At 34.7% G+C, this 60948-nt stretch overlaps 1 protein-coding gene across 1 annotated transcript; it reads right to left on the minus strand.

Annotated features, from left to right (window-relative positions):
- Positions 1 to 29686: 29686 nt before the first annotated feature.
- Positions 29687 to 60642, minus strand: LOC142643112 (uncharacterized). Its single transcript, XM_075817651.1, has 6 exons — positions 59898 to 60642; positions 59448 to 59528; positions 33021 to 33485; positions 32768 to 32881; positions 30388 to 30821; positions 29687 to 30307 (listed from the first exon to the last, which is right to left on the minus strand). Exons 1-6 carry the CDS (start codon positions 60640 to 60642, stop codon positions 29687 to 29689), a joined length of 2460 nt encoding a protein of 819 aa, XP_075673766.1.
- Between the last annotated feature and the right edge of the window lie 306 nt (positions 60643 to 60948).

Here is a 60948-nt window from a genome sequence, read left to right on the forward strand (position 1 = left end):
ATATATATTTTTAAATTTTTCATATTGTTTTGGCTTACATTTGACATGTTATGATATATTTTATATGAATCTTAGCAAACAGTCGTAGGTTTGCACTTCAGGCGTTTGATGAAATGCTTTTGCAAATGTACTTCAATATTGTATGTACTAACAAGATCTCTGGCTGACACATATTTGTAGGAGTTCAGGTAATCTTATTAGAGTCACCATGTTATTTTGTAGAGGCCTTATAGGTGGGAAGAGAAGTCTCAGATTCGGTTCTTGAACTTGCTCATGGATGCTCTGTGCCAGAGGGGTTGTTCTGATCTTGCATTGCAAGTCTTCCTAGAGATGAACTATCAATTTTTCTACCCAAAGAAGGAAAGCTATCGGATTCTAATGAAAGGGTTGTGTGAAGATGGGAGGTTGAATGAGGCCACCCATTTGTTGTATTCAATGTTTTGGAGGATCTCTCAGAAGGGTAGTGGTGTAAATACTGTAGTCTATAGAGCCTTGTTATATGCTTTATGTGATAATCGGCAAGTTGAAAGGGCTGTGTAAATTCTTGGTAAATTCCAAGGAAGGGGCTGAAGGCTCCTAAACGATGTTTCCACCATCTTTATCTCATTCAGTATAGTACTGGTGAAGATATAGAAGGCACCAAGTGCTTGATTAATGAAGCTTTGATCAGAGGTGGGATTCCCAGTTTGGTTAGTTATAGTGCTATGGTTCTTGATCTTTACAATGAAGGTAAGATTAGTGAGGCTAAGAAAGTAATCATTCGAATGCAAGGAAGAAGATTTAGGCCAACATACTTAACTTATGAAGCCAAGGTTGCAGCGTTGTGTAGGGGAGGGAATGCTGATGCGGCAGTGAAGGTAATTGAAGAAGAAATGGGTGGACATTGTGTACCAAATGTTAGGGCATATACTCTTGTGCTGAAAGGATTGTGTAATGAGAGGAAATCGGTCCTTGCTGTAGGGTATTTGAAGGATATGGCTAAGAAGTTGGGTTGCAATGCAGACAAGGAAACTTACAGCATTTTAATCGATATTTTATGTCACGAAAGGAGATATTTGAAGCAGGTCAAGATTTTCAGGATATGTTAATCAAATCACACTGGCCTAGTGATGATACTTATAATATAATTATCACGGGTCTTTGCTCGGTGGGCAGGCAATATGAAGTTGTTTTGTGGTTGGAAGAGATGATTAGCCAGGGCATGAAGCCAGAACTTTCTGTATGGAAATTGTTGGTAGCATCTATATGTTCAAACATGGCTGACATTGAGGTATGCTCTCAGACATTTAATTATTTATTAGATTCTGGTTGTTCATGTTGGAGAAATCATAATGGTGTAAGCATTTTTATAGTCGTATTTTTCTTTCTCAATTGCATGGCATCTGAACATATGAGAAAGATCGTCAGTTTGGAGATACACAATCAGAAATTTTCATTTTTAATTAAAAGAATTTGCCACACTGATAACCAATTTAGGCTGCAACTATTCTCACATGAAGCATATGGCCCAATACAAGGAGCGCAAAATATTGTAAGGAAGCTCTCGCTGGATCTAGGCATATTTTAGACAAATTTGACAGAGAAAATTGTAAAAGAAAGTTCTCAATTAAAATGTGCACAAGTCTTCAAACTCTTTTGGAAGAAATGGGATTTATCCAATGCTAGAGGTCTTAGGATTTGATTATCTTCCATTGCATCACTATAACAATATTAATAATAACAATAATAATGATGATAATGATAATTAAAAAAATAGTCGTAAATGCACTTTTAATCAAGTGTGACATTTAAGTCCTTACCGTCACCCAACTAACAGAAAATGCTGACATGGCTGACGGTACAGTAAAATAATAATTAAAAAATTGCCACGTCAGCATCTAAATTAATTTTAATTAAATAAAAAAATTAAAAACAAAAAATTACATGAATTGAACATCAAAGAACATGAACATCAAACCTAGCAACGACATCAAACCCAGAATCAAAGAACATGAACATCAAACCTACAGGGAAAAAAAATGAGCATCAGCAAACACAGGAAAACCCACACAAAACCACACCCAAACCAACAACAACAAACCCACCCTGATCATCCGATCAAACGCAGTCAAACCCACCACCAATCACTGATCAAAGCCGAAGAGAAAGCCCAGATCCCAGCAAACCCAGTCGAACCCCGCACCCACCATCTCTTTCTCTAAACCCAGTCAAACCCAGCACAAAAACGAAAAGCCAGCAACCCCAGTGGCTGCGGCGTGTCGAATTCTCCCTCTTCATCGACGCCGTCGAAACGCTTAAACAAATCACACAAATCAACAATCACCCACAACACAACCAACCACCCCAGCAAATCGCAACAACAATCCCAAAACAGAAATTTGAAGAAAAACCCACCATCCACAATCCATGCGGATCTTTAACGTGATCGGATTTGCCATTGTCGCTGAACCCCAATAAACCACCAATCGCCACCACCACGCCACACGCCCACCGAAAAAAACCATTAAATCATAAACCAACAAACACATTAGATTAGAAAACCAACAAACCCATTATTTCGGCACCCACGCGATCAAAATCCGATCTCCACAGAACCCACGTGATCAAAACCCCATCGGAAGGAAACCCACACAATCAAAACCCAATCTCCCTATATGCTGATCAAAACTCCGATCTTCACAGAACCCACGCCAATCAAAACTCCATCAGACACTACCCGATCTCCTTCTGCCGATCAAAACCCCATCTGAACCCACCCAAAATCAAAACCCACCTCGCCACACCCAGTGGTAGCTAGGTTAGTTTTAGTTGCAACGAATCTGTTAGTGATTTTTGAAAAAATTTCGGGTTTGTTAGTGAGTTTTGATTTTGATGCATACGGAATAAAGGGGGAGATATGGAGTAGGAGTAGCTCTTGAGGGGGAGCATTAGTTTGAGGGGGAGAAACTTAAAGCACTTTCAGTTTATGTTGTTTATGGTTTATGCTTGTTTATGTTTGGATTCAATTTTAATATGGGCTTTTCACAGCACTTTGTTAAATACTTTGGTTTGAACTCTATGGTGTGTGGCAAACTCTTGAATGCCCTGTATTTTTAAAATTCTATTTGTACCTTTGCTTTGTAGCTTAGTACTTTTAGTAAATGTTATGCATTTTCTTTATTACTTCACTCTTGTGCCCTTGTTGGATTATATATCCTTGATTGAACTACCTTGTGTTTTTGTATCGGTTGAGTGTTGGACATGCAAATGATACTTTGCATTGAGCTTATTAGCTTGTATGTCCAGATGTTCATTCCTTGTGTTAATGTTCATTGTGATAACTATTTATAGTGATTGTTCATGTTTGGTCAAGTCATGCTTTATTGCTTTAATCTTTGCTACTTGATTGCATTGTGCTTGCTCCATATACACTTCAAGATTTATGCTTACAATGATCTTCTTGTGTTATTGTTTTCAGGAAAAACTTGTTCGTATGGTTCAAGAGCATCAAAGTTTCTAGAGTTAGGTGTGAGTGAGTTTTGACAACTATTCCCAACTCACATGTTAAGTCTAGAGTCTGTTTTAGAGTTTTGTCAAGAGGAGATTATAAGGTTGAATTTATTTAATCATGCGTTGGCTTTATTCCGTGCCAAATTTACTTGTAATTTAGCAATTAGATATCCTATATTTAGGTGAGAATTATGTAAGGGTAGTGTGTGAGAGAGTGTGAAAAACCTTAAGATGTGTGCACACAAGAAGAGCCTCGCGACTGGCAAGTCGCCAAAGGTGATACAAGTGTGGAGCATGCAGGGAAGCTGAAGGGTTGTGACAGCTGGAGCACTACAGGACAAAACTTATAGTTGGGCCAGTCAGTTAGCTCATGACTCAAATTCGCAACTCGTTCCAATCACGAGATCGAGTCGCCCGAATGCCCTATTTGGATAAAACCTGACGTTTCACACTCCTCATACACCGTACTATAAATACCCTTATACCCATGAAATGTAGAGAGCTTCCAGAGAGAATTTTGAGAGAGAAACCCTAGAGAAAAACAAGATTGACTTATCTACAATCTTCATCCTTTGATTCTCCAAATTCCTCTACTCTCACCCTCTTCATTGTCATATCCTTGAGAGGTACATTTAGCCAAATCCTTATCTCACCATATCCATATTAGTGAGGAGGTGTTTTGGTGCTTAGGCAGCAGTTCAGAAGAGACCAATTCATTTGGTTGATGCAATGGGCTTATTGCATGATTCGGTAAGCTAAAGAAGACAAGGTTTGGCATAACCTTGTTGGAGCAAGAATCTTGGAGGGCTTAGGTGCACTAGGTAGATTAGGCTTGGAGGGTCTTCTGCTATTCATATATCCCAACTTCATTCTCTAGTGGATTATTGACTGCTTGAAGAGCGGTAGAGAGGTTTTTCGCAGGGTACTTGGGTTTTCTCTTCGATAACACATCACACTACAAAACACGCGGGTCTTAGGCCGCGTTTTTTTCAGCCGCGTTTGCAAAAACGCGGCCTAAGACCCTAGTTGGGTCGCGTTCCTCAGAAACGCACCCACAGCACCTGATTTATGGCCGCGTGGGTTGAACGCAGCCCAAGCCCAAGTCTATAGCTGCGTTTTTTGGGTCTTCAGCCGCGTTTTTCTGGAATGGGCTGAAGCCGCGTTTTAAAAACGCGGCTTCAGACCCATCTGAATTTTTTTTTTTTTTTTAATACATGTCTTGAAGCCGCATTTTAAAAACGCGGCTCTAGTTCTGTCCTAAAGCCGCGTTTATTAAAAAACGCTGCCATAGTTACGCCTGAAGCTGCGTTTTAATAAACGGGGCTAAAAACCTTAGTATAAATAAGAAAGAATAAATCTCTTTACCAAAAAAAATCCCTTCACCTCTGAGCTCTTCCAACCCAAATCCCTCAAAGCCCTTCGAACCCAAATCCCTCAAAACCCAAACCAAACCAATCCCAGTCCTCTCCTTCACCAGTGGCAAAATCGGCGAGACCCAAACTCAAGTCCACCCCGCCCGCATCGTCACTGACCTCTAGACCAAGCGCCGCGGCACCGCCTCCACCCTCACTGCCTTGGGTCTCTCCCTTTCTCTCTCCAACTCTCAATCTCAATCAAGACACTGACAGGGCCGACTAACAGTAAGTTTTTAAAATTGATAGTTTTGATTTTTGTTTTAGGGTTTCCATTTTTGTTTTAGGGTTCCGATTTTTGGTTTAGGGTTTTGATTTTAGGTTGAGGGTTTCTATTTTGTGATTGTAGGGTTTCAATTTTGTGATTGTAGGGTTTCGATTTTAGGTTTAGGGTTTTGATTTTAGGTTTAGGGTTTCGATTTTGGGTTTAGTGTTTCAATTTTGGTTTAGGGTTTTCATTGTAGGGGTTGATTTCAATGGAATCCCCTCACAAACTATACTTAATACTACGTGTTCTTCTACTGTTTTGAACCTGATTTTTGTCTTGATCAAATATAATCCGATGTAGATCTATCTAGACAAACTAAGTTCTAAACTGTTGCATATTTGTTCATGGTTTCCAATCTAAAAATATGGAATTTACGGTATCAATCTACTTAAGCCATGAATACAGTTTTGGTTAAAAGATTTCATAGCTTAATAGGTTGTAGTAATTTATTTTACGAAACAGAATCTTAGAAGTAGAGCGTGGATTTTATTTATTTATTTCATTTTTGCTTCAATTACGTAGTTTATCAGTGAATTCTTGAGATCCATGATGTCAAAAGTTCAATCATCCAGAAGCATTACGACGTAAAGTCTTCTTTGTTCTTTTAAGATAAACGTATAGAGGAGATTATTAGTACATGTTTCCTTTGAAGACCCTTCATAAATCTCATCAAGTAGTTAACATACAAATGGCTGGTCCCCCAATCTCTCAAGAAAAACTCTGCTTCAGGGCCACTGAATAAATAATTTGACTAATAGAGGATTGGAGGATGGGCAACACATCTCCATGCTTACGACACGGCTAAATGCCACCCAAAATATTATATTTTAATTTAATGGGGAACTCAAATAAGAAAAGTCTGATAAAACTCTGCATCTTCGTCTTAGTAATATCATATCAATCATTTTTCACTGTGATCGTTGAAACTTTTATAAGATCATGTAGTTTCTGTAGCTTTTGACATTTGATACATTTCGTATTAATAAATAGTTTATGTTAGCTTCGAGTTTTGAATTTTTTCTTCTGCTTTCCCTAACTTTGGTTAAATACATAACAACGTTGTTATCTATTTACTATTTATTATACAGACACTCACATATGTGTATAGTTGCCATAATATAGTGACTGTGGAGCTAAACTGTAATGGATTCAATATATGCGCACATTAGTTTTTGGGAATAATCGTACAAACACTATTAAGTGCAGTTCATGCTTAAGTGACAAATTGGATATTTGTGAAAATGCTAGGTAGTGTCTAGTATAAACCTAAACTTTAGGGGAGATTTAAAAAAAAAAAAAAGGCTAATTTCGAGGGAAAAAAAGAAGCAAAAGAAAAAATATATATTTGTAATTTATTTCTGTCGGCACATGGAAAGTGACATAAAAATCAAAATAAATATGAAGATGGTCCCAACCAAAAGATGAAAACAATAAAGAATTTCATTTTCTTTTAATTAGGAATTAGAGGATTGGGAAAAATCATATTGATTTTACTTTTCTAGAAGTGATTTGTAATTAGTTTGCTCTAGCTAGGTTAATTATGACATAAATGTTAAGATTCATGGAGGTTGTTTATGCACTGAAAGGGATTCAAAGAGTTATCTATGATTTTAGAAGGTTGTCTGCTCTAGCTTGTAGTAAGAATGTCAATGATATCATCCACATTAGTTGCTCTAGATCTGCATATGGACAATTCTTCTTTATGTGTTGTATTCGTTCTTTTTTCTTCTTAATTTGTGAGTGTTAGTTCAATTGTTTGGTTTGAAGTGGTTTCCTCGATCATAGTTTTTGTAACCCAGTTTTGGTGTCTTTGTGTTTGCTAATAGAGTGTCTGAAAGTTTGTAACTTAAAAAGAGTAAAATAAAAGAAAGGCTCACATATGGGATTGAGGCATCTCTGTGGCTAAAATTCTGGTTGGTAATGATGGCTATGCCTTGGTAAAATTGATAAATGAACTACTACCGTGCATGTATTAACATTTAACACTCACAATCTTTGTATATAGCTTGTAGCTCCTCATCTCATCTCCCCCATCAAAACAAAATAGAAAAATCTTGTGTAAGATGTCAAAAATTGGAAATTTTTTTTATTCTATTTACAATTAGTATATCAAAGAGGGATGATTATAATGTATACTGACTAGCAAGTAGACATTAAGTTCAATTTTTAACATGAATTTTATGGTCGAAATGACATGCATGAAGCTTTTCAACAACCTATATTCTTTAGAGACCCTACTATATATGTTAGTTAAGATACTCAGATGAATCAGTTGATTGAATATTCCCTCCTTTTAGAAAGAAAGTAGGATATTTATTTATTTATTTATAATAATCAAGACACACCTTGATGATTGCATGAAATTCTATTTATAGTGTATGTAAACTTGAGTGGCATATTGTGGACTGTTATCCTAATTTTATTTTGTGATGAGATAATCAAGGAATAACCGTGAGAGATTCTAGGAAATATGCTTATTATTAGAGAAATACTCTAATAATTTCTGTAAGAACCCTCGGCCTAGCAATAGATTGAAATTTTTCAAATGTGCAAAACTTAACTACAAGTATTATTAAGATCTTAGATTCCCAATTGAATTCTACCACCACATGGTTCTATTGATCAATAACAAAAACAAACATTGTTATCTATTTTAAGAAAACTAAACTCAACTATTTAGTTTATTACTTTCTGCTACCTTACTGTTGAATTTAAATTAAAGACCTAATTTCTGCTCCTAAAAAACTGTACCTAGATTTTAGTATTTCTAAATTATTGTAAGCTCTTTTGCAATGAAAGCAATGCTATACTTGTTAGGTTTTCTACAATGGATGCTCATTGATGGGCTACACATAATCAGGAATACCTATTTGTCCTCTCTAATATCACTTCCAAGTGTTGGAGAGACAACATTTTGGGGAGACTCCATATGAGGTCTTAGTATAATATATAGGAAAACAACTTAATCCAAAATACAATTAACAATTGGGTGTGGTCTCAACAATACTATAATAACCACTCAATCTTGTCATTAGTATCTAATGTGAGACTTCATTACGAAGCTAATAACTCCCTTGAATAAAAACCTTTTTCTTAACATGAACTTCCCAATCCCATGCATTACCATCATCCATATAGTACACTTTACTCAACCATAGTTGCAGTGAACACTCTGTTTCTAGACCAAGAAATAGAGCATAGCTCCTAACATGAAAGGCAATTTACCCCTCCCTTTAAAACAGTAGGTAGATGATAAATTCATTGACCTTTTTAACATGTAGGTCAATTTAAAAGCCAACTTACTAAACGAGTTATTTTGATTGACAATTTCTGTGAGTTTACCTGATCAATTCCAATGATTAACAGTAACTTTTTCAAAAATCTGAGTCTTGCTCCCCTGAGGGATTCTCCACAAGTTTATTCTGTTCCTGCACCACTGAAGGCGCAGACAAGATTGCTTCTGGTTCTTCCTCTTCTCCACGAGGGTATGTTTCATTTTTTTTAATTTTCTTCTGTATTTTGGTGATTGGTCACTGATTGTTCAGTTTCTTATGCAAATTGGTTAGTTAAGTTTATAAAAGTTTGTCACTAATTGTACTATCCATCCCTAAAATTTGTGCCAATCACTTTTGTTTTTGGTCGATTTGGTTTGTAAACCTTAAAGACAGTGCCTTTGATTGAGATTCTGTATTGAATTTGATAGTATAGGGTTTATAAGTTGCTGAAACAGATGCGAGAATTCTAATTTTTCTTCTCCAAATGATAGATATAGGAATTTGGTTAATTATATTTTTATTGTGGTTTCCAGAAAAATGATGTAGCTTTTAGATTTTGGGTTTTTGTTTTATGTGAGAATCCTGTTTGGGCCGACTGGTTTATATACGTGCAGCTTATGTAGTTTTCTCAATGTTTGTTCTCTGGCTTTGTCTTACTGCCTGCCTTTACTTAATGAAAATTTGGACTTGTTCACTGTAATCCACTATTGTAATTCTTTGAAGACTTGAATGATCTCTAGTAGATCTGTAAGACCAGTTAGATGATTTAACTTCTACTGTTACCGAACAGTTTGATCTCATTGAACACAAGTCAACTTGCATAAATTAATATGATATAACATAGTGTGATAACGATTTAATATTTTTATTTCAAGTTATAAATGTATATAATATATATTAGTATAAAGTTAGCTCTAATCCAAAAATGGTACCCGAATACAAAATTAAAAATCAAGAGTATTAACAATACAATTGTAATTGACAACTTTGTTAGCATCTCATAGTACACATGGTCGGATCAAATGACATCCATTCTCTCCTTAAGCGTGTTTTTCAACAGTAACTAATATCTATACTTATCTTGCACTGCTTCTCCATCAAGTCATTACCCCCTCTTTTACTATAAAAAACATTCTTCTGCTCCTTTTTTTAACTTAATCTTATCTGGGTTTGCTTCACCTTCAATGTTCTTTTGCTTTTGATTTTTTTTTTATCGTTCCTACTATGTAAGTTCTTTACTTTATTTCTTTATCATTCTTTTTTAGTTTTTCAAAGATTGTTTTTTGAATACTAGTTTGATTAAAAAAAAATTGATGTCTTGGTGTTATAGATCGAACCAGATCCTGCCATCGTCTGAGCCAAGCCGAGTTAGCTGCTGATTTTGAAGGAAAAAAGGGCAAGAAGGTGAATTTTCTCTTCACCCCAGTTCTTAGCTAGAAGAACTTAGTTAAAAGATTGGAGCTTTTGGTGTTTGTATCTAATTTTGGAAGTTGTTACTGGGTTCTGTTTGAAGTGTCCTTGTGGTTTTTGTTTGGTTTTATCTGCGTGTTTGCGTTTGAGTCATAGGGTGTCAAATCATGGAGATAAGTTTGCCAAATTGTTGAATTTTGGGGATAGTTTGATAAAAATCAAAATAAGTGTTTCTCATTTGATGCTTTTTGACTAATGCATTGGGGTTTGTGTAATCTATATATGGGAGTGGGTGTTTGTATTTGAGATTAATACAAGTGGGTCTGTTTTGTTGTTCACTGGTTTAAAATGGGTTTTTTGCATCTGGGCTCTCTTCCCTGATGGTGAGACTACTGTCTCTTTTATAATCGAGTTGGGTTCTGCTTTGAGAGAGCTTGTGAAGTCTAGAAACAGCTGGATTTGGGTAAAAACTTGTGTTTAATATCATTCAATTTTCTTCAAGTTGTGATCAAACTAATATTTGGTAGGCTTCCCCAAGTTGTTAATCCAAAACTTAATGGTAATCTGGTAAATGGCCCTTTTGAAGTCTAGAAACAGCAGGATTTTGAACTCTTTTTTTTTTTCCCTTCTTAGCTCAATATTATCTGGGTCAAGTTCCTGTTGCCTTACTTTTCTTTTATATTAAATGGGTCTAGCCTTAATGGTGTTCCTTTAGCGGCACTTTGCTGGAATCTTAGGTTGTGTAATACATGAACATGGGTTTCATATGAGATTTATAGTTTAACTTTGTTGATTGTTAAATATGAGTAACAATTTTGTTTTTGTTTCCTACAAAAAAAATATGCATAGTTTTTGTGGATTTCGTTTGATCAGATAACTTTTGAGAGTGGTTGGGATCAAAAGTGCTTGATTTAGGCAAAGTGTTAATTTATTGGAGGATGCAAGATTTTCATTTTCACATATTATTTCTTGTTAAGACAGACTTGAAATACTGTTGGTTTCCTGTTACTCATTGTCTTGTATTTCAATGGCAACGGTGTGAACTAATTTGAGAATTTAGTCCTAACTTCAGAGAACGGAGTACATATCAGATGTAGACTCTCATGGTGCCTGCAGCAGGACAGCAAGCTTGAAATGGCTAGCCTTGGAGGTGGGAGCAGTAAGGAGAGAGGCGGGAGGACCAAAGGTACAACATCCAGATCAAGTAATTCCAGTATAAAATATAGACTACTCAAGCTTAAAATGAAGTTTGGAAGGTTGCTGTGATGAATGACAATACAAAAAGTTTTCATTTCAATTTTCACCTGGAAATAATATAAGTCTAATACCTAATTATATAGGCTACTTTTCTGAGTATGCATGTTAATAAATATAACCCATCAAAAATAAAAGTGTTAATAAATATAGGAGCTGTTGGTACTTTACTTTTTGGTTCTTCATTTTGATCTTATAATTTAGTGTAGTTTTTTGCTTTATCAACTTTATTTTGTTTTAGTTCCTCTCTTTTTGGTATTGCTATAGCCTATACTATGTCATTTTGTGTTGGGTGCAAAACTCTCAGCACTCTCTTGCCAACTGTTTGTGTTGTGTTTTAAACCTTTGGATAAGAATGATTCTAATTTTGAGACTAATGCATTGGTTTACATTCAAGCCAAATAAGTACATATCTTGCTACTTATTTCTTGCTACCTAGAATATCATGGGGCCAAATCAAAATGTGAGGCTCCACGTGTCAATGAAATATCATGAGATACTGTTTCAATCAAATCCTGCCATTCATCTTTAAAGGAAAGGAAATAATTAAAAAAGAAAAAAGATAAAGTACCATTGCAACTTGCAAGTACCAACATGTGCGAGTGGCCACATAATCATTTCCCCTGTAATAAATAAAGTGCACGCCCCAAAATTAAATTATAGACTCGCCTCCCACTAGGACATAATGATGTTATGTAAATTAAATTGTTTTGAGGTCCTATCAGATTCCATGATTCTCAAAACGATTGATTCCTAAATGGTGCAACTTGTGCCCGGTGGCAGTTGTCACTAGATACATTATATTGCAGACACATGTTTATTTTTAAACACGTGTCTATACCTTAAAATGTTTAGTGACAACTGCCACTAGACACAAGTCATTATCCTTCCTAAATTTAACCGCTTTGCTTCTATAAAATAAAATAAACGTCAAAAGTTGATAATCCCTTTCAATCGTTGTCTCCAATTAAGACAACTATAATTCAAACTCTTATTAATTATAACTACGGAGTTATCAACATTAAATATTATTCTACTTTTAGAATAGTTTCGAATCAAGTCCTGTAATTTAAAATTTTTAAATAATATATTAAAGTTTATGAACGTGATGAATTAAATTTTATAGTTTTATTAATTTAAAATCAAATGAAATCTTATTAATTAAAACCTTGAAAGTTTTGTTATTTTCAATTGATATGGTTTTTTTTCCTATCAAAAAAAGAATTGATATGGTTTTAGTGGTCAAAAAATTTATTTAAACTAACAAAATATTGAATTTACGATTGTTTTAAGTTACATGATTCTATGTAAAACTTTTGAAACGATTAAATCTAAAACCACCTCTAAAATATAATTTCTCAAATATTAAATATTTAATTATGAATTTTAACCTACATCATGAGACGTTTATTTATCAAAAATTCACATATATTCCATAATTTTAAAATCTTTGTTTTATTTTTATGTATGTGTGTATATATATTACAACCTGACTTTGTGCAATCTGTTTTATTTTTTTTCAATCAATAATTAGACTTGATTCCTCATTTTTTTAATGAATTAAAGATAGCTCTTTTAATGTCATTTTAATTAACAGCTAGTGACTTGATGATATATTTAAAAGCTAACCAATAATTAAGATTAAGATGGCAGTCCAAAATTGAATGCATTTATTTATCAAGCTCATACACTATTACACATAAAAGGCAAAAAGCATTAATGAGTGGATGCATCATGCATGTCAAGCATATAATTAGACACACACAAATGGTGTTTAACCAAAAGACATGCATATAACTAGACACATAATTTGGAAATCTTTGTTTTATTTATATGTATGTGTGTATAAATATTACAACCTTTCTTTGTGTAATCTGTTTTATTCTTTCAACCAATAATTAGACTTAATTCCTCTTTTTTAATAATAGCTCTTTTAATGTCATTTTAATTAACAGTAGTGACTTGATGATTTATTTAAAAGCTAACCAATAATTAAGATTAAGATGGCAGTCCAAAATTGAGTGCATTTATTTATCAAGCTCATACACGATTACACATAAAAGGCAAAAAACATGAATGCGTTGCATCATGCATGTGAAGCATATAATTATTAATTAGGTACATACAAATGGTGTTTAACCAAAAGACATGCATATAACTAGACACATCTCAATGGTGTTTAACCAAAAGACTTGCATATAATTAGACACATCCAAATGGTGTTTAATCAAAAAAATATTATATTATCTTTAGGGGTCATATTCTACGGTACCCCTCTTCTTCTTTTTTTGTGGGTAGTTGGTATGTCATCTCTTCTAGATTAATGAAGCTGACGCTATAACTCATCCTGCTTTGTTCCATTACAATGTATCCCTCATGCATGCAAGCACTTTTGATCCCAACCACTCTCAAATAATAATAATAAAAAATAGGACATTGACGTTTCAATGTGCTGGTTTTATTATTATTATTTTTTGGTGGCATAGAAAGTTGTTTGTTGAAATGCCTCATAGAGTTTTATGGTGCTAATATGGGCGTCGTATATCTGTTTGGGAAGGTAACACAATGGTAATATTGGTATTTTTGTCATTTAATATTGAAAGCATTCTATGTGAATTATATCATTGTGCATTGCATGAAATTATGGTGGTAGAAGATTGTGACTTTTTGATGTTGAACAAAGTGAGCACAACAAAGGCAATGACTTGAGTTTTTTTTTTTTTTTTTCTTTTCTTTTTAAAATATTTGATTTTGGGTGTATTTATTGTTACTTAGCTTTGTTCAAAGTCTTTGCTTGATTACTATCCCTAAGGATTGATGAGTTCTTTTCCAAGGAAAGTGATGCATATTAAAACACTTCTGTTTGCTGATTTTTTTGGTCCCATGGCATTTGGTAGAATTTGAAAATTGTGTCAGTTAAGTATCGCACAATTCGAAATTGGAGTGATGTTTCCACTTTTTTATGAACTATTTCTCTTTTTTATTCCCTAGTTTGTGACTCAGCATGTTCCTTCCGTGTCACTCATCCAAATTGCATTAACAACTCTCATTGGGCCATGCTTAACAGTAAATATATCAAAAAAAACTAGTTGACCTTATTCAGTAGTATTATGAGTACTACAACTTTTACTGCATTAAGCTAAATGTGTCAACAACCACAAAGAAATAATTTAAATATTCATTGTTGAGTTTAAGTCTTTAAGACAAAGATTCAGTTTTAAGCTACTTTAGGATGAATTTAAAATAAAGATTCTAAGGGGATTGAAAAAAAGAAAAAGAAAAAAAAAGTAATGCATGTGGCAAGTAAATTGGACTTACCAACAAAAATGAGGTGGTACATTGGAAGTGTCAAAGTGCTGACTGCTGAGTTCTTATATATTGTTGTGATTGTTTTATAGTTCAATGATAGAAGGGGATCATCTTCTGTGTAGGACCATGCTAGCTTGATAAGAAGAAGGTAACCATATGACTTTTTAATGTCAAGCTTGGTGATTGACCAGCAATCTTTTAATTTCCAATTGATAGTTGAAATTTATTGTTGCTTTCAGCATTGTCTGCATCGTGGGTGGCCATCTTTTTCTGTAGTTCATTACAGTTTTTTTTTTTTTTTTGCTCGTCAAAAGGATCATAACTTAACTAGCACATGCAACCTAGCGTTTTTAACGAAGAAATTAATCTAACGTTTAAATCTCAACTATCTCAAAGATATTTAATCTAACGTTTATAACACCACAAACATATTTAATTAAGTTCACATTGCCATGCAGAACTGGATACTGCAATATCTATTAAGCTGAAAAGAATATTGCATAGATTTCTAAGCTACTTCCAACAAAAAATAGCTAAATAAAATAGCCTTATAAGATAGATCCTGGTTTGCGTTATTTATACATGCTGACGAAATTTAAGAATATGTTAAGGGTACGTCATAATTTGCTACATCACTCAAGCACAATATCTACATTTACATTTGGGTTATAGAGTCATTGCCTTTGAAATATATGTTATAGAGTATTTTCTCTCTCTCTCTATCTCTCTCTCTCTCTCTCTCTCTCTCTCTCTCTCTCTCTTTCTCTAACTTCCATTGAGATAAAACCCATTATATTTTTTTCCTATTCTAATGACAAAAAATCAAAGACTATAGCTCATATACATGTTTTCTTTTTGCAGATCTGTAAAAGACTACAGCAAAGTGACATCAAATTCTATCACAACCGCAACAGCACGTGTACACGTCACAACCTTCAATGGCCTACTGAATGTAAACTCACTCTTCACAATAGCAGTCTTTCTGGGTCTTTCTCTTTTAGCTTCTTCTTGTTTTCATCATTGTTGTCACAGGGGCTTAAGCTGGCTATCACCTTCTTCAATAGTAACGACGTGGATGATAACTACTAGTATTATGGATTGGTCTACCTCGTTATATTTTGATTTTACGTAACATCAAGCTTCCTCCAAGTAATTCATGTTGAGAAGTGAAGTAGTATTTGGTAAAAAGAATAAAAGAAAGTGCACGGCAATATTCATTATGTGAATCATCTACAATATTTTTAAATTATCCTCTCTATTATTGGTTCATAAAGAAACTGTGTATTGTATTGGAAGTCATAATTTTCAATTGTATTTTATGGTCCTCACCACGAATTTTATGTAAGTTGTAAAGAGAAAAAAGAAACTGTCCCACTTTTTAATCACACCCATTCAAGAAGTAAGATGTACCCTACTACCATATCTTGGAGGACTAGATAGTACTGTTAAGAGCATTGCACCTTGATGTTGCCAAGTAAAATGAACTTTACTAAACTTTACCATGAGTTAATTGCCTTCCTCTCTTGCATTTTATCTTTGCTAGAGATATTATTATGTATGTACTTTCGGAGTTTTTACAGTCAATGTGAGACTAATGCAATATTAAAGTTGTATAATGAGGGCTTGCTTTGTGGTGAGTGTACTAGTATAATGGATTGTGCACATCAAGTGTGGAGGTCCTTCTCTCCTTTATGGATCCCAAATGCATTATTATGGAGATTCTTAAGTCAATTTCTTTAGGCTAGTAGACAAACATATCTCTCCTTCATTGCCATCTCATGAATATTCACATGTAACAGCCTGGTAGAGAAGCATATTTGCAGGCAATTAGAATGTAACTTTTCTATTTGTTTCTTTTTAATGCAGGCTGTTCAATTTCTCCTGCTCTCTCATGAACACTAAGCATTCTCATTACTCTGATAGTAAGGCTGAAGAGACAAATGTACAACAGGTGGACTCTGATCAAGTGAGTTGTAGTTTCGCAATGATAGATTGCAATTGTAACATTCCAATAGTATAAAAGTAAAAGGAAAAGATAGGATTTTACTATATGTTTCATAGTAATTGATTTGTCATTCAGGGAATGTTCTACAGAATTCAGAATACTAAGGTTTTAGCCCTTTAGACTCACCAAAGCATTACATCTATTCAACCAATGAACAAGACTTTGGTTTTATGTGGATAATGATTGTATAAATCTTTGAAGCTATGTCAATTTTTCTATAAATAGTTTCCAAATTAATTTGCAAATCAATGATATTAGTGTCACATCAACAATAATTTGACAAAACAGTTTATGTAGTATCACTCAGCTAGATTGTTAGTTGCTAATGTTTGTTGTTGTGTTTGTTGAATTTCACGGAGAGCTTTGAGAAATTGATGTTTCCTTTGTAGGAACATGAGTCCAATGAGAACAAGGGTGTGTTGAGCATTCTAGTTGACATTTTGATGTTGACAAGGAGGACATTTTCTACATGGACGTGCCTGGTCTGTCCAAATATGATATTTAGGTGTGTCTATCTTTCCCACCTTCCTACATTGCTCTAGGGTTTTATTTTACAATATTGTGTTTATTGAATGGTGTGGTTGGACTTAGAAGTTTGTGGAATTTGATGAAGAGGAGGTACAAGGTTGAAAGAGCTTGTCCTGATAGTTGCACATCCATTTTCATTTGATGAAGAAGATAATGGTTTGTTTCTAGTTAGGTGCAAAAATTTGAGACAAGAAATTGCGATAATGTAAATCTGTTTTATTTTCATATGGATATGGTCCATTGAATGTGGAAGATTTTGATTTCATAAATTGGGTAAAAAGTTGTACAACTTTTTCATTCGCAAAAATTATAATTGCTTTAGAATTTTAAACATGAATTGGGTAAAAAGTTGTCTAACTTTACCAAGCATTCTCATTAAAGTGTTTGTATTTATAGATACTACATTGTTGCAAGGAGGTAGTTTGTGGGATGGCCATTGGATTTTTTGGGTTGGGTCTTTTTTTGCTTGCATTGGTTATTATTGCTTGCATTACGAGATCCCTTCGAGCTTAAAAACTTTGTTCTAGTGTATATGAAGAACGCAGTATTATTAGAAGATTCTATAGTAATTTTGGTTTGTAGTTTTGTAATTTTGTTGATAATGGCACAATTTGCCACAATTTGCTATATCTTGGATAATGGTCTTTATGGTTAGCAATTGTTCATTGACACATTTTAGAGTGTCTGTATTTATAGATGCAGCCGCTAATCTTATTTAACTGCTGCCATTATATTTTTGTAGTGCCATTGAAACATAAACTGTGTTCTACCTGGAAAGCAACAAGGGTATCCACTTGTAGACAAGAGCTTGGAGATGTGAAGGAACCCCTAGAAGCATCTGTGTAATATTTGTAGTTGAGGATGGTTGAAAAATCATATGTTGATGCTTGTTGCACCTTTTTTGCTGTATTCAACTGCATATTCCTCGAAAGTTGAGCATTTTCCATAGTCTTTAAAGCTTGATTGAGATTGTGACAGGTTTGAGATTGTTATTTTGTTGCATGCGTTGGAATTTTGTAGGAATAAGAAGTTGAAATTGTGTGTGTGACAAGTTTTATATAGCAGCGTTTGTAAATGCATGTGGTGTACAAATTAAAAAAAAAAAAAAAAAGTCTATAGCCGCGTTTTAAAAACGCGGCCATAGACAAATTCGAAAAACCATACAGCGGTTAAAGCCGCGTTTTCAAAACGCGGCCATAGTAATGGGCTGGAGCCACGTTTTTATAAACGTGGTCATAGGACGTACTGTAGCCACGTTTTTAAAAACGCGGCTTTAGCTCACAACTATGACCGCATTTTTAAGAAGTCTATGGCCGCGTTTTAAACGTGGCTATAGAACGTGGTTATGGCCGCGGTTCTGAAACCGTGGCCATAGTGTGTCCTATAGCCACGTTTACAAAAACGTGGCCATTGGTCCTGCCTATGGCCACGGCTACAAAAACGTGGCCATAGGCCCATGAAGCCTATAGTTACGCATTTTAGGCCATGGTTAAAAACGTGGCCTAAAAAAACGCGGCTATAGACCAAATCGGCCTATAGCCACATTTTTTGGAGCTATAGCCACGTTTTAAAAACGCGGCTATAGAACCTTTTTTTTGTAGTGTCACCGTGTTATCTTTGTATTTGCATTTCTCTTCCCTTACTCTTTACCATTTAATTGCTGCTATGTTTGTGATTAATTATGGTTTAGAATGTGTTACTAATTTGGGTTTAGCTTATATTCATCATTCCACACATATATTGTTTGTGTATAAGCTTGCGTTGGTAACTTTGGATTTAGGGGTAGTCTAAACATTCATAGGTGTTTTACATGCTATTTGAACTTTCAATTTCAATAGGTGGGCAAAAGTAAGCCGAAATTTGAATATTTTAGGTCAATTGGAAAATTCCAGAACCCAAATTAAGCAAAATTACAATATTTGTAGTTTAGAGAGAAAGAGTATGATTGTTGGAGTAATAGTAAATACTCTCGGGCTTGACTTGCGTCCAGTGCAGGGAGTACTACATGAAAGAGAGAATTATGTCACAGTATTGATTTTTTGACAACATATTTTATTATATATATATATATATCATTTTTTTAATAAAACATATTGTTATAATTAAGTGGAAATCAGTAAATGTATTTGTCAGTGTTCAATAGCGGACTGAACTTACATTTGAAAAAAAAAAAAAACGGATAATATTTTCCAGGTTTATCAAGTAATCAAACTAAAACTGTTGCCATTTTGCGGTGGCCCTTTCTTCACAGCCCTGAGAAAGCTTTGCTTCGACTCCTTCACTGTCGACCTCAGTAAGTATGTTTATTAATGGTTTTTGACTTTTTTTGGTTCTTTCTTTTCATATTTTATATGTGATTTAGAAAATGTTATTTTGCATACGAATTTACTGCTTTATGAGATAAGGAGTGCTTTTGATTTTGTAAGTTACGATTTGCTCTTTTTATGTTGCTTTAGATTAAATCTTATACTATTGTTGTTGTTGTTGTTGTTGTTGTTGTCGTTGTTGTATCTTTGTCTCGTACAATGTGAAACTTTGGAATTCATTTGTTTGTTTATGCAACTGTGATTTGTTGTAGTGCAAGGATTAATTACACTTCTACTTTTAGTTTGCTTATTTATGATTTATTATTATTGTGGTTCGTTTTTAGACCCCTTAACACAAGATTGTTTAACCTAATTAATTAACCAAGTGAATACTTAGGTTTATTATTCAGATCTAGGTTAAAACAATAACAATCATATCATGTAAAGCAGTGAAAAATAAAGAACACAATGATATGATGACCTAGAAAAAAAAACTTGGGGAGGATTTTACCTAGGTATCATCAAGGTAAAAAGCAAATCCATTATGAAAGAATTGAAGTTTGTACAATAGAACTTAGACCACTGACATTCTATTGCTATCTCAAGTAGAAAACTTACTACCACGACCCCATGATAACTCCGAATCCACGAACTACTTCTTTATTAGGCCTTTGCAACAACATAAGCTCACCTACTTGTGATTTTGAGACTCCACTCAAAGGTTTTGAATCTCCTTAGACATTGATCTTGTATGCAACAACTTTTACAACACCGGATCTTGAGATTCTTTAAGGAATAACATTGGTAGAAGACATGAGAGAACTTTTGAGTACAAAACCCTAGATCTACAAAAGAGGCACACTCTTCTCTCTCTGAAAAGCCTTATAAAAAGCGTGCTTAGGGTTTCCTTTATATACTAGAAGAAGTAGATCTGAAACCCTAATCCTTAACAGACTTGAACTGCTATTTGGGCCGACTTAAAATTCTGCAGATATGTGTTTCAATCGATTGAGCCTGTTCTTCGATCGGTCGAACCAGGCAAATTTCGAATTCTTCTTTCTATAGCTTGTATGTTCTTGAATCTTGACTTGTATTACCTTGAGCATTGTCTAATAATACCTATAAACTCTAGGATCTATATCTAGACAAGTTTGTGTTCACGATTTGCCAATTGGTCTAAACTTTTAGAACCTAACAATCTCCTCCTTTGACAATTCATTACAAAACTTACATACAAAATGAAATGCTCAAATACAAGAACAAGCCAAAACAATAAAATGTTCAATTACATCACAAATCCCAATCTAAGACTCCTAACCTAAAAGTTGCAAGAAGAGGTAGAAGATCTTGATCAAAATGTACCTGTCTTTCTTGAAAACACTCAAAAGAACACATGAACGCATGTGTGGAAAGAAAGACATAAAAAATATGAAACACAAATATAAAAACAAAAGTAAATTCTAACTCTCCCCCTAAGTTAGATACATCAAAAAGTTTTTATATTCTCCCACTTTCAAAAAAAATTTCTACTCCCCCTAAACAAAACATTTTTAAAAACCTTTTTAAAAAAAAAAAAAAAAAAAACTTTTTCCACATTTAATCTATTTCTCCCCTTTTTTGTCACGTATTGACAAAGACAACTCAAACAAAGAGTAACCAGAAAACATACGCAACAAAAGTCAAAAGAAAATAGAGAGTCAAGGAAATAAATGAAACCATCTCTATAGAGAATAAAGGCAACTACCCTTAAAAAGAGCAACAACTCTCTCTAAGAACAACAAAGGTTAAAAAAAACTTTTCTCACCGTATAAAAATAGGAAAAACAAAACATGTTTTGGGAAATATAGTTTTGGAGAAAATTTAAGAGGTGGGGAAAATAAAGACACATAAACCAAACTTAAAAACTAAGTTGAGGATATACATGAACACAAATATTCTTCCTTTCAATAAATGCAAACTTGACACTATGTGACCTATAAACAGATGGTCTTTTGAACTCAAATCAAGTAGAGAAAATATTTGCACATTATTATCCATCATATCTCAAAATAAAAATTTCCTCAGTTGACACATAAAAAATGGCATATACTAAAATGTACAAAGGACTCAAAAATTAATCAATCAATTTTTAAATCAAGTTGAGTATCCTATTTAGCAAAGTGTATGCATGGTATGTGTGAAAACAATGAGAGATATGACTGCAAAACTGCAAGATAGATACAAAAATAAAATGCAATGCATGTGAATCCTAAACATAAATGATGCATGAAAAAAAATTTGGTCAAAAACTTAGAAACTAAAAATTTTTCAGTTTCGATCGGTTGAGCATTGATCGAATACCAATTGAGTCAAGCAGAGAGATATGATTAAAAATCAAGGGATTTTCGATCGGTCGAAAAACACATTCGATCGATCGAAATTCTGGAAATTTGAATTTTTTGAAAAAATGCAGAAGATTATGCAGAAACAACTCAACCCAAGTAATTTTATGAATGAAATGCATGAGAATGAGTTTAAATATTTTTCAAAAACATGAGTTTTCAACCCCGGAATAAAACAAGGTTTTTAATCATCAAAAACACAATTTTGCCATCCCTCAAACGTATTTTGCATCAAACACTATAGAAAACATAATCTTGGATGGCCAAATCAAATTCACACACAATTTCATGTACTAAGTTTAGCAAAAAATAACTTGTGTAGTGTGTGCAACTAGTAACAACATGAGATACATGTGAGGTGATATGTAGATAGTAACCAATCACAATTTCTACATTATTTATCACATAAGTTTGAAAGTGACTATCACCTAAAGAGTTACATCCTATAACTCCCACATCTCTTGAAAAATAAGCTTGCAATCATGTATATGTATATTTTTTTGCCTTATAATGTACACAACATTTTTAATTCATTGTGAAATTGTTATTTTAGCCAGATAATGTACACACCAATATTATTTCTTTGCCTTTTTTTATATTTTATTTTAGCCTTATAATGTACACACCATTTTTATTTTATATATATATATATATATATATATATATATATTCTTTTATTCCAAGGCTACATTTTAATTTCTTTTTGTGCATGTGCTACACTTTCTCGAGCACAAAATCTTACGATATGCACTAAGGTGTTCATGATTGGCTAGTAAGCAGTAGTGAGATGATTATTTATGCCTTTCTCTTAGGATTTTTTAGTCCTTACAATAAAAAGCACGTGACTTCAAAATCAAGATCATGTGATCAAAAACTATAAATAACTCACACACAACATGCACTATATAGCTAAAACTAGCAAAGTGCAGAAAAATAAGCTCATCCAAGCTAATCAAGGTACACAGGCATGTTATGTAAAGATAATATGGCCAACCTTAACTACACATCATAATATGTAATACAAAATACACAAAAATCTTTTTGGTTTTAAAAAAAAATTTATGATCAAAACTAAAAGCACACATTAAGCTAAATGATTAAAAATGCATATGCAATGCATGACAATGCTAAACTAAGCTATAGAGGGTACACAAACAATAAATATCAATTTCTTAATTAACCTTTGAATACATGTACAAACTAGTACATACACAAAATCAAAAATAGTTTAGAACTTATATAACACATACTATTCAAGTTTCTCCATAATGTCAAGCATGTTCTAAATCGAGAGAGAGAGAGAGAGATTATAACTCATGTATTGTCCTTTTTATTCAAAACATCATAATAAAAAACAGTAAAACACTTCAAATTATCCATGATAACAGGAATCAAGGATCAACTCTAGGTATAATAGCCTAAATCAAGAGCTAATCCACTCTGATACCACTTGTTTGTTTTTAGACCCCTTAACACAAGATCGTTTAACCTAATTAATTAACCAAGTGAATACTTAGGTTTATTATTCAGATCTAGGTTAAAATAATAAAAATCATATTAGGTAAAGCAGCAAAAAATAAAGAACACAATGATATGATGACACAAGAAAACCAAATTAGTAAAAACCTGGGGAGGATTTAACCTAGCTATCCTCAAGGTAAAAAGAAAATCCACTGTGAAAGAATTAAAGTTTGTACAATAGAACTTAAACCACTAACATTCTATTGCTACTTCAAGTAGAAAACTTACTACCATGACCCCATGATAGCTCTAAGTCCACGGACTACTTCTTTATTAGTCCTTTGCAACAACACAAGCTCACTTGCTTGTGACTTTGAGACTCCACTCAAAAGTTTTGGATCTCCTTACACGTTGATCTTGTATGCAACAACTTCTACAACACTGGATCTTGAGATTCTTCAAGGAATAACACTGGTAGAAGACATGAGAGAGCTTTTGGGTACAAAACCCTAGATCTACAAATGAGGCATACTCTTCTCTCTCTGAAAAGCCTTATAAAAGACGTGCTTAGGGTTTCCTTTATATATATTAGAAGAAGTAGATCTGAAACCCTAATCCTTAACGGACTTGAACTGCTGTTTGGGCCGACTTAAAATTCTGCAGATACGTGTTTCGATCGATCTAGCTTGTTCTTCGATCGATAGAACTAGGCAGATTTCAGATTCTTCTTTTTGTAGCTTGTACGTTCTTGAATCTTGATTTGTATCACCTTGAGCATTGTCTAATAATACTTATAGACTCTAGGATCTATATCTAGACAAGTTTGTGTTCACGATTTGCCAATTGTTCTAAACTTTTAGAACCTAAGAGCAACCACATCAGTTCTTTTAAAAGATTCTGTCTATTTTACACAAAAACCTACTTTTTCTATTTTACACTATCACTTTTATAAAACACTCACATCAGTTTATCTATTTTACAAGATATTTCAATAAAATATTCATTCTTCATCAATTTTTTATTATTTTCCCTAATGGTCATACTTTTTTAATTTAAACTTAAATTTTAAGTAAACTACCAACACCAGTACTTGTTCTAAAATAGTGTTTCCGACGACTGCCGCTAGATCGGTGTCTCCGCCCACTGTGCCGCCAGCACTGGTGGCTAGACCACCAAAATAGTGGCTTTGGCGATAGCCGATAGATCAGTGTTTTCAACCATCATTCTGCCATCAATGAAATATTTCGGTGTGTTGTTTCAGGGTTACGCATTGAAGATATATATATATATATATATATATATATATATATATATATATATATATATATATATATATATAATTTACTATTAGTATGATTTTAGTAAAAAAAAAATGCACTGATTTCAATAAAAAAATTTAATATAGACTTTAATAAAAATTCAAATAAAATCATGCTTTGTTTGAAAAAAAAAATCACAATCATAATTCTTTTATAATTAAATTATATTTAGATATATTTACAAGTAAGGAAGCTTCATCCCCTCACTTTTAACCCCCACCACTAAACATCTGACCCTCTCTTTTTTTCTTTTTTCTTTTTTTTCTTTTTTCCTTTTTTATCTCACAAAGCAACGTCCTTTCTCTACCACTTCCTTTCCCACGGTCTCTTCTCTTCTTTTCTTTTTTTTCTTTTTTTTGATCTTTTCCTTTGTTGTAGCTTAGCACTTGTTTCTCCTTCCTCTAATAGCAGCAACAAGCTCTCCATGAGCAAAGAAAGCAGCAAGCTCTCCATGGCAATGGTGACAGCGGCCTTGATTTGAGTTTGGGTTTGGGTTGATGGGTTTTTTGTTGAAAGTTTGATTTTTGGTTCTAAGTTGTTGAGTTTTCCATTGAAGGTTTGATTTTGGGTTTAGATTGATTTTTGGTTTGATTTTTCTTTGTTTTTGGTTGATTTTGTGATTGGAATATCATGGGTCTAGATGGGTTGTGGTGGTGGTGATTGAGTGGTGGTTAGGCGGTGTTGATTTTGGGTTAATTTTCTATTGATTTTGGGTTAATTCTTTGTGCTAGGTTGCGGTGTTTGGTGGTGGCGTTGGGTTTGGTGGTTGGGTGGTTATTTTCTTCTTCCGTCTTCTTATTCTAGCTCACTGGGTTGTTGTAAATGGTGGGAAGAGAAAAAGTTTGAAAAAGGAGAGAAAAAAAGAATAAAAAATCTTTTACACATAAATAGTAACCATGTATAAATACACAGTTACTGTAGCTCATGGATAGATTTGCACATCTTTACACATTTTTACGCTCACTGATGTGGGTGTTTTTTTGCTCAAAATGTGTAAAATTTGTACTTTTTTTCTATTTTAGAAGATTATAGCTGAAGTGGTGTGGATGCTCTAACAATTGTCCTTTTATTTTTTAATCTCAAATCTCAATAAGTAAGTTTCAGCACCTAAGGCAAGTGAGCTCCGTTTCATGAGGTTCCATATTTTTCTCATAGGAGTTGGGAAAGTATGTTTAAAAATTGTTTAAATTTCTATAGATATAGTTTCGGTAACCATGGCCAATTTTTTACAAATTTATTCTATTTATATTGTAATTAATTATTGTGCGACCTCCTGTTGAACTCCAGTCAAATCTTAAAACCTTTTACCTTTCCATATTTCTGTTTGCTCTGGTGTTTAAAATAGTGAGAGCTTAGCTTGTGGGGGCAAAAGAATTGGCTTGTGAGCTTCTATAACATATAGATTCGTCCGTTGTCTCTTTGCTTCTCTTCTTTTTGCCCAGTTCTTAAGAAGAAAAATAGTAAGAAAGAGTAGAGGCCCAAATGCCAAGTCAAGCAGGAGGAAATTAAATCATATCTAAAAAGGACGTACCTAGTGCCGATAGGTATGTAGCCATGCCCCCAAATTCTTATTTATTTTGGAGAGGTTGACTCTTGTAAATCGTATTAGATAAGGAGAAGATAAAACAAGAGAGATTAAAGATGTGGAAGGTTTGGAAGAGTAAAATGAGCGAAGATATCTCGTGTATCTAAAATTTTGGATACAATTTTGTTCACAGTTGTTACTGTACATTTATCCATACTTATTTCGGAGAATATTACTGAAGAACTTGTGCTTTAATCTTGAATGAAAGTTAGCAATTATCATAATAGAGCCTTATATATACTCTTGGAAGGCTTATGTCTTAATCAAGATTATTCAAACCGACACATATGCAATTATTTTTAAATCTGAGATGTGAAGCAAAAGCAGGGCCGGCCCTTCCCTTAGGCGAGTTAGGCGGTTGCCTAAGGCCCCCAAGTGGAAGGGAGGCCCCAAAATTTTAGAAAATAAGAGAGAGTAGGAGAAAAAAAAAAAGTTTCAGGGGAAGCACAAAAATCTGACAGCTTAGGGGGAAAAAAAAATTTAGTTTAAGGTGAAGCACAACAATCTGATAGTAGGGGAAAAAAAATTAGTTTAAGGTAAAGCACAAAATTCTGGCACATCCTTTTAACCAGAAAACAAAAATTTTGGTAAATCAAACAAACCAAAAGTCATCTGGATAAACCACAAATCTGGTCTAACACATTAACCACAAAACAATCACAAATCACAACAAATAAAATAACTCAAAACCCTAAAAATTTTACCTCTCTCTAATCTTTGCTCTCCGCCTCTCTCTGTCTATCATTCTCATTCTCTTTGATTCCCTCATCCTTGAATCCCTTTCTCTCCCCTGTTTTCACTAATCTCATATGCTCTCCGGCCCTAGCAGTAAGCTTCCTCAGTTCTTCAGGTCCTTCGGCCTTGGCAGCAAGCTTCCTCAGTTCCTCAGTTCCTCCAGCCTTTCTCTTCCTCTTCCTCAGTTCCCTTCAGCCGTTCCTGTTCAGCAAGCTTCCTTCAAGGTTTTTTTTTTTCTTTTTTTCTTTTTTTTAATAAAGCTTGCTGCTGCGTTTTCTTCTTTTGGATTTGGGTTAGATAGTCATAGATAGGATTTTTTATAAAGATTGGTACTGTGCCTGTGCGTTTTGTTTATAAAGCCTGCTGCAGTGCTGTGCGTGTTTGTCTTTTTGGGTATTGGGTGGGTTATAGATAAGTCTAAATGGGTTATTAATTTGTTTGTGTTTTTTTTAATTTGTATTGGGTATTGGGTTATTAATTTTTTTTGTGGGTCTTATTAATAAGTCTTGTTGTGTTATAGTTGTGCTTAAATTTTTGTTATGGTTATGCTTATTGTTTTTTTTTTTTTTTTTTAATTTTAATCTTGTGTTTTCAGTCTTGTTGTGTTTTCAGTTTTTAACTTCACAAAATTGAAGTCACTCGATAATGATAGTTTACAAAAAATACTATCTTAAACTTGAAGATTTTCTCAAACATGATGTTTATTGTGATATTGATGGTTTTGATTTATTGTCAGAGTTAAAGATTTTAAAATAAATTTTACAAATAAAAGATTATACTCCAATTGACATACTAAATTATATAAAAATATTAGATTCATTTCCAAATACATACATTGGTTATAGGATTTTACTAACAATACTTGTTACAGTAACTACTGTAGAAAGAAGTTTATCAAAATTAAAATTAATAAAATCATATTTAAGATCGACAATGTTCCAAGAAAGATTAAGTAGATTAGCTATACTATCGCTTGAAAAAGAGATGTTAGAAGAACTTGAATACAAAAAATTAATTAGTCAATTTGCATCTCAAAAGGCAAGAAAAATATATTTTAAATGAAATATATTATAATATAAAAATATTAAATAAATATTAATTTAATTAATATATAAGTATAAAAAAAATGCCCCATTTTTAATTCTCACCTTAGGCCACAAAATATTTAGGGCCGGCCTAAGCAGAAGGTATGGACATTGTGGCAGGGGGAAAATTATGCCGGTGTTGAATTACATTACTCTCATCTTCCATGTGTTCTGTTAAGGCCTCTAAATGAATACTTAATCGAAAACAGCAGTGCCTTAGTTTTTCTTCTGTCTAATCTCATAATTTGACATTCACTTTTGCTTCTTTCTCATATATGTGTGTATATGCCACATCTTTTGCTCATTTCTTAAATTTTAGTTTCGCATTGTTTTCCCTATTCTATGGCGTGTCTATCTTTACTCTGTGAGTCTGTGACATGAAATGATGTGTGATATATGCTATACTTTCTCAAGTTGATCATTTTAGCAAATTCTACTCCAAATCTCAAGCCTAAAGTCAAATTCAACTTCTGCTTCAATGTAATATATGTACACATAGATTAACCAAGATGCAGAGGAGGACAAGAAACCTTTGATTGTAACCTCGGCCTCTGACCTCTTTTGCTCGGTCGGTTGCTCAATTAGCTACATCTTACATAGAAAAGTGTCGAATTCAAGGCTCCAACGTCCATGGAGAAATTCCCTCAAACACTGCAGGTATTTGCAATTGCATGTTAAGTTCAACATTTGTCTTAACGCAAGATGTAACTTTTTATTTTCATTTGCTATCTGCTTGAAATGTCTTGGCTTTTAGGAAATAGTATAGGAGTGGTTTCCAAAAAATTAATCTTTTTTTAATTATATAAAATAAAAAAGGACAGTTTTTTTGAAATGTTTTGGTAGCACATGACATTAATCCAAACTTTAGGGAATGTTTTTGTATTTTATCCTTTAAGATGCTCTATGCTATTCTACTTATCAAAAAAAAAAAAAAAAAAAAGATGCTCTATTCTATTCTATTATTCAACTCACCTTTAAAAGAAAAAGGGTAAATTACTCCAACCTTCTTTGAGGTTTCACGAAATGATCCACATCCCCAAATGCTTCACTAAATGACACTCCCACTTTTGAAGTTTTATAATGCAACTGATAATTGCAGTCTCTCTCACATTGACACTCATGCAATAGAATATTCCATTAGGAAAGTAAATGTGAGAGGAGATAAACTTATTTGTTGCATTTGTAAAACCTTTGGGTGGGATTTTCATCTCCTATAACATGTAAAGGAGTGTAATTTTGTGAGCCTCACGGGAGGTCAATGTAATTTGCTCAAAGAAAAACTCACAAGCTGTTTTTCTTCTTCTCTCTTGCTAAAGACTCTTCTCTTATGACACCTAAGAAGAGGCTTTCTTCATCTTCAATCCCTAAAACCTCCAGTTATGCTAGAACCAAACGATCATCCTTCACTCCTGTTGAAACACATAAGATGGTTGTCCTCCAAGCTGGAGAGATCACAATTGAATGAAACCTTGTGATAACTTTGAGAACCAACATCTTTAAACACATGAAGGACCAACACAATGAAGGTTCTTCGAAGAAAGATTTCAAATAAATTCTGATTGGGTCCCACATTTGTTGATGAAAAACATTCACACAATCCTTATTCCCTAAAACCTTTAATTTCACTTACTACGACTGAAATGCTTAGGGGGAAAATACAAATGAAATTTAATCAAGATGAATAATAATAATAATAATAATAATAATAAAGACCGATGTAGTCTAATTAAGATTATTAGAATACAATCCCAAGACACAAATTTATAGTCATGTACCGAATTGTGGTGCTCTTGAAACATTAAAAAGTCGACACTTTGAATTACTTAGACAACCACAAACAGTTCCCAATTGGCATCATTATCCATTAGAAGATTCTATGTTTACTTGGCTTAAAAAGAAACCCAGACCAGTATGTAGAGCGCATGATATCAGCCCAAAGTTGATAATGTAGCTTAACGAACGCACTAATTGGGACAAAAGCCGAAGCAATTGTAACAATAGCCCTAGGAAGCAACGGCACTGCACTTTTAACGGTAAAAAAGCAGGTTGCACTGAAGGCTACCACCGCGCATACTACAGAGATGAAGAGTGCGGTGAGTCCCCACACCAACTTTGATGGTAATGACACAAGGAAATCCATTTGCGTGAAACGTGATGTGAGAATTGACAAGAACACCAATATTGAAGTCGAAGACGATATCAGAGCTATTGAATTAAATAAAAAAAACACCCTAAACCAAAAACTTTTCAAAAGAATAGGAATGCCTGTCTCTTGATTGCTACCACCCGGTACAGTGAAAGCTGCAGCAAAAACCATAGTGGTAATCAGTGCTGCGACAAGTATGCAATAGTTAGCTGTATCCTTCATCCACTTTTCACCATCGCTCCGTAAATTTTCATGTTCCTTTGTAAATAAAGCCCAAGGTGTTAGGTTATCAGAGTTCCTCATCTCCTGGAATGAAGGCGGCACAATCATTTCCAGCGCCTACAGTTTTGGAGGTGTAAATTCGTAAGTGTAAACATGCACAAGAAAAGGAAACTGAAATAATACATACTAACACCCACCTTAAACCACAACAACTCCCGTTGCATTTGAAGAGCTGCTCCTGATACGATATTTGGTCGATTTGACGGATCCAAATATCCAGCTAAGTGCATGACGTTCTCATTTTTACCCACCATAACATAGGTTAGAATTATTTCCTTGGCAGCAACGGTCTCATATATTAGATTGAAGACACTTACTTGCCGATATATAACAGCAATGTGAAATAAACTTCGACCGTCTTTGTCTGTTGTCCATATGATATTAGGATAAGAGCGGATAAGTATGTTAAGAAATTCACTATTCCCAAATTTTGCAGCATCATAAATTATATTGCTGCCATCAGTGGCCAAGTACTCGCTGTCTTCGAATAGTTGAACCTTCGAGACGAGTACAACCAATTCATGGACTAATTCCTGCATATAAGCTTTGCTGCTCCGGACACCTTTGAACCCTAGAAATTGGGAGAAAAAATCAATTCAAAAATCATTTAGTCAAAAAGAAATATTAATTATATAATCTAAGAACACAGTGTTGGGACAAATATTGGTGAACTTTCCTCATTTGCAATCCAAAACACTCCCACAATAATCAAAGAAGGTGACTAACAATCACAAAGTACACTAATGGTCCACTTTAATTGAATGAGGGGATGTAGAATAGAGTTAGCTGCTGCTCCCCCTCTCTTTTCCCTCAATCCAAACAAACCATAAGGGAGAGAGTAGAGAGGAAAGAGTACAAGAACTCTTTGATGTTTATATTTCTCTCCTCTAACTCTTGCCTTGAACTTGACATATGAATGGGTATATATATATATATATATATATATATATATATATACACACACCATCCAACCCCTAATTCCTAACACATTTATTTTTTGAATTCCTACCATCATAAAATCTCACATACAACTTAAAGAAACTCTTGCATGATTTTATTACACATACTTCCCTCATTATTCTTATACCAAGCTATTTATTTTTTAAAATAAACAAGAGTCTCATAAATTGAGTTTAACTTCCAATGCACAGTCATTCTAAAAAAAAAAAAAAATACAACTTCCAATGCACAAAAACCTTGGGTACATTATTCTAACATTCAATTAGATCTCAAGTTGGAATCTAATTTTGTACCACGTGCCTCATTCAATTTCCTTAATTTTGGTGCAGCTTTTAACTACACTACAAAAATCGAGAAGTCAAATTTAATTTTCTTCATTTTTTGTGCTAAATGAGATTTTAAGTAAACTTTAAAAAAAATCATGATCATTGATTTATTATTATTATTATTATTATTATTATTATTATTATTATTATTATTATTAATGGTTGGCCAAATTAAAATTGAAAATTTCATAGATAACAATTTAAATGATTTCTTTTTCAATTTTTATTATATTTATTTTGTTTGTGGCTATTTTATATTTTCCAATAAAGAAACATCATATTATTATATATCAACTTAGTAAAATTTTAATACGCATTAAGTAAGTTATGCATATTTATAAATATATCTTATTTATATGCATAGGGTTTTGAGCTAGTTATAACAAAAGTCAAGAGTCATATAGCTCAACTAATTAATAGACGCCTTCTAGGATATCCATAATATCTAGGGTTTAAATCCTCCATTTTTTGTTGCAACTATGGAAAAAAGAAGGTAAATAACATTGAAAAATTTGAAAAGAAAATGACAGATGATTAATCGGCCAAGAGTCTTGCGGCTCAAAATAATATTTTTTTTTAAATATAATATAAATTTCAAAGCACAATGAAATTAAGGGTCCGTTTGGTAAGAAATTTTTAGTAACGTTGTTTAAGTTTCGTGGAAATACGTGTGGGTGAAAAAGTGTGTAGAAATACGGGTTGTGGTGTTTACATAACAGTTTTCGTTGTTTAAACACCATTACCAAACGAGATCTAACAATTTCAAGTCTAGTAGTTTTTTCCACTTAAATGTGCTCATTGGATGACTAAATTATTTTAAAATATAAAAAAAGAACGAAAAATAAAAATAAAAATAAAAATATCATTTTTCAAAAATAAAATAAAATAAAAAGATCTATAAATGCTGCCACCACCTTCCAAAATAATTTTAAAAAAAAGCTTTATTAAAATGCTCTTATATGTCTGTAAAGGAAACAGGTATAAGTATTACAACGGACAAGACAGTTCAAATAAAAAAAAGTCTACCTCATGAGAATTTCTGATGGTTTAGGAAGTAAATATCATCTAAATTTAATGAGAATAAGCTGCTTCTCATTCAAGTTGATTTGAGTAAAGTTGTCAATATTGTAACATAAAGACCTACTTGGGAAACGTTATATCTACACAAAGAATGAAATTGGGTTTGAGTCAGACTAACAGTTTAAGCATCTTTTCCAAAATGATAGCTGACTTTTGCTGCCAATTGCGGTAGGTTTCCTGGCCAACTCATTCAGTGCTGCAATATTCTTTTCGTTGTTTGCAGTTGCCAGTGTTCGATCTTTTTTCAGAATTTCGAGTGCTATATCTGTCCATAAAAAAAAATACATTTGATCATTGTCAAAGTTTACATGCCCAATCAAAATTTGCTGGAAGGACATCTAATGATGTAATGGCATTTTCAATTAATTGCCTCAAACTAACAATTACTGAGATGTGGGACATACCATACATATCATTGGTAACAGTAGCCACAAGGATCTCCATGTGTTCAGAAGGACTCAAACCTTCAAAAGAAGTCACAGTGAATAGATAAGACACCATGTCTCTAAGTCCGAGCAAAGCTGCTTTGTGAAGTGGTGTCCTTTCTTCTTGACTACGGACTAATGGGAGTCTATTGTTCATTATCACCATCTCCTTAGCAATTGCCACAATTCCTGATTTCGCAGCAAAGAAAAGGGCTGTTTCTCCTTCTTGGTTTCTCAGTTCTAATTCATCGTCATTCAAAAATTGCACCACTTTTTTTACAAAAGACATGTGTTTTGATGCGAATGCAATGTGAAGAACTGACTCCTTCGTTTGTGTAATGGAATATCGAATAATATCTCGATCAGCCTTGAGTATGTTCTCAGCAGCTTGCCAATTACCTTCTAGGGCAGCTCGATAGAGGCAAAGGTACTGAGATGTTTGGCCTGAAATTTTAAGCAGAACATAAACTATAAAATTTTGGTGATGTGATTGTTAGACTTATGGTTTAGTGATTAAATTCATCATTTCCTAATAGTTTAAGCTTTTAGGATAATCGGTAATTTAACATGGTATCAAAGCAGGAGATCCTGAGTTCGATCCCTAGTTTTACTCTACCTTGTTGGGCTCTCACTTATTTAGGGAAAGATTAGGCCCACGGGTGAGAGGGAGTGTTAGACTTATGATTAAGTGATTAAATTCATCATTTTCTAACAGTTTAAGTTTTTGGGACAATCGGTAATTTAACAATGATGCCATAGACCTAGTTATATGAGCCAATGACTGCATACTTTTTAAAGTTTGTCATACAAGGCGTAACACTAACGTCTCACTCGTTCTAAACAAAAGTGTAAGGTCTCACTTAAAAGTTAAAACTATTCCACCATAAAATAACTTTATGAAAAGAAAGTAGTGAGCTTGACAGCTAAACAATGATATGAACTAGTTGTATCAAGTACAGCAAGGCGATCCTCTACCCCTATATCTTTTTATCATTTGTTTGGAAAGATTGTCAATCAGGATGGAAGAGGCCGTTCGAGATAGACTTATCCTTCCTATTAGTTTTAGGGGTTGGGTGTGCCTCTCGCATTTATTTTTTGCCGTTGATATCTTTTTGTTTGCCCAAGCCAGGCCAGAGACTATAAGAATTTAAGTAGAGTCCTACAACAATTTAAGTAGAGTCCTACAACAATTTTGTCACTCTTCAGGACAAATTATGAGTGTTACCAAATCACGTCTATGGTTTTCCCCTAACACAACTAGGCGTATAAAAGAGCAGGTGGTAGGCATATTTGGTATCCCCACTACGGACCACATTCGCACATACCTAGGGACACCCATTTTCACTACCCGTAGAATAGCTAACTCATATCAATATTTAGTTGACAAAATTCAAATGAAAATCGAAGGTTGGCAAGCAAAATATTTATCAATGGCGGGCCGAGCCACCATCATAAAATCATTTGTGACATCCATCCCCATCTACACCATGCAAACCACGCTATTTTCTCAAAAGATTAGTCGCCAATTAGACAAAATGAGTTGCAAATTCCTGTAGGGGGACACTGCTCAGTGTAAAGGCTGTCACGCGATTAATTGGGAGACCGTAACTTTGCCCAAAGAGGCTAGAGGACTGGGAATACCATCCACCCGTCATAGAAATCGTGCGATTCTCATGAACTAGGCCTGGTGCCTATATACTAACCCTAGCATGCTTTGGGCTCAGGTTCTTAAAGCCAGATACTTTCCACACACAACTCTGTTTACCAGTACTAGAAGCCCGAGAGGGTCCCATATTTGGAGAGCTTTCTCCATAGGAATTAAATTGTTACTTGAGGGTATGAACTGGATAGTCGGGGATGGGCATACTATTCGAATTTGGAAAGACCCTTGGCTTCCTAAAGGCACCCTTCGTAGTTGTATCGAAGGTCCTTTCCTTTTACATGATGAAGATCGCAAGGTTAGCTCGTTGCGAGCTAATCACTCTTGGACTTTCGACTTTCTCAACTCTTCTCTCCCACCCCAGCTTGAACACCTTATTCAGGGTATTCCTGTGGTGAATTTTGCTAGAATCTCTGATACCTTTAAATGGCCCCATAACAATGGTACTTGTTTAGTTAAATCTGCCTCTAAATTTCTTTATCATCAACAACAAGTGCCTTTGAATAAACTGGTTTGGAATTGGATTTGGACTTTACAATGTCCAAAAAAGATCCAAATGTTCCTGTAGAAAGCTATGCGCAACCGGTTGCCCACAAAACAATTCTTAACCTTTGCTCGCCACCATATGGATGACCAATGTCCTAGATGCCACACCCCAGAAACAAACATTCACATATTTCAGGACTGTCCTTGGGCAAAGGAGGCTTGGGGACAATCCCCGAGAATCTTACCCATTGCCTTCTTTCACATGTCTTTACAAGACTAGCTCCGGAGTAATACAACTGCAGTAAAGATTATTCTGCCTCATAAACTTCCTTGGTGAATCTATTTCCCTTTCCTTTGTTGGAATCTCTAGTTAGCTCAAAATGAAAGGATTTTCAAGAATCAATCTTGATCCCAACATGGTCTTGTCCATTCCTCTGTGCAAGCCGCCACAAAATTTTACTTCCTAGCTGGCTCTATGAGCCAAATCCAGGTAAGAATCCCGTAGCTTATCCGATGGAATGTGCCCCCTAATCCCTATATTAAATTTAACACTAATGGCAGTGCGATAGGTAACCTAGGATTAGTAGGGGCAGGGGGAAGATCGTGAGACCGCTCTGGTGGGTGGATATTCGGTTTCTCTCTTAATTTGGGAATAGCAATGAATAATATGGCTAAGTTGGCAACTGTTCGAGTCAATGGCATGGGATATTGGATTTAAGTTTATACAGCTTTAACTTGACTCTAGTGTAGCGCTATCATGGTTAACCAATAAAAATAAAATTTATCCTCATAATATGATGTCTTTAATATATGATTGTAGGAGCCTCATGGACAATGACTAGGCGGTGCAAGTGAAGCACATCTACCATGAAGCTAATGAATGCATGGATGCATTGGCGAAGCGGGGAGCTCACCAACAGAACCTTTTGACTAGCCTCGAGATTAATAGACTATGTGCCTGATGGCTGACTGTTGGTGATGTATAATTTCTATATTCTATAAATAAGACCTCCAGTTTCCATAGGCTTGGAAACTATAGTTAAGTTCATGGTTGAAATTAAATGATAATAACGAATAATAAATTTGACTTTGAAAGTAATGCATACGTTCTTGAAGGAAATAGATATTTATACGGTCTTACTTGTACACAAAAAAAAAAAAAAAAAAAAAAAAAAAAAAAGATCAGTGCATTGGCGGCTCCACTTGACTTGTAATAATGCTAGGGATACCGAATTTGGCACAACTTTGTGCCACAACTTGCCATGTGTGGTGAGTTGTGGCACGAAGTTTTGCCAAATTCGGTGTCCCAGCATAACTCAAAAAAAAAAAAAAATATATATATATATATATATATATACACACACACGCTAACACTACCTAAAAATGTTGAGAAGGGATTTGGATTCAACAAAAATAAGAGTAATATTACATACAACGCATTTTTTTTCAATAATTTTGCAAAAAATCTTGTGTAATAAATTGTTACTGGTTTTATAACTTGGCCCTAATACGACATCAATTTTTTACCTACCAATAAAAGTTTGTCACAAAATTTTTGGTAAAAATGTTGTATTCATAGCATTACTCTAAAATAATTTTAGCTCCCCAAACATAATCCTTAAACCCTTAAACCAAATTTTAAAAAAGCAATAAACATTAGCCTAAATTCCCTAAAATCCAATTTATTGGCATGTCATCAATGCATTGATGGAAGATAGCTTATGATATGATCACAGTCTCCATTGTAATGCTAATATGTTACATTCGCTTCTATCCTAATCGTGCTACAGCATAAGATGCAAGAGTTAGTACTAGACTTAGATTTTATATTAAGTCTAAATGAGTTTTTTGGTATGAATCATATTAAGTGCTAAGAAAATTTTAAGGAGTTTCAATTCTATATCATTTCATGAAAATATTTTTATTTTTAAATGAATTGGAATTCTTGGATGTAGAGATTAAAAATCTCATATGGATGTGATTCACAAATCCTTGTTGAAATCATTTGATCAATTCAGATTGTTTTGAAAATAAATTCTTTTTATATTATTTGAATTGATGAGTGAATGCTATGCAACGGAAGACATCCTAAAAGCTAAGGCTATGATCAAAAGGATTTCATTCAAATTCTTAGCCTAGACTAAAAGGAAAATGTGGTAAGAATTGGAATTATAATACCAAATACTTGGACAAGCTAATTGCCCTAGTAGTTGCCAAAAGGAAATTAGACTCAAAAGTATGACCAAAAGGAAGGTGTTTTTGTTTTGGTAAAGCTAAGCATTGTGTATAATTGTTTTCTAGATGGAAATTTACATGTTTTACTTTTTAAAGAGAAAGTTTTCATCCTTTGGTATTGTATGTTTTGGTACTTATGTTTAGATCTTACTAATCTAAATGATATTCAAGATTGGTGAAAGATGGGTTTTTAGAACCATTATTTTGTTATAATCTCAGTCTATGAGATCTAATTAGAGGATAATATGATCTAGGGCTCCTTTATTGTAAAGGAATATAGTATCAATGACTTCTTTAAGTTAGGGCATACATAAAGGAAGAATAAGACTCTTTTAGAAATAGTAAAGTACATGATAAGTATTTCCATTTTCTTATTTCTTTTGGAGATATACTCTAATAATTACTATACATTTTTTAAAATTGATTTCAAAATTTTGTTCCTAGGACATTTGTCAAATTGTGGATTGGATGAAAACCTAATATTGATACTTCCACTTTTGGAGATGTCCAGCACTTGTGCAAGAAAGGAAGTCTGACAAATTGAAATCAAAAGATAGAAAAATATGTGTGTATGTTAGGTATCCAAAAGGAATTGCAGAATAATATTTCATTAGTCATAAAGAAGACAAAGTGTTTGTAAAGTACAAATACAAAGTTTCTTGATGATGACTATGTGAAGAATCTTAAAGCTAAACGTAGAATTATTCTAGAAGAAAAATATCAGAATTTGTTGTGAAACAACTATAAAATACAATTAGAAATTAGATGGTTGTATTAGATACACCACAAGGCATTATTTTATATATATAGCTAGTACATCGGTACAATATCGTAGTGGGAGGATTATCAATTACCAAATAAATTCATACTTTTAGGATAAATTTTTGAAGTTATTCCACAAGGATATGAATTTGACCCTCGGTCCTACGTAGAGGCAATAGATGATATGAATATGGATTACTGGACCAAGTTTATGTGAATAGAATTAGATTCTATTTAAACTCTAGAACTTGTAAAGGCGCCTAGTGGCATTAAGCCTATTGTTCTCAAATAGGTCTACAAGAAAATGAGATTGATAGATTTGAAGGTGCAAACCTTCAAAGTCAAGACTAGTGGCGAAAAGATTTATTTAGAAAGAAATGGTTTCACTATGAAAATATTTTTTCACCAATAGTCAAGGTTGACTCTATCTAGATTCTGTTATCCATAATATTTCATTTGAATGAAATATGACAATGGATATCAAGAAAGTTTCTTTTAGAAGCAATCTTGAGGAAGGCATCTATATGATGTAACTAGATTAGTACATAGCAAAGAAACAGTAGTGATAAATATGCAAGTTGCTTAAATTCCATTTATGGAATAAAGCAAGCATCTCAATCATAAAATATTATCTTTGATTAAGAAATCAAATTGTTTGATTTTGATCAAGTATTAAAAGGCCTTATGTGTGTAAAAACTATATAGAATAATAAATCTCTTAATGTATGTTGATGACTTTCTAATCATTTAGAATGACGTAGAGTTATTGTCATCAATAGAGTTTTTTGTTGTCTAGTCCAGTTTGATATAAAGTACTTGAGAAAAACTAGTCACATCCTAAGAATTAAACTTTGTTAAAATTTAGAAATTAGGATGTGGGGCCTGTCTCAAACTGCTTAAATAGATTAGATTCTAGCTAAGTATAACATGTAATACTTCAAGGAAGGATTCTTACCTATTAAATTTAAAGTTACTTTATAAAGGACTATAGTCTTAAGACATATAAAAGGAAGAGCATATTAAGACAGTTCCTTATACGAAATTAATAGGAAGTCTTTATGATATGCTAAATACTAGATTAAATATCTATTTTGCAGTGGGTATAGTAAGCAAATATTAATTAAATCAAAGATCACTTAATTTAGTGGGAGTAAAGCATATATTCAAATATCTTAGGAGAATGAGGGATTATATGTTTGTCCACCAAAGTGAGGCTTTGATGGTTACTAGATGTACAAATACTTGGACTTCAAGATATGTGTTCATCCTAGGTGATGAAGACACACATTAAGCGTAAGTATTCTTTTATTAGAGAAATATGAGTATATGAGAAGTAGTAGTAGAAAATATAATTTATGCAATAAATCTGGCTGAAACTTGTTTCCAAACCTTGCCTTAAAGTGACTATGAATTACTCTAAAGGAAGATAAGTGTCGAATATATGATAAATTGTCTTTGAGGGCAAGTGAGAGATTGTTGGGGTTTATGCCCTAAAATCCAATTTATTGGCATCTCATAAATAATTAAATTGTTTAATTATATGAGACCATTTATGGATGAACTAGTGGGACATTATCTTAGTCCATGAGATGCATAGTATATAATTTATGTGATTTAGTCATAGAAGATATAAATCACAAGTTTTTTATAAACTCAGAATTTTAGTTCATAGTCGGTGATGAAATTAGGCATTTCATTTGCGAAAACTATAACATATCAACTAAGTTGATTTGTCTTGATCAGGGAAGTAGAGACTTCCAGTTGATATATTGATATGTTTTAAGAGTTAAGACATATTGAACTGGACCGCTGTAAGATTTATTATTCTCCTAACGACTATCAAATGAATAATAAATCTCACGACTTCTATTTACATCAACTCTAAATCCTGAGAGAATAATGAACCTGATCATAAGGTGTAGGCTACTTTGATATATCAGGAGTGAGATCTAAAAGTCACGATCAAAACCTTAGTATGTTGGGCAGCCGTATTTAATGTTGACAGAAAATATATTCTCAAGATGAAATTCATAATCTCTTAACGGAAATATAAAATATTCTCTTGAGATAAGTTTAGTGAGTTTGGTTATTCAGAGTGTTAGGCCCAACCACTTTTGTAAGGAGTTACTAAAGTATATATTTATGAAATTAAATTTCATAAATATATGATGAATAACTTAAAGGATTAAACTGGATACTTAAGGATTTCATAAATATATGATGAATAACGCATGTATAATAAAGTCTTGGGATATAATTTATTAATAAGGCCTAGAGTGCAATTATATTCATATAGTGATATTGAATATAATTAATAGTAACTTTGGACTTGTCAAAAGTTTACAGAAAAGCCCAAGGCCCATTGGATCTAGAGTCTTATTTGTTCTCTTTTAGTCACACTCCAAGGCACATACTAAAGCTCAATTGAAATGGCCCAATAGGCTAGTCCAATTAGATAATCAGTTATATATAAGGAGAGAAACATACAGAATTTGTCAAGGGTTTTCATTGAGATCATATAAGGAATGAAATGGTTTGTATGCGAGTGTTAGACACTTTTTTATTCTCTCTTAGAAACTGATTGAGAGACCACACTTCTTGGGTATTAAGTGAAATTAGACTGAAGATTAAAAGTGTTCCCAAGTACTTCTAATATTTTGTTTTGAATTTCACCGCGCCAAGGTACGCTTTTTGGTTCTTAAATTCTGAAACTTACATAGTACATGTTATCAATTGCGAGTGAAGTAAATCCGTTAATTTTTCGATGCGTATGTTTTGTATGCAATACAAATATATATTTTTCCAACAATAACAACAAAAATAACCTAAACGAAAATAAGACTAGACCAAACAACAAGAAGTGAATAATTTATTTATTTAAAAGAAAAAAAAAACTATTCAAGAACAAAAATAAAAATAAAAATACATAATCATCCAAATTTGTAACTTTTCAACCCAGTACATAAAAATAATCTCTAATTTTATATTTCTTAAAAAATGACACCATAAGAAATATTGTGGTTGTGAGTTCTTCTTAATGGTGTTAAGAATGATGCTCTTTTTGGCTTTGCAGTTATAACAATTTTGATCTCCTTAATGACTTGATTTGCAATTATAACAAATCTCCTTTGTTTCTCTCTCATCTCTGTTTCTCTCTCCATTTGTCTCTTTTTAATTATTATTTCAAACTCTCTTTCACTTTATTACTCTTATTTTAGCATTTTCAGTTCTCACTTTATCTCCTATTTGTCTTTTTTTTTTTTTTTTTCCCTTTCTCTTTGTTAGTAGAAAGCAATTGTAATATTTTATGTAATTGCGTGTTTTTTTTCCTATGATGTTGATATATTCAATTTATTTCCTTATTAGATTTTGTGTCATTTAAGTTTCTTAGCGAACACCCTAAAAACAATTCCTAGAGCTGCCACTGGATGATAGAAGCATAACCTTCTAGAAAATTAATTGCATTAAACAAAGACCGGTACTCAACCATTATAACTCTCATTAAGCCACCTACTATTACATCTAGAATTATAACCCCTCCAATTATTTAAATTTATGAGTGTAACGACTACAATATTGGGCTTATATATAGTGTCCGTTTGGCAAAGTTTATTTTTGCCAACTTATTTTATTATTTAGCTTATTTTTAGTATTATTCATGTATCACACTGTACTATTTCAGCTAACTTTTTACCTTTATTTACAACACTTTTACCTCTATTTACAGTATTTTTAGCAAAAAGTTTTCAGTTTCAACAAAATAAGCGGATTCTAAACGGACCCATAAGGGAATCAAAACTACAAACCCCAAAATTTTTATCTTTATAACAAAATTCATAGATTAACACTAACTTAAATATCAGAGGTTCTCCCACTAGGGCACACCCTAATTGTCACTACGATTGCTTCTCTCCTTTTTTATATCTTAGAAGACCTTCTAAAGATCTAGATTTGGACATGTGACCTACTGTTGATTTTTAGATGCATTTGTAGCTCTATTGGGGCACCCGCTTTAAGTGCATAATCAATTGATCATAAATTGATGAATACAACACCCATGATTGTTAATGAGAAAAAGAGTATGTAAAGGATGAGGAAATTTTTGTTTTGAACAACAGTGAACATAGACGAAGCATTCTCATTAAAGCCAAGTCTGAGCCTATAAAATCCATTTTTTTTGTTGGCTTAATTCTGTGCCAAATTTATTTGTAATTATTCTCTTATTTTAATATATCTTTTTGGGCTTAATTGTATTTAGGGTAGAAAGAACTTGAGCCCCGTGATCTTTGTGAAATTGCATTTTGGTTCATCTTATGACCTCAGACGACCTACACAGCTTGCGAGTAACATGTGACAAAAGATTTAGAGAGACTACTAACTAGGCAAGTCATGACTTTCTTGTGACCAGACAACCCGCAACAAGAGGGATTCAAAGAGACTGTCTACTAGGCAAGTCCCAACTATTTAGGACTACATAATAATTACCCTTGTGAATGATGTCCAAGATGTAGAGACCATAGAAGCTATGGCATTTAGAAGAGGGATCAGTTTTGCAGGTGAAACTAGTTTTAGAAATGTCCTTGTATATAAAAGGAGACTCGTTGCAAGTGTGATTAATGAAGAAAAAATTGTAGGTTCATGTGTAAGTGATAAGTAACTGCTCATAGTTTGCCATGTCATATAAGTTTGTTAAATAGTTTGTGGTCTTAGAATGCAACATCCCAGTCAGTCAGATATTAAAAAAAGAAGAAGAGAGGATCAGATTTTTTTAAAGCTCCCACTTGCCCCCCACCTAACACCCTTCCCCACCATTCATTTTCACTCATCCCCTTATCCCTTTGACCGGCTCCTCACTCTTCCTCACTTCTCTTTTCTTTCTTTTTCTTCTTTTTCATTTTTTGTCCAACACTTCTCCCCACTCCCTCAAACTCTCTTGCCGGTAACTCCATACCACCATTTCCACCATCATTTTTTTGACAATGTCACCGGAAAATACTTAAGAACCCATAACCACCTTCACATCCTTTTTTTGACATAAAAATTTCTAACTTTTTTATGGGTTTTACGCTTTTGCTTGAGGTTATATTTATCTAAGCTTTAATAATGATACCCATATGATTTATGAGCATTGGAAGTGATATTTATGTGTTTTTATGTATGGGTTTTGTATTGGTGGAATTATTTGATGAGTGGGTATATAATTTGTGCTAATGATGACTACTTAAGGTTTATGTATGGTGGAAATTTTAGGGGTTTTAAGTTATAACATGTGATAGTTGGTAAATTTAATTTTTCCATTGCCGTAGGGTTTATTTGGAGTTAATTGAAGTTCTAAATTTCTTGTCTTGGAGGATATTTTGATTTTTGCTTTCATGGATCTCTTAATGATGTAGTGTAAATTTTATGGAAGCTAGTCATAATGTTGGAGATGATATTAATTGGGTTAACTTCATAAATTAGAGTTTATACCCTGAGAATCAATTTGTTGAGAAACTTTGGAAGTGGAATATATTATTATTGATAAGGTCAAATACTAGGCTTGCCTAATTAAGTGTTTTTTTGGCAATTCTTAAATTGTGGCTATATACAATTTCAAACTTTATGCTTATTGTGATATGTGTACTTGATATTGTTTAGGTTCTAGCTAATCTCCTTGGAGCTCGAAGAATTAGGATTTTGCAGTTGTGAGGTAAGTAGCTTCTATATGAGATATTTTTGGAAAATAACCATGTTTCATAAATGATGTTTTTGGGTCAAACACATTTTGGAAAATTACATATGGATAGATGTTTTTTTAAAAGTGTTGTGTTGTGACCCTATTATATATTATTATATATGAAAATGCATCATATTTGGTATTGCATTTGGGGAAATGCTTGAATTGTTGACATGGAAAATATGAGCATTTTTTATTTAATCTTTGATAAGGAAATTATGGATTTTATGGTTTATTCGAAATTCTAAAGATGCTTATCTTGTCCAGTTATTTGGGAAATTGATAGAAAATCTTTTTGACAAAAATGAAGTTGAAAACCTTACAAATTTTGTGGAAGTTAGATTATTTAAGGTTTTTCTAAAAGTACCTGGTTATAAACTATGTATTTGAAAGGAAATGTATACATGTGAGCTTTATGTGGTTTTAACACCACGCCATGTGTGATTTCCCGGTGATCACCTAATTTGGTTTTTGTAGTCTTTGTAACAATGGAATTAGACCCAGGTCAATGCCCTCTCACTTTGGATGACGCGTTCTTCCCTGCTACCCATGGGGGGAAGAGGTTCCTTAATTGTGTGTGAGTGAGGCTGCTGTCCACGGGGCCAAAAGACCACATGCAAAAAAGGTCCTATTTGACGTGCTCTCTCTACTACTCATAGAGGGAGAGAAAAACCTTGAGGGTATGGGTAAGACTACTGTCCATGGGGCCAAGAGTCTGTATACCAGAGAGGATAATATCACGCCAGTTGTAAATGGGTGGATCCCCTGATCGATCTGTGGTAGTGTGGTATATTTGTGATAAATTGCCTTATGTTAGATATTATGGCTTTTGAAATTATATTGTTGGTGCTCACAGATCATTGTTGCCTTATTTTCTCCCACTTCCTATTCCCCAATGGAAGTGGGAGAAAATTACTCTGGATTTTGTTTCAGGATTGCTGAGATCTCCTAAGGGTAATGATGCTATTTGGGTGATTGTTGATAGAATGACAAAATCAACTCATTTTCTCCCTATTTGGATGAACTACTCCCTTGATCAGTTAGCTCAGCTCTATGTTAATGAGATTGTGAGACTTCATGGAGTACCTGCTTCTATTGTTTCAAATAGAGATCCAAGGCTTACTTCTCATTTTTGGGGTGGTGTGCAAAAGGCCTTGGGTACTACATTGGATTTTAGCACAACTTTCCACCCTTAAACAGATGGACAGTCTAAAAGGACTATTCAAACTCTAGAAGATATGTTGAGAGCATGTGTTTTGGATTTTAAGGGGAGTTGGGCTAGTCACTTACCTTTGGTGGAGCTTGCTTACAATAATAGTTACCATTCAAGTATTAAAGCAGCACCTTATGAGGCTTTGTATGGGAGAAAGTGTAATCCCTAATTTGTTGGGATGAGGTCAGGGAATGAAAAATCTTGGGGCCAGAGATTATTCAGAGGACTTGTGAAAAGGTAAATATGATTCGTGATCGACTCCGAGTAGCCCAAAGTAGACAATAGAGCTATTATGACATTAAAAGGAAGGCTTTTGAACTAGAAATTGAAGATAAAGTTTTCCTACGGGTTGCACCTATGAAAGGAGTAATGAGATTTAACAAAAAGGGTAAGTTAAGCCCTATGTTCAAAGAGGGGAAGAATGTAACGTCCCAGTCAGTCATATATATATATACCTATATATATATATATATATATATATATATATATATAAGAGAGGATCAGATTTTTTTTAAAGCTCCCACGTGCCCCTCACCTAACACCTTTCCCCACCACTCATTTTCACTCATCCCCTTATCCCTTTGACCGGCTCCTTACTCTTCCTCACTTCTCTTTTCTTTCTTTTTCTTCTTTTTCATTTTCCTTCTAACACTTCTCTCCACTCCCTCAAACTCTCCCGCCGGTACCTCCATACCACCATTTCCACCATCATTTTTTCGACAATGTCACCAGAAAATCCTTAAGAACCCATAAGCACCTTCACATCCTTTTTTCGAGGAAAAAATTTCTAATATTTTTGGTGGGTTTTACACTTTTTCTTGAAGTTATTTTTATCTAAGCTTTAATAATGATACCTGTAAAGTTGTAATTTACAACTATTTTGTGTTGGCTTTAATTCCGTGCCAAATTTGATTGTAATTTTGTTCAATTTTTTGTACCCTGTATTTTATGTGGGATTTATTTGGAAGGATTGTGCGTGAGAGAAAGTGTGAAGACTCAAGGCAAATTGAAGACTAAAAAAGATTTCGTGGGTATCTCGCGAGTAGCCTTCCCACGAATTTAGCATGTGCTCAGCACATGACTGGAATGCGAAGAGTCATGACAGATGATGACAGCTGGTTTTCGCGAGTGTCTCGCAGGTAAGGCCTTTCCGCGAGATACCTGCGAAATAGTCTGTTTTGCTATTTTGTCATACCTGCTCCACTACATTCTCATACACACTATATGTACCTACATTACCCACATATTGAATGGAGTGCTTTTCAAAGAGAAAACCCAAGCCACAAATCCTTGAGAGTTAGAGATTGTCATACCCACAATCATTTATACAATCCATTGTGGTTTTCCTTAACTCTTACCTCTTCATATCCAAATCCTTAAGAGGTTGGTAGCCCAAACACTTACCACACCCATACTGAGTGTAAAGTGAGGTTTTAGTGCTGCTGGGAAATATTGGAAGAAGTTAAGCTTTGGCAGATGCAATCGGGCGCATTGCAGGATCTGGAAAGCTAGACAAGACACGGTTCCAAGAAGCTTTGATGGAGTAGGAGCTTGGAGGACTTAGTTTTACTGGGTAGATTAGACTTGGAGGGTCTCTTGCTATTCGTGTATCCCAAATTATTGTCTAGTGGATCGATTTACTGCTTGGAGAGCGGCGGAGAGGTTTTTCGTCGAGTTTTTAGGTTTTCTCTTTGATAATACATCGGCATGTTATCTTATGTTTGCATTTCTCTTCCCTACTCTTTTAGCTTTCATTTTACTGCTGTGTTGTGTTGAATATGGCTTAGAGTAGTTTTATTGTTTGTTCGCTCGCATTTACTCTATTTCGCACTTGGTTTAAGTTAGAGTAAAATCAACCGAGCCGTAATATTTTAATTTGGGGGGTCTAAATAGCTCTTGTGTTTTTACACATATTCGAGCTTTCAATACCCATATGATTTATGAGCATTGGAAGTGATATTTATGTGTTTTTATGTATGGGTTTTGTATTGGTGGAGTTATTTGATGAATGGGTATATAATTAGTGCTAATGATAACTACTTAAGGTTTATGTATGGTGAAAAAATTTAGGGGTTTTAAGTTATAACATGTGATGGTTAGTAAATTTAATTTTTCCATTGCCATTAGGTTTATTTGGAGTTAGTTGAAGTTCTAAATTTCTTGTCTTAGAGGATATTTTGATTTTTTTTCTTTCATGAGTCTCTTAATGATATAATATAAATTTTATAGAAGCTAGTCATAATATTGGAGATGATATTAAATGGGTTAACTTTATAAATTGGAGTTTATGCCTTGTGAATCAATCTGTTGAGAAACTTTGGAAGTGGGATATATTATTATTGATGAGGTTAAATACTAGGCTTGCCTAATTAAGTGTTTATTTGGCAATTTTTTAAATTGAGGTTAGATATAATTTCAAACTCTATGCTTATTGTGATATGTTTACTTGATATTGTTTAGATTCCAGCTAATCTCCTTGGAGCTCAGAGAATTAGGATTTTGCGGTTGCGAGGTAAATAGCTTCTTAATGAGATATTTTTGGAAAATAACCATGTTTCATAAATGATATTTTTGGGTCAAACGCATTTTGGAAAATTACATATGGATATATGTTTTTTTAAAAGTGTTGTGTTGTGACCCTATTATATATTATTATATACAAAAATGTATCATATTTGGTATTGCATTTGGGAAAATGCCATGTGTGATTTCCTGGTGATCATTCAATTCGGTTTTTGTAGTCCTTGTGATAATGGAATCAGATCCAAGTCAGTGTCCTTTCACTTTGGATGACGCGTTCTTCCCTGCCGCCCATGGGAGGAAGATGTTCTTTGATTGTGTGTGGGTGAGGCTACTGTCCATGGGGCCAAAAGACCTCATGCAAAAGAGGTCCTACTTGACGCACTTTCTCTGCTGCCCATGGGAGGAAAGAAGAACCTTGAGGGTATTGGTGAGACTGCTATTCATGGGGCCAAGAGTCTGTATACAAGAGAGGACAATATCATACCAGTTGTGAATAGGTGGATCCCCTAACCGGTCTATGTGATAGTATGGTATATTTGTGATAAATTGCCTTATGTTAGATATTATGGCTTTAGAAATTATATTGTTGATGCTCACAGATTATAGTATATAGTTTCAAGGTATTTACTTTGAGAAACTTTGTGTTTCATTATTTAATCATTCTTGTCATATTATTATTATTGAAGATGAAACTTGCATTTCCCCCACCCACATTAATTATGCTACTTACTGGGCTCTGTCTTATTCTATTATTTTATAAACTTTTCAGAGTAAGCAACAATCTTTTGAGAAAGCTTTTTGGTGGCTAACAGTAGTTAAACTAACTACTGACGAAGGTTGAACTTTTGAAATTGAGATATTAGATGATGTACATTTTAGAATAGGCTTGACTCATTCTTTTGTATATTATAGTGGTTGTGAAGTTATTCCCACTGATGGGAGAAGCTGATGATATGTAATTATTTATTCAGACTTCTATTCTTTTGTGACTAATGGTCCTTGTAATTAATGTTTAGAGTTCTGACTTACTTTGAGAGTATATTCAATGGAATTATTATTATAATTATTAATGTTGGTACTTGATAGGATTTATGTGGATTGAATTGTCAAAAAGGAAAAATTTACAGCTACTTGAGACGTCTTTCTCATGCTTTGGACTCTTTGGGGTTTGGGGCGTGACATAGAACTACTTCTATAAGGGATCAAAGCACTCCAAGACGCATTAGACAACTTTTCCTCCTAGGGAGTCATTATAGAAGCAAAGCTTACTGCTAGGCATTTGGGTAGGTGGGAGTTTGTCCAAACCAACCGAGATGAAGCTAACAAGGAGCCCATACGTTAGTACGGAATGCTCTAGGTTTAAGATCTGAACTCGTGCAGCTAGAAGAAATCGTTAGTTGTATTGCTGATATTGTTCAAAATGAATCTTTGCAATGGTTAATCTTCTATAACTATTGAAAGTTAACTAACTGTTTCTCCACTAAAAAAAAAAAATGGGGAGCTCAACATATTCTTTTACAAGAGTTTATAATGGTAAAACCCTTACCTTAGAGTATATAAATAGTTAAAGTTAATATTCAAAAAAAAAAAATGCAAATAATAAGTCATAAAAGAATATTGAATTGGAAGCAACCAAAAAAAAGAAAGAATATTGAGTTTCACTTTTTGGTTTCAGTATGGTTTTTTTCTTTTGGGAGCCATAATATTGGGGGTGGTTGGGGTATGATCTTTTGGTAGGAGTTTCAGCACAACAAGCTACGGAGAGGAAGAAAGCGTATAATGACTTGGAAACGAGGGTGAAAGTGTTGGAGAAGAAAATTTCTGAGCTTTAAGAGAGGCTGTGCACCTTGCAGGAATGAGAATCAGATGCTTAAACATGCATGTAATCTCACCCCCATCACATCCCATATCCTATCCTATCATACAGCTCATAAAAAATAAAAATAAAAATCCTATCCTATCATACCATGCATCATTATCTCATTGCATTAAGTTTTTCTGTCATAAAAATAAAATAAAAAAATAAATAAAAATCTCATTGCATTAATATAGTTTTTCTTTGGAAGGGCATTGTGGATATTTAATATTACACTTTTTTTTGTTGAGAAAATATAATATTTACATGTAAATTGCCTAGTAACTTAATAGAATTGGAAATGGAAAGAAGAATATATAGGCAATTAAGTTTCATATGTGATTGAGAAGCAATTAAGGGTGCTTTGGGAAGAAGGAATATATTGCGAATCGTCAAATATGATTGGTAAGTACTGTGGTGGTCAGATCTGTAGTCTTATCTCATTTTGCATCAATTGTACTATAGTAACATATATGACCATATATGAGGGTAAAACTTAGTTACAGCACTTCCTTAAATTCTTCTTTCAAGATTTAATTATGTAGTTTTTTTCTCATGAAATGAAAGTTTATTTTTAATTAAGTACAGTCAAATGACTGAATTGTAAGAAAAAAAAATAGCACCTAATTAAGTATTGTACTTTTGTTTTGTCATAAGCTTAATTAATATTGTGTTTAGGGGATTGTGGCATGGATCATAAATGTTGATGTGTGTGAGCGTATATGTGTGAACTGAATTTTATGAAAGTGATTTTTATGAAAGTACCATGGGTTTTTGGAAAAGAATTTCCTAGTAAAGAAAATTTTATAAAATTTCCTATGGGTTTTGATTTCTAAAACAATAGGTTTCATGGAATCCTTTAGAAATGCTTTTCCCATTAAAAAATACTTCCATAAAATAAGCTTTGAGAATTTTGGAAAGACCACTTGAAATCAAATTGTATATAGAAAACAACTATGATAATCATTTTAAACGATGCCTTTAGAGTTTATTTATTGTGGGGGTCATGGATACTAACAAATGAACTTTCAAAGAGATAAATCACATGTAAATAAATCTTTATTCACATGAATACTAACAATGAACTTTCATCAATCTCATCAATATATATATCTAACATAAGTCACTATCTCAGAACTTGCATGGAACCAAATGGAAAATCAAATATATGGCCAAAATCAATTATCACATGCATAGGTCTAATGAAATTTCATGGTTATATCCATATGGACATTATTCATACATGCGAGAACTAGTAAAATAAACCATGGCATCCAAACAAAGGTAAGCACATATCAAGGCATATAGAAATTGATGAACACATAATCAAAGTATGTGAGCATGTAATGTGAAATTGGGTAAGCATATTAATCAATGCACATAAAAATGGGTAGGCATGTAAATCAAAGATGGGTAAGAATAAATTAAATCATTTGAAAATGGGTAGGCACATATATGGAAGTATATAATTCATGTGAAGACGTGGTGAGACAGTCATGGTATGAAGTTTCTGCATCATCTCCGGAAGTAGTGCTGACAAAAAAATTATCCAATTGCCAAGAAAATTTGAGAACTTGGAACCGTGACTCATTTGAGCTGGTTCGGAACACACTTGCAAAGAAGTTGATCAGAGAGCTTAGTGGGGCGGAGGAAGCTGGGTTATATGTTACTGCACCTGACCGTATCTATAAGCTAAGGGAAGACATTGAGGCGCTCAAGTCCAAGGAAGAGACCATGAGGAAGCAAAGAGCACACGCCGATTGGTTGAAGGATGGAGACCGAAACAATAGCTACTTTCACTGCCGTGCCAACCAAAGGAACAAGCACAATTTAATTCTGGGTTTGGAGGATGAATCTGGGCTTTGGGTAGAAGATGAAAACCGTGTGGGCAAAATGGTGGAAGTGTATTTCCTAAATATCTTTACAACATCAAACCCCACGGGTTTTGATGAGGTTTTGGCTGGCATGATACCCACTGTTACTGCAGAGATGAATTCGGATTTGGGCAAGCATTTCACAGGTGAGGAAGTCCTTAAAGCTCTCAACCAAATGGCCCCTATCACTGCCCCTGGACCCGATATGTGCTAAGGGGCTTCAAGGCTTGATCCACAAAGCCAAATCAGATGGCTTACTTAGGGGTGTCTCAATTTGTAGAAATGGCCCTCGGGTGTCTCACTTGTTCTTTGCAGATGATAGTACTCTCTTTTGCCAAGCAAAAGAATCCGAATGTCAGGTAATTCTTGATAGATTATCTATTTATGAGAAAGGGTCTGGTCAGAAAACAAATAGAAACAAAACTAATATATTTTTCAGTGCTAACACACATCATGATATCCAGGCTAGTATTCAAGTGTTATTGGGTGTTCCATCCATTAGACAATATGAAAAAATATTTAGGTCTTACAACTTTTGTAGGGAGAGCAAAAAAACAAAGTTTTGTTTATATTAAAGAACGGATTTGGAAGAAATTGCGGGGGTGGAAGGAAAAACTCCTTTCTCAGGTTGGTAGAGAGGTGCTCATCAAATCAGTAATCCAAGCGATCCCAACTTACTCCATGAGTTGTTTCAAACTTCCCAAAGGCTTGATAAAAGAAAATAAGATCATGATAAGAAAATTTTGGTGGGGTTATAATGGTGAGGCAAGGAAAGTCCATTGGGTGAAATGGGAAAGGCTTTGTGAAGCAAAGGAGGTGGGAAGTATAGGGTTTAAGGAGATTGAGAAGTTAAACCAAACGCTATTGGCCAAGCAAGTATGGCAGATGATTAACAATCTGGATTCTCTATGCCATAAAGTCCTCAAAGCTAGATTTTTCCCGAATTGCTCAATTCTAGAAGCACCTGAGTCAAATGGGGGGTCTTATGCGTGGAAGAGTATTCTTAGTGCTAGAGATGTGGTTAAAAGGGCATGGTTTGGCAGATAAGGAATGGTGCTTCTGTTAGTACAAAGGAAGAGAAATGGCTTCCTGACCAATGCTATAGAACAGTCATCTCTCCTCTCCCCAATATTCCACCCGATGCCAAGGTCAGTAGCCTCATTGGTTCAACTTCATGTGCTTGTAAAACTGATGTCATCCACCAAAATTTCCTATCGCATGAGGCTAAGATCATCTTGAGTATCCCCCTGAGTTTCAAACTCCCTTGTGATCGTCTGATATGGTCTAAAACTCCTTCTGCCCTGTTGTCTGCCTAGAGTGCCTATAAGTTGCTGGCTTGTGATGCATTAGCCTCAACACCAGTAGCTCAAATCCTAACCCCCAAAAGTCTTTGGATGCTACATATCCCTTCCAAGATGAAGCATTTTGCGTGGCGTGCTTGCAATGATGCTCTGCCCACAATGGTCAATTTGTTCTGTCGCCATATAGCTAAATCTGACATATGCATGGTCTGTAATGCCCAGCCTGAAGACATTATTCATGCTGTGTGTGGCTGTGAGGTGCTGGAGAGTGTGTGGTTGTGAGGTGCTGGAGAATTTGTGGAGCCAACTAAGCTGGGCTCGAAGCTCAGTTGCAATCCCCCCAAGGATTTTTCTAACTTGTTTGCTCATTTTTTGCAAGTACCTGACGACCTTAGAGCAAAAAATTTTATCATCATATCTTGGCTTTTGTGGAACAGGCATAATGGTCTTCATCTTGAACTCCAATCCACTCCCCTGAATCAGATTTAGAAAGCTGGTGGTCTCTTGCAGGACTACCACTCTGCCCAGGATCCGAAGCCTATTTCTACCCAAGTGTCGACTTCAACTCAGTGGTGCTCACCCGTGCCAAACCAATACAAAGCCAACTTTGATGGTGCAGTTTTCCAGAGCTCAAATTCTGCAGGTATTGGCATGGTGATTCAGGACTGGCGAGGTGCTGTCAGCGGCGCTCTTTCAATGCATGCTCCTTTTCCACAAGCAGTTACTGTTGGGTTCTGTGGAGCCTAGTTTATGTTTGATCCGGTTGATGATCTGACCCGACCCGAATAATGTTGCGTGGTTTTGAATGGAAGATTTTCTGAGGCTTAGTCCATGGAGCGGAGGCTTGGGCTAGCAAGCCCAAGCCGGGAAAACGCACTTGGGAAATTTTTTTTGGCCTGTTTTGTAGCCCATTGTGAATCTTGTGCGCAGGAGATAGAAAATGCAGTTTTTGTGATTAGGGTTTTGTGTAGTCGGTTTTGAGAGAGAAAAAAGAATTGTAGCCACACCTTTGAATTTTTTCCCTGATAATAGTGAAATTCTTGCAACTCCGTGGACGTAAACAAATTGCCAAACCACGTAACTACTGTCTTGTGCGTGTGATTATTTTCTTTAGTGTGTGGTTTTTCTCTATATTTTTTTTCTCACAGGTTTAGGAATTCAAGGAAATTCCCTACAACTAGTATCAGGGCCTAGGGTTAGGTTTGAGTGGGAGGAATGGTAGAGGAAGCAGAAAAGGCATCTGGAATAGAAAAGTTCGATGGCACATACTTTGTATGTTGGAGGATGTAGATTGAAGATTATCTCTATGGGAGGAAATTGCATCTGCCTCTTTTGGGGACAAAACCTGTGACTATGAAGGATGAGGAATGGGCTCTTCTTGACAGACAGGTACTGGGAGTTATTAGGTTAACGCTGTTAGGTCTGTTGCACACAATGTTGTGAAGGAGAAGACCATTGTAGATTTGATGAAGGCTTTGTCTGGTATGTATAAAAAGCCGTCAGCAAACAACAAGGTGCATCTGATGAAGAAACTGTTCAATCTGAAGATGGCAGAGAACGCATCAGTAGCACATTATCTAAATGAATTTAACACTATCACAAATCAATTGTCGTCTATAGAAATTGATTTTAATGATGAGATCCGTGCACTGATCATTTTAGCTTCTTTACCAAACAGTTGGGAGGCAATGAGGATGGCAGTAAGTAATTCTACAGGAAAAGAAAAACTGAAGTACAACGACATACGGGATTTAATTCTGGCTGAGGAGGTTCGCAGAAGAGATGCAGGTGAAACCTTAGGATTTGGTTCTACCTTAAACCTTGAGACAAGAGGAAGAGGTAATGATCGAAATTCAAACCGGGGCATATCAAAATCCAGAAATTCTAACCAGAATAGAAGTGCATCTAGATCAGGCCAACAAGTACAACGCTGGAACTGTGGGAAAACAGGTCACTTTAGGAGGCAATGCAAAAATCCTAAGAAGAAGAATGAAGATGACTCAGCTAATGCTGTAATAGAAGAGGTACATGATGCATTACTTCTTACAGTAAACAATCCACTTGATTATTGTGTTTTGGACTCAGGAGCTTCGTTTCATACCACTCCATACCGAGAAATCATACAGAATTATGCTGCAGGTGATTTTGGTAAGGTGTATTTGGCTTATGGTTCAGTCTTGGATGTTATGGGCATGGGAGACGTCTGGATATTGTTTCCTATAGGTCTGTTTGGTTACTAAAGAAGGTTCGACATATTCCTGACCTAAGAAGGAATCTGATTTCTGTTGGACAGCTTGATGATGAAGGGCATGCAATTTTATTTTTCGGTGGTACTTGGAAGGTTACAGAGGGAGCCAAAGCATTGGTTCGTGGAAGGAAGACTGGTACTCTCTATATGACCTCAAGCCCAAGAGACACAGTTGCGATTGTTGAAGCAAGTACTGATAGAAGCTTATGGCACCGCAGACTTGGTCACATGAGTGAGAAAGGGCTGAAAATGTTGCTGTCAAAGAGGAAACTACCAGAATTGAAGTCTGTTGATTTTGACATATGTGAAAGCTACATCTTAGGAAAGCAGAAAAAGGTGAGCTTCTTGAAAATCGGCAGGACTGCAGCTTACCTGATAAACCAAGGACCATCAGTTCCTATGGAGTTCAAACTTCCTAAGGAAGTTTGGAGCGGAAAAGAGGTAAAGTTTTTCCATTTAAAAGTTTTTGGTTGTGTTTCTTATGTTCATGTTGATTCTGATGCTCGTAGTAAACTTGATGCAAAGTCTGAAATATGTTTTTTCATTGGCTATAGTGATGAGAAATTTGGCTATAAGTTTTGGGATGAACAAAACAAGAAAATCATCAAAAGTAGAAATGTGATATTTAATGAACAGGTTATGCATAAAGACAGGCCAACTGTTGTGCCAGATGTTAAAGGGATAGATCAAGATAAATCTGAGTTTGTCAACTTAGATGAATTGACTAAAAGCACTGTCCAAAAATTGGGTGAAGAAGATAAGGAGTATGTAGATTCACAGGTAGATCAGAGTACACTTGTAGCTAAAGTCCGCAAATCTACCAGGACCATTAGACCTCCACAACATTATTCACTCGCTCTAAATTATCTCCTATTGACTGATGGTGATGAGTCAAAATGCTATGATGAAGCCTTGCAAGATGAGAATTCAAGCAAGTAGGAGTTAGCCATGAAGGATGAGATGGATTCCTTGTTAGGGAATTAGACATGGGAACTGACTGAATTGCCAGCAGGAAAAAAGGCTTTGCACAATAAATGGGTATACAGAATAAAGAATGAGCATGATGGTAGCAAACATTACAAGACCAAATTAGTTGTTAAGGGGTTCCAGTAGAAGCAGGGCATTGATTACACAGAGATATTTTCTCTAGTTGTGAAGATGTCAACAATTAGACTGGTACTGGGAATAGTGGCTGCAGAAAATTTACATCTTGAGCAATTAGATGTGAAGACAGCATTCCTTCATGGTGACTTGGAGGAAGACATTTACATGATTAAGCCAGAAGGGTTCATTATTCAAGGACAAGAGAATCTAGTCTGCAAACTGAGAAAGAGCTTGTATGGCCTAAAACAAGCTCCTAGACAGTGGTACAAGAAGTTTGACAGTTTTATGCATAATATTGAGTTCAAGAGATGTGAAGCTGATCATTGTTGCTATGTTAAACTTTTTGACAGTTCTTACATCATTTTATTGTTGTATGTGGATGATATGCTCATTGCAGGGTCTAGCATTGAAGAGATTAATAATCTAAAGAAGCAATTGTCAAAACAGTTTGCGATGAAGAATTTGGGAGCTGCAAAGCAAATCCTTGGTAGGAGAATCATTAGAGACAAGGCTAATGGTACATTGAAGCTTTCACAGTCAGAGTATGTGAAGAAAGTTCTCAGTAGATTCAACATGAATGAAGCTAGACCAGTGAGCACACCCTTGGGTAGTCATTTCAAATTAAGCAAAGAACACTGACCGAAGATAGAAGAAGAAAAGGACTATATAAGCAAGGTGCCCTATGCCTCAGCTATTGGCAGCTTGATGTATGCTATGGTGTGTACAAGGCTAGACATTGCACATGCAGTGGGAGTTGTGAGCAAATTCATGAGTAGGCCAGGAAAGCAGCATTGGGAGGCAGTTAAGTGGATTCTAAGATATTTGAGGAGTTGATCAGATACATGTCTTTGCTTCACAGGTGCAAGTTTGAAACTGCAGGGTTATGTAGATGCTAATTTTGGTGGTGATATTAATAGTAGAAAGAGCACTACTGGGTTTGTATTTACTCTGGGTGGTACAGCTATATCTTGGGCCTCAAATTTGCAAAATATTGTTACTCTGTCTACTACAAAAGCTGAGTATGTTGCAGCAACTGAATTTGGAAAGGAGATGATTTGGCTACATGGTTTCTTAGATGAATTGGGTAAGAAGCAAGAGATGGGCATTCTACATAGTGATAGTCAGAGTGCAATTTTTCTTGCTAAGAATTCAACTTTTCATTCAAAGTCAAAGCATATATAGACAAAATAACATTTTATCCGATACTTTGTTGAAGATAAGCTAGTAATATTTGAGAAGATTTGTGGATCTAAGAACCCGGCAAACATGTTGACTAAGGGTGTCACTATTGAGAAGCTGAAGCTGTGTGCAGCTTCAGTTGGCCTTCTAGCTTGAGGACAGAAGGATAAGTTGCAGGGATGAGGGATTGTGTTTGGAAGATAACAGCTAATGTTGGTAAGTGAACTAGTCACTAAGTGGGAGATTTGTTGGGTTTTGTGGAGCTTAGTTTATGTTTGATCCTGTTGACGATCTGACCCGATCCGAATAATGTTACATGGTTTTTAATGGGAGATTTTCTGAGGCTTAGTCTATGGAGCGGAGGCTTGGGCCGACAGGCCCAAGCTGGGAAAACGCACCCGGGAAAAAAATTTTGATCCATTTTGTAGCCCATTGTGAATCCTGTGCGCAGGAGATAGAAAACACAGTTTTTGTGATTAGGGTTTTGTGTAGTCAGTTTTAAGAGAGAGAAAAGAACTGTAACCGCACCTTTGTATTTTTTTTCCTGATAATAGTGAAATTCCTGCAACTCCGTGGACGTAGGCAAATTGCCGAACCACGTAAATACTGTTTTGTATATGTGATTATTTTCTTTGGCGTGTGTTTTTTTCTCTATATTTTGTTTCTCACAGGTTTAGGAATTTGCGGAAATTTCCTACAGTTGTTGAGGTTGAAACCCTTGCATGCCACAGGGCAGTTATTTTTACATTGGAATTGAGTCTCCATGAGGTTGTATTCGAAGGTGATGCTGCTGTGGTTTTTCAAGCTATCAAGTCTGGATCGGCTAAACACTCTTCATTCGGCCACATTATTGATGATATCTCCCATACGTCTTTCCAATTGAACTTTTGTGATTTTTGTTTTGTTAATCATTCTTGTAATAAAGTTGTCGATGATTTGGCAAAGAAAGCAAAAGAGGGGGTAGAGTTTTAGGTCTGGTTAGAAGACATCTCTAGAGACATTGCCCCTCTGGTTATTTCTGATGGTCCTTAATATTTGGTTTTTCTAATAAAGGTCCTTCCTGGACTTCCAGGTCGGTTTCTCAACAAAAAAAAAAAGATAATCCATTTTAAGCATGAATGCATAGATTCAATTTAGGATAAAGACTAACATGCTATCAACATATCCAAATTTACATCCTAACTAAACCACGCATAACCATATTCATAAACATCAAACTAAGCGTGCTTAGCACACAATTCAAACAATAAAAGATTTATTCATATCATAACTACATGATAACAAGGGAATCCGAGAAGAGAAGGGATAAGAGAATTTTATCCTTAGAAGCTTGATTTTGATGAAGGAAATTGAGAGGAGGATGTTTCTGGAGTGTTTAGGACAACTTTTTGTGGGTTTCTTGCTTAATCCTCAGAGGGGAGGGAATGTTGAATTTGATGATTTTATGTAACTATCATGCTCAATTTTGTGCTGAGCATACAGTGCACTCATATATGTTAGCACAACCTTCAACTCCTATTTTTTTACTTTTCCCAACTCAATTTTGATCTAGCTTTTCTAGTTTTAAGGTACCAACTTTACACACTTATTTGAAGGTCATTCCAGACTTCGATTTTTTTTTTTTTTTTTTCAATCAAAAGCTTATGTAGCGCACTTTCTTAAAATTCTATCTTTATGCAGTTGGGTGTAGTATGCACCCACACACATAGAACATGAAGGGATTAGGTTAGATTGGTTTCAAATGCCCAAAACCTGTGAAATCAACCAAGACTTGCCTCACTCGTCCACTCCACCAACGCTCATCCTCCTCCCTATCACCAAGTGCATGTAGCTCAATTGGGTTAAATTGGCTTCTCTATCCCTTTAATTTTTGTTGTCCTGTTTTGTTTTTATTGTTATGATTTTATGAGTTTTATGACAACAAAATTGTATTTTGTGTTTTGATTGTTTCTGTTTAGAGACATTTGAGAAAGGGAAATGAGTTTATAGCCATTAAGGTAGATTGAATATTTTAATGAGTTGTGTTAAATTTTTATTTCATTATATTGCTAATGAACAGTGACACTCCAAACCAAGCAAATGATTGTTTATGAACCTTTTTTTTTTTCATATTAAAGAGACTGTTGGAGTAATATTTTATGCTTTCAGTCCCAAAATTAGAGAGAAATTTGCATTTGCCACATATATTGGAAATGCTAAAATTGCATACGTACAAGAGATAAAGACAGCATTTAGAGTCATCAATCTTACTCTCACAATTCTGAGGTTGATTTTGATTTTCTTGTTCAGCATGCCCATCTGGACCCTTTGTTGTTTCTGTCTGCATCATATCTGTGATCCATAAATCAATAGCTTTGTAATGATGTTTGGTAACTTTGGATATTTTTAACTAATAAAATGAGGTTTTTTTTTTTTTTTTTTTTGTGCAAAAGGTTAAAATAAACTATGTTGTTTACATGTATAGCCAAACCAAAAGAATGGCATTTAGGGGTGCAACTACATCTTAGTCAGACCCCTGATGGACTGAAATACAAAGTCTGTCTAATAACAAGCAGACACCAAGACTAGCTCTAACATCATATCTGTTGTGCTGCCACGAGGGATTGGTACTCATTCAACAGTCCTACTCACTTTCGATGATCCATCGTGGCTGTGACTAGTTATGCTTGAAGTAGTAACTATTTCGAGCATTCTAGATACTCCACGCCATGATTGCCCACTTGTCTAGTTCTGGTGGCTCCAACGTTTCCTGCATGTGCTTGAATAGCAGGAAAAAATTCACCACGTCGTTGCTGCATTTTTGTACGCACCCTCTGACTAGCGTCCATACATTTCTTGCGAACGGGCACTTCCAGAGTATATGAGCAACAGTTTCAGGTTCCTGGCAGCAGAGCTCGCACGTTGCCTCAACCTGGACCTTTCTACGGCACAAGTTGTCCCTGGTTGGTAGACAATTAGAGCATGCCCTCCACATAAATGTACACACCTTAGGAGGTACATTGAGCTTCCAAATTTTGCCCCAGGTAACTCCGTGTGCCCAAACTGAGGAGTGTTCAGCCAAGGCAGTGGATTTCAGTCTCGGAGCTACTCTGTACGCAGTCTTCACAAAGAAAGTTTTTGCTTTATTTTCAGTCCATACCAACTTGTCCTCGGAGTCCAGATGGTTAAGGGGAAGAGATAAGATTTGCTTACAAGTTCTTGGGGTGAATATTGCTACCAGTTTACCATTATCCCACTGTCGTAAGCTATGGTCTATCAACTCGCACACCTTCATCCCCTCATTGAGCTCATGTAAGAATGCTGGCGCATTTGGGAGCCATTTATGAGTGGTGACCCCAATTCTGCTACCATCTCCAATCTGCCACGTGGACCCTTCCCTTATCACCTCTCTTGCAGCTAGCAGTGATCTCCACACATCTGACGGATTAGAGTCCAGCTCTGCCATCAAGAAGCTACAATAAGGAAATACCTCGCTTTGTACACCCTATAGAAGAGTGACTGTTCATTATGAATAAGCCTCCATGCTTGCTTAGCCAACATTGCCAAATTGAATGCCGATATATCTCGGAATCCCATGCCTCCCCTCTTCTTATCTTTACACAATTTTTGCTAGTTAATCCAACGGATCTTCTTTTCATCCTTGGTTTGGCCCCACCAGTAATTTGATAGGAGGGAGTTGATTTTGACACAAATGGCATTAGGCAGTTTGAATAGACTCATGGAGTAGGTGGGTATAGCTTGGGCAACCATC

This window comes from Castanea sativa, chromosome 7 (assembly GCF_040712315.1).
Source record: "Castanea sativa cultivar Marrone di Chiusa Pesio chromosome 7, ASM4071231v1".
In the NCBI taxonomy this organism is placed as follows: Eukaryota; Viridiplantae; Streptophyta; class Magnoliopsida; order Fagales; family Fagaceae; genus Castanea; species Castanea sativa.

Excerpts from the sequence above, each read along its gene's own strand:
- LOC142643112 (XM_075817651.1), bottom strand. The coding sequence starts at position 60,642 with ATGGCAGAGCTGGACTCTAATCCGTCAGATGTGTGGAGATCACTGCTA. Across the intron at positions 32,882-33,020 it reads TGTTACCAATGATATGTATG|ATATAGCACTCGAAATTCTG; the intron begins GTATGTCCCACA and ends TTTTATGGACAG. Across the intron at positions 30,308-30,387 it reads GGGAGTTGTTGTGGTTTAAG|GCGCTGGAAATGATTGTGCC; the intron begins GTGGGTGTTAGT and ends CCAAAACTGTAG.